This window comes from Miniopterus schreibersii (genome assembly GCF_964146895.1).
Source record: "Miniopterus schreibersii genome assembly, chromosome: X".
In the NCBI taxonomy this organism is placed as follows: domain Eukaryota; kingdom Metazoa; phylum Chordata; class Mammalia; order Chiroptera; family Miniopteridae; genus Miniopterus; species Miniopterus schreibersii.
The window spans coordinates 19,785,679-19,857,767 of record NC_138104.1 but is presented as its reverse complement, the minus strand read 5'-3'; the positions used below and the strand labels follow the sequence as shown (position 1 = coordinate 19,857,767).

The window sequence follows — 72,089 nt, the reverse complement described above, 5'->3', positions numbered from 1 at the left end:
AAAACACTCCTTAACCATAATATGCTGTTGTTGGTCATACTAAAGACAATGCATTATCTTAGCAGTGGAAAAAAAACTTTTCTCACTCTGCACAAAGCTACCTTATATTTCTAAATCCTTGACTTCTAAAACATTAAAAACATCTCTTAGGAGTTAAGTAGTTAATTGTTAATTAAAGTATTTTTGATAATATTTCCATAAAGTTAAACAGCTCACAACACACACACACACACACATTGAGAAATCATTGCTCAAGTCTTCAGTACTATGTAGCACTGAATTAATTATATTTAAAATTATCTCTCCATTCTAAATTTTAGTACTATCTATACAGTCTATATTTTACTTAAACTTTGACTATACCAGTTCCTTGCTATTACCTTGCTATTAAAAACACAAGAGAGGAGAGAGAGGGCGAGAGAGAGCGAGAGCGAGAGCGAGAGAGAGAGAGAGAGAGAGAGAGAGAGAACTATCATCCTCATTCGTCTCTCCTTTAAATATCTACATGCCTGGGCACAAGTGACACATCCCTACCCTTGATGTTTATAGAAAGAGGTAAAAGACAATGCAGAGCAGTTAGACCAAGTGACAAATATACAGTAAGTGTCATGTGAGGCAAGAGAAAGGAGGGGTGACTAAGGATTAGTGGTAGGAGAGGGATTTGTCTACACAATAATATCAAACTCAAATGACATTTTCTTGAAGCTTAAAGTTGCTATTAGTCCATTTTAAGGAATAGGATACTTTAGTTTCCATATGTTAATTTCTCCATCAAGGTGGTATTCTTTAGATAAACAGTCTCTGCTACAGCTCACTAATAATGAATGCCACTCAGAATGATAAAATAACAATAGGTAAACTGCAACATATGAATGCTGTGGCATTTGTTAGCAGGATTTATTTCCCCACTCGTGAGTTACAAATTGTTGGCATAAGCCATAAATCTAATTGTCACTCAAAATTCCTCCTCCCTGAAAAATAGAAAGAATTGTTTTAATTACAAAGATTCTTTCTTCTTTTTTCGAGGGATATTTGGAAATTTAGTACATATTCTTTCTTACCACAATGGGCAGAAAAATAAACTCTTTTCAATACCTAAAAATAGACTAACAACAATACATTAAATAAAAAGAAATAAGTATTATAGACTTGAATTTTGCAGTATATGCATAGGTTCTAGAAATGAGCAAGTCCAGGTTTGATTTTATATATTTACATATATAGAGAGAGATTTGTAAGTCTATTTATATATATGTGTGTTTGTATACATTACACTATAATGTTTGATAGATACTAAATTAGAAGTATATAAAAGCTTCTGAGGGGAATATATTGGTTCAGAAGCCTCATTCACTAATTCACTCATTTGTTCATTTGGATAATATTCACTTAGGGTCTAATGTGTATGAGGCACTATTCTAGACGCTTGCGAAGAAAACTGACGTTCAAACAGGTTCTAAAGTCTACCTGGGATTTTGACAGGTAGACTTTGAGTACTACTTCTGAGAAGAAGTAGGACTTGACATTTTAGTCAGTGGGAATGATATAAAAACAAATGCAAATGCATGATATGGTCAGGGAAATTAGCCCTGTGTGGTAAAAATTCCGTATATGCCAGTGTTAGAGGAACCTAGAAAAGGTAGTCAGATGTCAAATTATAATGTGCCTTGCATTTCAAAATTCAAAGGAATTTTGAATTTACTATTTGGATAAGAGAATACTATGTTTTTCCTATTAAAACTTTTCAAAAGAATTTGATTTTTATTTTAGAAAATGTAAGTTTTATAAGATTATTGGATTTAAGTAGAAAAAGATTAGAGAGCCACCTTTTATACATTCCCATCCTTTATACATTTTCTGAAGCTTTCTCATGTCACCATCATATATGGAGGACTTTTTAATGGCCTGGATGTAAGTCATGGCATCAGACTGACCCTCTCCACACTTCAGATTGATGGAGAATTTAAGCATTAGAATATTTTTTTTGGCTAATCATATATATTTTCCCTTAACTGCCCTTATTTTTCTTCTATATTATGCCAAAAAAACAAACATGTATCCCAGACATCAGTAGTTGGTAAAAAGCTGAAAGTGCTCTGTGTCTTACTGCAACATTTACATAAAAATAGATGTAACTAGCAGAACTGTAAAGTTTAGTCATGGTCTTTGTGATAAAGACAAAGATCAATCTGACTTAGAAATTAATCCAAAGTATTATCTATTATGGATCATACAATACATACTAGCTGATTCCATGGAATCAAGATTTTATGGCAGTTTATTTAGCCTTCTTATCACTGAAACAACTCACATCTCATTAAAGAATATGACTCAATAGGCCCCTCTGTGTGTGTGTGTGTGTGTGTGTGTGTGTGTGTGTGTGTGTGTTTGTGTGTGTTAGCTCATGTCACAGAGGGACTCAAAGGAGCCTACCAAGCAGTGGGAAACATAAGGCAGCCGTGAAAGAATTTAGGGAGCCCATATTAAGTAATTGAGAGTAGTCAGCAGTTTTTATTAGGCATTGGGGAACAGACCTACATATTAACACAGCTACCAAGGCTAAATTTACATTCCCCTCCCTCAAGTATCCAGAGTTAACTTTTTTCCTCTGGCTTTTCTGTGTTTATAATACAACTTTATAATACAACATCTCTATACTCTATTATGTGCATGTGATCTTAATTTTAAAAGACCGGTACAGTTTCCCTAAATTTGGGTACATTTTCTAAGCCACAGAGAATCTGTGATGAAAGCAGTATTGCAATGAGGTATAGGGACAACAAAGAATCTCCCCTATTCTAAAAAGCTCCATTTACGAAAATTCTTGTACCATATTCCTGAGAGGGATACCTAATAGATTATTTTAAATTGCAACATTGTCATTTTGGAATTAGCAACAGGGATTTTGCAATAACATTATGGAACCTATCTAGTGAATATTTAGTACTACAATGTAGTCATGTGTGATTTTAGCTGCATGAAGTTCCAAATATAAGATAATGAGCTTTTTTATTTTTCTCTTTGACTTGAGCAGCCAGGAGTCTCTGTAGAAACTAGCTTCAAAGTCTGATCTAATGATACTATTAGACACAGTGATGGGAAATCATAGAGCAAAGTCAGGAGCTTTTGCACGAAGTTTCTGGGCTATTTCTTGACACTTCCATTAGGTATATGAGCTAATTAAATACAAAAAAAAAAAAAAAAGGCAGTAATCTTAAAATGTGCCATAGAATTTCACAATTCAACTTTTTTCATAAATATGCTTCAATATTTCCAAAGAGCCAAATTAATTGCGAGAAACTCCTCTGTCTACCTAACTAACCCAAGCCATTATGTAGCCCATGATGACATTTCAACACGAGGGCCCTACGTGCTTCAAGTTTTGCTCATAATGCTGCTTTAGCTTTACATTTTCTGGTCTTATTTTACTGACACATTCTACTTAGGTTCCTTTTATCCACATATCTGGGGGCGGGGGGGATTATCATCCCTTTCTTCTATTCTCCCTTTAAGGAAAAGATAAATCAAGCCACTTAAGTGTTGTCTATTCACCTATTTTTTCAAACATTGAAAGGAGCACCTAAAATATACTGGGCTCTGTGTTGAGTAAACATGCCCTTTTGCCTGTAGAAGTGGTAATGGGGGAAAATGACACAGCAGCTGATAATTTTCATACATTGTAGTATGCTTACAAAGTTAAATCTATATCAGTTTCTTGTGAACACAAAAGAAAGTAACTAATGAGGGAAGGGGAAAAGTTTCAGGAATGGCTTCATGGAGGTGGTGACACCTAAGCTGGTGATATTATATCTCAAACTCAGGTCTATCTAGTTTCAAAGTCTATTTTGTTACAGTATAATAGAGTATAATATAGTACAATGCTGAGCTAGCAATTAAATGTTGCTGAATGATGCCCAGCTGGCGTGGCTCAGTGGTTGAGCATCAACCTAGGATCCAGGAGATCAAAGTTCAATTCCTGGTCAGGACACATGCCCGGGTTTCGGCTCGATCCCAGTGGGGGGCGTGCAGGAGGCAGCTGATCAATGACTCTCTCATCATTGATGTTTCTATCTCTCCCTCTTACTGCCTCTCTCTGAAATCAATAAAGAATTTTTTTTTTTAATGTTGCTGAATGATAAGGTTCTCAATCTAAGAATAACATGCTTCTATCTCCTATATGGTTCTTGATATAAAAAGAATGAAAATCATTAAGAAATAGTTCCACCTGGTCGGGTGTGGCTCAGCAGTTGAGCGTCGACCTAGGATCCAGGAGATCCGGGTTCGATTCCCGATCAGGGCACATGCCCGGGTTGCGGGCTCGATCCCCAGTTGGAGGCGTGCAGGAGGCAGCCAATCAATGACTCTCTCATCATTGATGTTTCTATCTCTCTCTCTTTTCCTCTCCTTTCCTCTCTCTGAAATCAATAAAGATACATTAAAAAAAAAAAGAAATAGTTCCTATCAAAATGATGTTATGTTAAAATTGTATGTAATTACTTTTTGTTTTTGCAAAATTTTGCAACAGCCAAGAGACATTAATCAAAAGAAAAAAATAAAATTTTAAGAATCCTTCAGCTTTAGTATATGAACTATAGAGTAAGTATCTGTAATCTACTTTTTAGGATGAGAAAAGCATAAAAATGTTTAACTTTTTAAATAATTGTTCAGAATGCTGATTAATTTTATGTGCTCTCAAATGACAAGTAATCTTATCTATTGAACCATATCAGCTTATGCAAGTGGTCCCTGGAAAGCTTTCAACTGGTATTTCCAGGGATTTATTGCAGTAACATAAATTTCAGGTAGAAAGTAATTTAAAAAGCTATCAGAGTCCTTGGTCTGATATCTGTTTCCCTTACATTCTTACCCTAGGCAGTACATCCACTTTCCTAGTTGAGCTACCATCTGCTGATGACACCAAATTCTAAAATCTGGGCCATAAACATTTCCTGTGCTTTAAACCCTTTCCTTTTCCCTACACTTTAAGCATTTTTTATGAATATTTTTATGCCAAGAGGATAGCTTATCTGTTTGTGATAAAGTCATGCAAAAAAACAAAGCTGGTCACCATCCAAGGAACAAAATATGAAGGTTGAAAGTGAGGAATGTAGCCAAATAGTTTATTTAATCTAGAGGAAACAGGCAGGACAGGAACTGGGATTCACCAGAGGTGCCAATGGGTTAAAGGAGGCTTTTCTTGTTATGTTTATCCTGGTGTGTCCCATAGGGTACCAAATTGCTCCATTTTCTCTTGCCTTTTTTTTTTTTTTGTTCCCTGCCTACCTGATCCTCAGACTTTGGCACATAATTCATCTCTTCCTGAATCTGTAGACATACAGCTTCATTCCCAGGTTAACCTTTGTTGCCTCCTTGACCAGGGTCCACGGACTTCTCTTGTGAGATAGTTCCATAGCTCATCCATCATTGCCACTCTGTACCTGCTTTGCTTTTGCCATTTCAAGTCTTCAATTCCTAATTGGAAGCAAAACTTTCATCACATGAAAAAATCTAGAAAAATTCCTACACCTCACCCCAAAGTGATTGTATGATGATAATCCAGCTAGAATGTATAGTTTTTGATATTTTTTTTCTGGTAAAAGGCAGCATATTAATACTACATCTTGAGGTCTGAGGTTCAGATTCAGTAAGTTATAGTGCGACCTGACTATCTTGCTTTGGTAGTAAGAAGCCTAGTTCTTTTTTAAAATATATTTATCTTTATTGTTGAAAGTATTATAGATGTCCCCCATTTGTTCCCCATTGATCTCCTACTCCCCCCTTCCATTCTCTCCCCAGGTCTTCACCACACTATTTTCTGTGTGTTATGCATATATGCATATACGTGTTTTGGTTGATCACTTCCCTCTGAAAATCATCAGTCTGTTCCATGCTTCCATGTCTCTGAATCTATTTTGTCTGTCAGTTTATTTTGTTCATTAGATTCCACATATAAGTGAGATCATGTGATACTTGTCTTTCTCTGACTGGCTTATTTTGCATAGCATAATACTTTCCTGGTTCTTCTATGCTGTCTCAAAGGGTAAAAGATCCTTCTTTTTTACAGCTGCATAGTATTCCATTGTATAAATGTTTAAAACCAATTTATATAAACATGTTACAGTACATTATATAGAATATTAATAAAATAGACAAAATGTGGCACAGTAAGACTGATAAACTGCTTATGTCATACACAGGATGGCTAAGCGTGTTCTTGGAAACAAAATTCTTGGAGTTCAGAGTAAGCCTCTGATCAGATGTGATTATAAGGACACTGCTAAAGTTGCTTTACTTTCCCATACCAGCCAAAATAGTCCCCTATCACCTGCCATTCCCTACAATTCCAATGATAAAAATTTAATTTTAGTTCAACATGCCTAATTAAAACACAGATGCTATTAATGGGAGAAAGAGGTTTGAAAGTAATGAAAGTGTCCAAAGACCAATTTGATTTTTTCATAATTTCCCCCAGGCCCCAATCTATGTACCTTTTAATAAGATTAACATGCTAACATTTATAAAATGCTTTAAAGACATTGGACAACAAAAGAGATCTAAGTAGTACAATGACAACAGTAATATAGTAAAATGTTCAAAGAACATATAGCTATGTTCTTTGTCATATGTCATATGTCATATGTACATATGGAACACTCCTATCGGGGAAACCCTTACATGTTTCCTCTTTATTTTGCATGACATTTTTCCTCTCTTTAATTGTGGCAACACCTGCCTTATGGAAAAAGCAGGGTCATGGTAATATGTTCCAATTGCAGCCATTCATTACAAAGATTTATTTTACTAAAAAATATGTTAGCATATTACATCTGCAGTTTGCCTATCAGTATATTTCTAAGTGCATATTCTAAATAGAAGATATAAGAGGAATTCTTTTTTTTTTAATATATCTTTATTGATTTGAGAGAGAGGAAAGGAGAGGGAGAGGGAGAGACAGAAACATCAATAATGAGAGAGTCATTGATCGAGCCCACAACCCAGGCATGTGCCCTGACTGGGAATTGGACCCTGATTCCCTGGATCCCAGGTCGATGCTCAACCGCTGAGCCACACCCGGCCAGGCTAGGAATTCTTGCAGGAAGCTTCTTCCTTGGGAGGTTTTTGCTTTCTGTCAAGCTGCTTCTTGTTCCCAGACTCTGCTTTCATTAGTCATCCATTAACAGCCTCCAGTTTATGCTTCAAACCTTCAAGGTTCCCCACGGCAAAACAAGTATTTTTTCCTAGTGTCATTTTTGCCTAATGCTCTATGCAGCCTTAGTTTTTGAGATATTTTTACTCCCACTGCCTTCTCTTCTGTCCCTTCCTATTCTGTGAATGGTTATTTACTTACCTAAAATGATTTTCCACAGAAAGAAAGCAAAACTCTGTGGCTTCTTTCTTAGTTTCCCTGATTTTGTCCCCCATCCCTTATGTGGGTTATACATTTAACAAACCTATGTGATGAAAACCAAGCCATATTCTTTGAAGACAGTCTCCAGTAGCTCAGTCAGCCAGCATATGTTTAAAGAGAAAGATGAAAATGCCATCATGCTAATTAATTCATGATGTTAATAACCTGTTAGTGAATTGAAGTAGCTGATACTAATTTCCCATCTTCCTGAGCAATACCAGTTTATAAATTGAATCATTATGGTAAATAGTGGATATTTTGTTACATAAGTATAAAAAATATCAAATAGCATAAATAATATTTGAATATTTTACCAGATAAAAGGTCTTTTAATATTTAAGTTTATGATTAATTAATTTTTAAAAATATACTGTAGACTTAAGAAGTCACAAAGGCCTTTACAGTTTCATCAAATTAAATTCTTTGCATTCATAAAAATAGCCATGCCACTCTGCAAATGAAAATTACCCCAAAAAACCATCATATACATCCGAATATATTTCATAATCTTCTTTATTAATGCATGCAAACTTTTAAAACTACACCCTTGAGGATTAAATAATGTCAGAAACAGACTCAAGAGGAAAGGATTTGGAAACTCGACTACAATTTGGTGGAAGATGCTCATTAATAAATTCATACATTTCTTACAGGGCAGGATAAAATAGCTGAGTGAAAAACGCTATCTCCATCCTAAAGACTGGTTCAGTAGGTTGAATCCAAATTCACAAGCTTAAGGTACCAAACTACAATTCAAACATGGAGTATCTGGACAGTCCAAGGAAGTCATTTGTGATTCACATCAGATGTTTTCAATAGTTTTGGGGGTCTTTTGCATTTCAATAACTTTATTGAAATGTATATCTGTTAGTAACAAAACATAATGGTAGGCGGTTGGGTTATCCCTGCCAACTCAAAATTAACACAGATGTAATCAAAATATTGAAATATATCAGTCCTTTGGAAAAACTGAAAAGTTATCTACAAAACATGATTTACAAAAGTGTAAGGTATGCTGTGGTCTTTTGGTTTATTTTCCAGTGCATATTTTTCCAGAACATGATGTCAACATTGGATACAGCCACCCCGGATGGACTCAGGCTACATGTTGCACTAACTGTTTATAACACTTTAACACTGTAGATCTCACATTCACTGACTTCATAGAAAATCCTGAACGCTACCTCAGCAACCTCATGATTATGAAGATACGGATTTACTTAAGACTTCCCGTTGGCACAGGAGGGGCAATTAGTGAAAGTAGATTCTCTTAATTTTAAACCAAATTCTAAATTAGAAGCAATGGCAGTTTTATAGAAACAGCCCTTAGTAAAAACTTCTGGAGTGTTAATTCAGCAAGTTTTCAGAGTGATGTAAATTTATTTTGAGTCACTAATACAATAAAACTAATTTTCTTGATGGGACAAGGTTGAAGCAGTGGATTTTGTAGAAAAACTTTTTTTCCTGGACACAAACATCAACTGTTTTTTTAGAAAATAAATATTAGCCCGGCCGGGTATGGCTCAGCGGCTGAGCATCGACCTGGGATCCAGGCAATCCGGGTTCGATTCCCGGTCAGGGCACATGCCCGGGTTGCGGGCTTGATCAATGACTCTCTCATCATTGATGTTTCTATCTCTCTCTCGCCCTCTCCTGTCCTCTCTCTGAAATCAATAAAGATATGTTTAAAAAAAAAAGAAAATAAATATTAAAGGTAAATTAATATGACAAAATTACTAGTTATGTAGTTTTGCTTTAAATAAAATGCCTGCAAATTTAAATATAGCCCTGGCCGGTGTGGCTCAATGGTTGTGGCACCATAAAACATACAGAGACTGACATCTACATTAGTAACTGAGCTGTGTGAGTCACAGCAGAGTACTAAAGCAGGTTATAACCTCAAGAAGTTTACAGTGTGCCAGGAGAAATGAAAAAAGAAAAGTAAAGGAAAAAATATATACTAAGATATATATACTAAGATATATATATATATATATATATATATATATATATATGTATATGTGTGTGTGTGTGTGTGTGTGTGTGTACACACACACACACACACACACACACTCAGAATATACCTGGGAAAGTGTGGGAAGATATAGGACAGAGTAATTAACTCTATATGTGCTGTTTTAGAAAAGACTTCCCAGATGAATGACTGTCTCAGCTGGGTCTTTAATTATGGGAAGGAGTTTGCCTGGTGGACTAGGAAAGGGACCTATAGAAGGGGCATTTTACAGATATCATTCTAGGATAAAGAGTCAAAATATGCAAAGGCATAGAAAATTGAAAGGGAAAATTGGCCAGGGATGAGATTGGAATAGAAAGCTATCAGAGTAGCCTAATTCTTCATGACATAGTTGTGACCTCTTTACTCAAGTGTTATAGTTGATGGTATGATGAAGTATCTGTGCAAGAATACTTCTAATCCATAATTAATGTTATATTTCTCCAAAAGCTAAGCAACATTAGCTCTTTAATGAAAGCCTATAGATTTATTTTCATAAGGCTTTTAATCATCCTAGGGACTTTCCTGTGAAATTGTGGAACCTAAAACTATACCTACTGTGTCCCTAGCCAATGTTAAGAATTTGTAGGACAACAGACCATTTTATATGATTAATTAGTAAAATGTTAAAATGTGACTTAAGTATTACTAATAATATCAAGTCATATTAGGTAATCAGCATCTATAATGTTATGCAGTTATTGTAAAAATGACAAAATAATAAAACATAAATTTTCCTGATCCAAACTGGAGCCATGAATTGAACAAATTATTGGACGGAAGAAACCCTGTGTTGACCTATCAAGTTCTACAAAGAAAATGATGTAATAAATAGTATTCTGTTTTGTAAGCATTTCTTTCCCACATTAAAATAAAGTTTTTCTTATCCTTGGCGGGTTTTCCAGAGACTATTAACTAGTAGAGTGCTTTTTCTGTCAGTTTTTCATTTCTATCTGCTTCTACTTGACAGCACTGCCCAATTTTGGTCTATTTGACCATAAAATTTCCTTTCATCTCCTTTCAAAATCAATTTGTTATGCTTAGAAAGGCTAAAGAGATATTTGGATGATTCCCTGAAAAAGGATAGTGCTGCTTTGGGCAATTAAACATAACTTTCTCCTTGATACCTCCCCTCCACCCCATGGTAAAAGTAAAAGGATGTCTTTTGGTTTACCTTAAAGTGACAGGGTATGTAAAAGGACTGGAAACTGCTCTTAATATTTCATATAAGACCTGTAGAATCAAACAAAAAGAAATTTAAAACCCTACCAGAAATTAATAAGGAGCACTGACTGCATGGTACAATTTTAAATGTTTATAAAAATTATAATGATGTGACTATGATTAGAAACAATACTAAAGTTCAACATAAGTTTTATCTCCTCGGTTAGGATGGGAAAGTGGTAAAAGGAGATCTTAGCTCATTTCCAGCTATGGTTTCTAAATTATTGATAGAACAAGGGAAGCTGGAGGATGAGAAAACCTGAATTAACCTGAAAAGTTGGCAGTAGAGAAAGTATATGATACTATATAGTTGGAGTACATGCCAAATAATGTAGCAGTAAGCATTGTTTTAATGCACAACCTTCCTGGAAATTCCCAGAGCCTCATGATTTTAATGAATACTCTTACAATATGTCAAAAATTAAGAACTGCTCTACCTCTATAAACAACTTCCTACTTCTCAACATAAAGTTCTTCCTTCCAGCTCTTTAACTCCCTCATTCAGAAACAGTGTGTTGCTGATCTCCTTGACATTTTCTCCAAATCTCCTGCTTCATCCAGACTTCACCTTCTTCCCTCACCAACCATCTCTGAGAAGCCTTATTTCACAGACCTGGAGAGAGTTAAGTATATCGTATTCAGTTTTTACAGAACAAAACGTCATAGCATTGAACTCATTGTACTGAAATTTATTTTGCATGTTTGTCTCTCCATTATACAGTGAATTCCTAGTTACTAATAGAGAAAAATTCCAAATGAAGTACAGTACAAATTGAGCAAACAGGGTAAAATCACAGCTTTCAATATGTATTCAAATCAAAATTATCAACTGCATCACTTTGAGCATCAACATTACCAAATCCTTGGGGGAGGAGTGTTAATCTGTAACTACTTTATAAGATTATTGTCAGGCATAAACGATATAATCCCCAGAAAGTTTCCTGGAAAAATGCACTCAACTAATGCTAACTTTTTTAATAAAATGAATTTAAGGATTTTTCAATATATTATGAAATATATAAATATGGTATTGCAGTAGGTTAAACACAATAAACTACAGTTCATCCTGGTAGAGGCTCAAAATCATTTAATAAACTGCAATGCATATTCCAAATAAATACTTTTTAGAGATGGGAATAGAAAAGCTATTTTTTAATATAGTCCAATCCAACAGCCAGTACAGTAGTCCTCCCTTATCTATGGTTTCGCTTTCCACAGTTTCAGTTGCCCATGTCAACTGCAATTCAAAAATATTAAATGAAAAATTTCATAAATAAGCAATTCATAACTTTTCAATTTCACGCTATTCTGAGTAGCATGATGAAATCTCACATTGCCCTGTTCCTTCCTGCCCAGGATGTGAAACATCCCTTTGCCCAGTGTAGCCATGTATACACTTCCCCCTATTAGTCAGTAGCTGTCTTGGTTATCAGATCAACTGTCGCTGTATCAAAGTGCTTGTGTTCAAGTAACCCTTATAGTAGCCTATAGAGATTCCTCAAAAAAATTAAAAATTAAACTGCTTTATGACCCAGCAATTTCACTTCTGGGAATATATTTGAAGAAACCTGAAACCCTGACTCAAAAAAATACATGCACCCCTATGTTCATTGCAGTGTTATTTACAGTAGCCAAGATCTGGAAGTAGCTCAGGTGCTCATCAGTAGATGAGTGGATAAAAAAGCTGTGGCACATTCACACAATGGAATACTACTCAGCCCTAAAAAAAAGAATGAAATCTTACCATTTTCGACAGTGTGGATGGACCTGGAGAGTATTATGCTAAGTGAAATGAGCCAGTCAGAGAAAGACAAGTACCATATGATTTCATTTGTATGTGGAATCAAATGAACAAAATAAACTAACAAACAAAATAGAAACAGACTCATAGTTACAGAGAACACACTGAGAACTGTTATAGGAGAGAGTGGTTGGGGGCAGGGTGAAAAAGGTAAAAGGATTAAGCAAAACATACATTAAAAAAACCTCATAGACAGACAATAGTAAGGGAAAGGGAGGTGGGGGAAAGAGGGTAAAGGGGAGATAAATGGTGACATAAGGAGACTTGACTTGGGGTGGTGAACACATACTACAATATACAGATGGTGTATTATAGAATTGTACACTTGAAACCCATACAATTTTGTTAACCAATGAAACCCCAATAAATTCAATAAAAAAAGAAATGGATAGTGTTTACCAAGAACTTAAAAAAAACAGAAAACAAAAAAAAAGAAACAGATTATACAATTACAGAGACAATGAAATTAACAGCAAGGACGTAAAATAGTTATAAATATACTCAAAAACTTCCCTCTTGCCCAGCCAGGCGTGGCTCAGTGGTTGAGCATCAACCTACGATCCAGGAGATCGCAGTTCGATTCCCGGTCAAGGCACATACCCAGGTTGCGGGCTCCATCCCCATTCGGGGGCTTGCGGGAGGCAGTCAATCGGTGACCCTCTCCTCACTAATGTTTCTCTCTCTCTCTTTCCCTCTCCTTTCCTCTATCTGAAATCAATAAAGATATATTTAAAACCAAACAAAACACACAACTTCCCTCTTGAAAGTTATATAGGAGAGAGAAATCTTGCATCAACCACTAACCGACTTCCTCCTCATACCACTTCTGGAGCAATTCTGATCCACACCTCTTGTATCCTATCTCTGGAGACTAAGTGATAGACAATTGCCGGGCAATGTAGCAGAGTCGTGGGTAAAAAGAGGTTCAGAGGAGATAAGATAAAAAGTGGAAACTCAGTCAGTGCTTTGTGGGAATACTGTCATGATTAGAACTTACCAAGCATAAAAACAGCTTTGAGAATAAAAAGGAGAGGACAAAAACACAGAAATTAAAAAGGGAGAAAAAAAACAGCAAATGAGCACAGTAATTATAAGAGAAAAAAGTGTGCTTGGGAAAAGAGGTAGATTTCAATCATACTACTCTAATAAAAAGTATATGATGTAATTGAAGTACGTAAAAAAGGCGGGGGGGGGGTTGAACAAGAAAATTGCTTTATCCTAGAAACGCAAAGGTGCTTCAACATGTGAAAATCAATTAATATAATTTTCCTTATTAATAGAATTAGGGTAAAAAATACCTAATTACCTCCGCAGATACACAAAAATGCAGTTGACAAAATCCACCCCCCTTTTGTGATAACAACAACAAGCAAAGACGAGAAGGGACTTCCTCATCCAGATCAAGACCTTTGTGTAAAGTGAAGGGCACACATATATGAGTTTGTTGTGCTTATTTGAATTATAAACCTTTGATTCTTATTGAAAATAGAGGCTCTCAGCACCTAATGAAATTAAGCTTAAAATGTTCAGATTTACCATGACATTTTTTGTGGCTTGGCTGAAATGTTTAAATTTCTTTCTCTTTTCAGGGGCTGGGTAGAGGTAGGCAAAATGGGGGAAATGGGGACATATGTAATAGTGTCAACAATTAAAAAAAAATTCTTTTGATAGTAATGTCCTTCAAGAAATTCAATGACTATCCCTACTAATATTGCTTATCTTCTGCAGTTAAAGCAAAATATTTTTGCATGCCAATATTATTTTTCCAACCCTAACCTCACCCTAATGTATATAGAATTAGCTGTATCCCTGATAACTCCAAACAACAGTATTGAAGATAATACTGAATCCTCTCCATCCATCCTCAACCACCTCTCAGCTTCACCTTCCTAGCCCTCAAGGCCAGTGGTGGGCTAATTAGAGTTCATGTGCCAAATCCTGCTGGCTACCTGTTTTGATAAATAATGATTTATTGACATAGAGCTACACCCATTCTTTTAAGGATTGTCCAAGGCTGCTTTCACCCCACAATAGAGTTGAATAGTTGCGAAGACTAAAATGTATACCATTTGGTCCTTTACAGAAAATGTTTGCCATTCTCTGGTCTAAGATGCAGTCCCAAAGTCCCAGGGTGGTTTTGTTTGGGGTGGTTGTGGGGGTTTTTGTTGTTGTTGTTTTTCTTGCTCGTTGGTTTGCTCTTTGTGGTTATATTTTGCTTTTCTTTTGGCTTTCTTCTTTCTCTGCTAATGGCTGCATGTGGGGGGGAAAATGTCCTAGTACTGCATGTGTGTTTTTCTTTCGCCCAATTTATTTATTTAATTAGTTTTCTAGCATTTAATACTGCTCACTGTACTATAAACTTGTGAGAACAAGTATAACATTTGCCTTCTGAATCATTATCTCCTATCTAGTGTATATTAAAAACTGAATATTTATTAAACACATAAATTAATGCCATATGGGTAAATACCTTAAACTCATTCTGGAACAAAATAGCAAATAAATCCATAAATTAATAAAATACTTCAGTTCTACTAAAACCCATTTTAATATTTTTCTAATCATACTAATAATTTGAGTAATGTATTACTCTGGGGAAAAAAACATATTATACAATATAGTAGTTACTCTAATACTTAGCTCCTAAAACACATTGTCACTATTTTTTAAAGTAAATTTGTGAAAGTTTTAAGAAAATATATTTAAATGGCGATAATTTAATTGTAGGCCACAATTTTACGAATTATATACACATACACACACATATATAAATAATATATAATATATAATATACTTTGATTTTTATCTGTAAAATTATATATCAATATTGTTTTCCAGTACCCTTTAAAAGCTTTAGAAGTACTTTCTGTTTTTCATTAATTAAAATTTCATAGTCATTTTTAATCTATTCTCATAATTCAACAGAACAAACTATTTAGAGAATAAATAAAATGCATAAGGCATTACTTAAGATGTGGAGATGTTTGGAAATTGGACACATGAAAAGTAGTTTCAACCTATGATGTAAAAGAAGGAAGATCTTTGGGGTATTCAGGTGAAATACCTGGAATTCACTTGAAGATGTATTTCCAAGTCTTGGGTGAATACTGCAAGTAATCAAGAAGTTCACTAACTAGAGAAAGCAGATGGGAGTACAGGTTATAAGTTCACAAACAGCAGTTGCTAAGGTGACCTGACTAAGGCTGTAGATGCTGTCTCTTTGTCTTTGACCTAGTGCTACTTTGAGTGATCTAATCATGATTGCTACTGAACGCTTTAAGACATCTGACTGGTACCTGACACTATGTTGTCAATGCTAGTATCAGTATCTATTACTTTAGACTTGAATAGATTGTTTGGTAAATATTAGTATATAAATTTAAGATAAAAGTATATTTTATAACTTTTAACTTGAAATGCATTGTAGAAAATAATACATCCCACCAAATTTTATGTCAAATTAATCAGTAGCAACCAAAGAAGTTAGAAACATTGATCTAAAAACTTCTAAGTTTCTTTATTTCAGAATGTGGTGGTCAGATTGCATAGCTACAAAGCATCAAGTCCAGGGTGATGGCCCTAGATCTGTGTTTTTGCCAAATAATTTGTGATACATATGAGATGGTTAGTTTCAACTGGGATAGCTTGGGCAAGAGATGTATGCAGCCCATCTAGGATCTTCCAGCAATAGAATTGCCTGTACTATAGTGTAAGATGTCTCTGTGTATTATGTAGAGAGGCTTTCATTATTTAGAGGTTTATGTTATTTAGTAAGGGTTGACTAAATTGGTATTGGAACTGGAGTGTATTTGTAACCCGTGATATAACTTGGCACCTGTGTCAGGAGGATTTTTTCTATTTGTTTAAGCTGATGGAAAATTATATTACTAGAAATATGTGGTTTAAGTTTGAGTAAGAGGTGGGTTTTTAGTTAACTAGTCTTCTAGATCATTTAGGTTATTACTAATCACAGCCAGTTCATCAGGAACAGGAGACCAGGTTGGGAGAGGCTCTCATAAAATTGTTCACACAGAGAAACATCACTTGACAGCAAGCCCTTGGACAGAAACTGGAACTTCATGATGCAGCAGTCAACCTTGACATGGGCAGGGAGGTTGAACATCCTGCATAGTGCTGCCAGGAAATCCCTATTTTATACTGAGGGGACTGGCTGGTTGCATATGTAGGATGTCCCATCTCCCTGTCCACATCGTCGGGACCAAAAACACCACTTCTCCTCACTGAAGAACCATAAAATCTGCGTGTCAAGAAAATATAGGTGATGGGCTGCATCACTAGAAAGGCACTCTCACAAATGTATTTAGTAGACAATAAGGCACTGACTGCTATGACCTTGGCTCATAAGAGGCATTTGGGTAGGTGAATGGATCTGCAAGCTCAAGGCCAGTAGGAAATTATTGAACCATAGTAGTCAGCAGAATTGCCCACAACTCCACTAGCCATGCTGGTAAAGCCTCAAGAATTACACCTCCTACACTCAGCATTAACCAAGGTAGGGGAAATTAGCGGTTGGGCATATTAATTTAGGGTGGCCAGAGACAGAGTAGTTAGAGGAAAAGAGAATCCAATTCCTACTTTGTAGGAAGAAGAGACGGTTATAGCCTGTAAAGCAGCCCAGAATGTCAGGTCTGAGGGTTAAGGTAAAATGGTAAATTTTTTTTAAATGTCTCAATTTCAGAAGCAAGAGATTTGGGAGCAGTAGCCCAAAGAAGATCCAATAATTCTACATCAAGTTCAAGTTGGTGGAAACACAGTCTAATCTCAGGGAAGAACCAGGTGACAAGGAAGAGAGTGGCACGTTCCTGAAATCATTTAGAAGATAAAACTGATGTCATATGCAGTATCCAATCATATCCAGGGAACTCTGTAAAAGGCAAGGTGTTAGGAAATAACAAGAGCAGGGCTGAGCTCTCAAAAACATGGGATCAGAAATAAAATAGTAAAGGAAAATCCAACCAATCCTGTGGATTGGACTCTTCTAATTCTGGATTCTATAGAAAAGACAAAATCAACTTAAGATAAAATGTCATTTAAATGGAATAAATATAGTTTTATAAAAATGTACTGTTATACTAAATTTCCCAATTTTCACCCAATTTTTTGCTGTGGACCTATATATGGAAATTACTGCTCTATAGGAGACGCTGCTGGCAGTTCTGTTAGTAGCACCAACTTGAGTGACAGCCTGGGATGCTATTGAGTCTCTCACAGACTTTCAATTAGGGGCCATGTTAACTAGGCCATCTCAAAAAACTTTGGAATCCTAAAAAGGGTTTATTCACTATACAATCAAATCTGGGTTAAGTTTCCAGTCAACTATCCTGGCTTTAGCCCTCTTCAGTGAGTGGCAAGTGGGCCAATCTTAGGCCAAGGAAAAGGCTGACTCAGGGTTGAGGATTCAGAGCATATGCATCTTTTTCTCCCCAGCAGCACAGATGCTCCACTGGAATTCTGTACTTGGTCCCTTGTTCATAAAATTTGTGGTTTCATGTCTAGGGATCCAAAAATCCCATGCAAATGTATGGGCAAACTGTTGTTTATAACATTCCCTTATAATTGTCTGTGGAATCTGTAGAGGTACACCAGTCCATCACTGATACTGGTTATTTGTGCTTTCTACTTTTATTTCTACCTCAATTTGTCTAGAAGTTTATCAATTTTATTGATTCTTTAAAAAACCATTTTATCTCATTGAATTTTCTTTATTTGTCTTTCCTTGATTTTATTGATTTCTGATTTTATATTTATTACTTTATTCTGATACTTTGGATTTAATTTGCCCTTCTTCGTCTAGAACTTTAATGTGGAAGCTTAGATCATGGAATTGAGATTTTCTTTTCTAAATTATACCTTTCATTTTTCTCTAAGTGCTGTTTTAGTGTCATCACACAAGTTTTGATGTTTTTTAAAATTTTCATTTGTTCAAATGAACTTTCTAATTTAATTGTCTTCCTCTTTGAAATACGGATTATGTAAGACTGTGTTGCTTAATTTCCAAATACTTGAACTTTTTCAAGATATCTTTTTGTTACTGGTTTTTAGGTTAGTTCTGTATGATACCAACATTTAATTTCCTAAGATTTTTTTTTTTTTTATGGCCCAGGATATGGTCTTTCTTGATCAGTTTTTCATGGTCTCTTGAAAAGAATGTCTATTCTACTATTGTTGGGTAGAGTGTTTTGTAAATGCCAATTTGGTCAAGTTCATTATTAGTGCTGCTGAGTTCTTTTATATCATTGGTAATTTTCTGCCTAATTATTCTATCAATTACTGAGGAAAAGATGTTGAAATCTCAAAGTATAATTGTGTCTGTACTTTTGATTTCTTCTTTCTTTTCTATTATTTTTTGCTTCATGAAATTTAAAGTTCTGTTCATAGGTGTATAAATGTTTAGGATTATTATGTTCCCTTGATGAATTGATACCTTAATCATTATAAAATAGTCTCTGTTAACCATAGTAATATTCTTTGATTTGAAATGTACTTCGTCTGATATTAATATAGCAACTTCAGCATTCTTTTGATTAGTGTTTGTATGTTTCCTATCTTTTTACTGTGTATCTATCTATACCATTATATTTATACTTGTAGTGTATCTTACAGAGAGCATATAATTGCAATTTATATAATTTACATTTAATGCAATTATTGATTTCTTTGGAATTATGTCTAATATTATACTGTTTTCTATTTATCCCTTCTCTTTTTCATTCATTTTTTTCTTATTTCTGAATTATTTGGGGGTTTTTGAATTTTATTTTATTATTGCATTTTTATTGATTTATTGACTTTTTTTACTATATTTCTTTGCAGTTTCTTTAATGATTGCTTTCTAGATTAAAACATACACACTTAATGTTCACAATATCCTTAGAGTTAATATTTTGTCACGTCAAGTGAATATAAAACTTTATGACCACATGAGATCTTTTACCCTTCCCCTTTTTGTTTTAATTGTAACATGGAATACATCTATATACATTGAAACCTTCGCACACAATGTTATAATTTTTGTTTTTGACAGTCACACGCATTTTAAAGACTTTAGAAAAATAACCTATTATGTTTTCCCAGATTATTTACAATTTCTGTTGTTCTTCATTTATTCCTGAAGTTTTCTTCTAGTATAATTGTTTTTTCTTTCTGAAGAACATCCTTTAGCATTTTTAGAATAAATCTCCTGGCAGTAAGTTTCTTTATTTGTGCTCACGTGAAAATATTTCTATTTTGCATTCATTTTTTAAAGATATTTTCATGAAATATAGGTTTCTGGATTGTGATTACACTGCCTTCTGGCCTCCATGGTTTCTGATGGAAAATCTCTGAAGTTGTTCAGATCACTGATCCCTTATACATAGTCACTTTTCTCAGCTGTTTCAAGACTTTTTCTTTCTCTTGTGTTTTCACCAGATTATGATGTGTCTAGGCATAATTTTCATTGAGTTTAACCATTTGGGTTTTTCAGAATTTAAATCCGTAAGTTCACTTTTCATCAAATATGGATGTATTTGGACCATTATTTCTTCAAATATTTTTTCTATACCAATTTTTGCCTCCTTTTTTCAGATTCAAATGGCACACATGTTAGATATACATATGTTGTCCTATAGGTCCCTACTATGTTCATTCATTTAATTTTTTTCTCAATCTTGTTCAGTTTGGATGGTTTCTATTGATCTACATTCAGTTTTAATAACTATCTGTCATTGCCCTTCCTCTACTGAGCCCATCCAGTGATTCTTTTTTCAGATACTATATATTTTTTAGCCCTAAACTCTTCATTTGGTTCTTTTTATAAGTTCTATTTCTTATTTGAGAAGTTCTCTTTCTGTTTATTTCAACAACATCCCTTCTTCCTTCACTAAGCATGGTTATGGTAGCTGCTTTGAAGTCTTTGTCTGTAAATTTCTGTCTTGTCTAATTTCTGAATTTAATGTAATTGAAATGTATTTACAGCATTACTGTTTATAATATTTGTTGTTGGATTTTGAATTTTAAAGTATAAAATTTAAGGGAATTCCTTTTATCCTTCTTCCTATATATTTAAATTTTTTATTGGGAAGGGCTTTTGTATTTTATCAAATTATTCATTAATATCTATTAAAATATTATAAAATTTCTCTAGAAATGTTAATATAAGAAATTATGTTGGGAGAGTTATGATATTGAATTAAACTTGCATTCCTAGAATAATTTTTGTTTTTCTATGATGTATTATTCCTTTGATACTTTGCTGGATTCTACTTGTTAATATTTTGTTTGCAACTTTAGTTTGTATCAGTGAGTGCTATTTATCTCTAGTCTTATTTTTTAGATTTTAATATTGAAACTACATTGTTTCATGCAATGAATTGGGGGAAATTTTAAACTTTTCATCTTTTTTAAAACTTCAATTATAACTTCTTATTTCCATTCTAACTTTGGGATTACGTCACAGCTATCCACAGATTCCCACATCTCTTAATTATGTTATCAGAATAATGAATAATCATTCTGTCATTACAGAAACTTTAGACCTGGAATGATTCTCTAGTGTGAAAACTTTAGCACTATGAAACACCACTTGGATCTGAAGATTTTCATTAAGAACACCAATATTAAAAACAACTTATTTGTAGTCTTCTGTCAATCTTGATGCATACTCAGAGTCAGAAATAATGCCACACCGAAGATTACCATCAAAATGGAAGCAGGAATTCAGCTGGTAGCTGGAAAAGTAGGAGCAACAAGAATTCTTGCCATTTATGAATCTTTTTTTTCTAGCACCTAAAATAATGTTTAGCCCATAGTAAACAAATGAATAACATAAAGTAAATTAAGGAATAAATACTTTATGTGAGAGGAAACACCAGTGTTCTGCCCTTCCACAAGAGCAATAAATGACCTGGCAAAATGGTCACAATTTTTACAGAACTATGAAATCCAAGCAAAAATTAAGACAAATAAGGGAAGTCTTGGTGAAAAAGAAGCAGCTTCTTTGTAGTAAGAGATGACAGCCTGCACTCCTGGTACAGGTTGTTAGTGCCAGAAGGAATAATACAGACCTTATTCTTAAAAAATTGTGTTTGTCTTTTTAGACTTCTCTGGTGGATCCCTGAAGTACAGGCACAAGGACTTGCCTTTGTTTTGCCTGACTTAGAATATTCCTACATCTACAGTGATGTTTTGGGTGTGGTTTGCCAGAAAAATTTAAAGGTATACAAATTATCTGCATCAGACTGAAACAAAAAACAATAGACCAGACAAGCAAGAGACAGGCTAAGTGACCTGGGAAGGAAGAGGTTGAGAAAGGAGATATTTGAGAAATAAGACATTTTTAAGGCATTCATGTATACCAGGGAATGGAGAAGGCCACATACATGCTTGATGCATGCTTATAAAAAGCCTGAGAAGCTACTATTCTTTCACATGTTTTTGAGCTGACCTTCAGCTTCTGAGCCTCTGTGCAAGCCTAAATTAAAGGCTAACACAAATTTATAAACATCCTCATTGTCATTAAAAGAGGGCCCTCACAGACTCAATCTGCTTTGCCTAGAGGTGTTTTAAGGAACTGTGTCAATATACTAGATAACCATTAAGCTGATAGAACAATGATTTCAGTGACCACAAAAGACAACAAAAACAGACTTCAGAAAAGTAGTTTAGAAAAGTCACTAAATAAGCAAACAAAATTAACCCACAAGTAGTAACAAGTAACCTCAGAAAGAAGGATAAATCTGATTTCCAGAGTTGCCACATGGACAAAGAACTAAAGAAAAGCAGGAGAACAATGTCTCAACAAATAAAGAATATCAATAAAGGATCAGAAATGATAAAAAATAATCAAATAGAAATTTGGGGACTTAAAAGTACAATAACTGAACAGAAAAATTCACTAGGTTCCTTCAACAACAGAATTGAGCAGACTGAAGGAAGAATAAGGGAAGTTAAAGATAGATCAACTGAGATTATCCCATCTCAAGAACAGAAAGAAAAAATCAAGAAAAATCAACAGCACCTAAGAGACACATGAGACACTATCAAGTTTACTGACATACACATGATGGGAATGTCCAATGGAGAAGAGAAAAAGAAAAGGGAAGAAAGAATATTTAAAGAAATAATGGCCATAAAATTTCCAACATTGAGGAAAGACATGAACTAAACATCTAAGAAGCTCAATGAACTCTAAGCACAAATTACTCTAAGAGATCCACACCAGGACACATTATGGTCAAAATTACAGGGGCTCTTTAACAAGATAAACAATGAATTTCTCTTTAGAAGCCACTTAGGCCAGAAAGCAGTAGGATGAGATATTTAAAGTTCTTAACAAAACAAAACAAATTGAGATTTAGTGGACAGTATACTCAATATGGACAATAATATTGTATTATAATCATCAAACTTACTAACAAACTAAAAGTTCATTATTTCAACTATAAAAAAAAAGTATAATTATGTAATGTGATAGAGGTGCTCATTACCACTACAATGGCAATCATATTAGAATATATAAATATATCAAATTAACATGTTGTACACCTTAAATTACACAATATTATATATCAAATATAGGGTGGCCCAAAAAAATGGATACACACTCTAACAGCTAATAGCTCAATTTTAAAAATGAAATGTATTTTAATAAACACTGCCTTTATAATTCAGAGTGTGTTTATACATTTTTTTAGACACCCTATATATTTTAATTTTATAAAAGCATTCCTTGGTAAACAAAAACTGAGGAATTTCATCACTAGTATACCTGTCCTACAAGAAATGCTAAAGGGAGTCCATCAGAAGGAAATGAAAGGGCATTAAACAGTAACTCAAAGGCATGTGAAGAAATAAGCAAAAAATGTAGCTACATAGATAAATATAAAATCCAGTATATGTATATTATTGGTTTGTTACTCTTCTTCTGCTTTACTATGTTATATAAAAGGCAAATACATAAAATAATACATATAAATCTATGTTAATGAGCACACAATGTTTAAAAATGTAATTTGTGACAATAATAAATAGAAAAATATACTGTTGAAACTAAGTTGGTATTAATTAAAACTTTGTTGTTATAATGTTCAGGTGGTCATTTTAATTCCCAAATTAACTTAAGAAAAAATATTAAAATAATGTACAGAATAAGAAACAAGAAGGAAATTAAAAGATACCCTATAAAAATAAATTAATCATAAATGAAGACAGTAACAGGAATTTATGAGGAAAGTAATATGTATTCTATAGAAAACAACAAATGGTGGAAATAAGTCCTTTCTTAACTGTAATGACTTTAGATATGAATGCATTACACTTTCCAGTTAAAAGGCTAAGATTGTCAGAATGGTTAAAAATACATGATGTCAGAACAGATTTTAAAAATTCTTCCTCTATATGCTGTCAATAAGAGGCTCATTTTAGGTCCCAAGTTACAAATATGTTGAAAGTAAAAAAATGAAAAGATATTCCATGCAAATAATAACCAGAAAGAGCTGGGTGGCTATAGTTCAAACAAATAGAACTTAAGACAAAAATTGTTGTGAGAGACAAAAAAAGACATTATATATTGATAAAAGGTTCAAATCATAAAGAAGATATAGCAATTATAAAAGTATAAGCACTTAACAACAGAGACCAAAAATACAGGAAGAAAAACTGAAGGGAGAAAATAAAGATCTATAACAATGCCCTTTTTTCAATAATGGATAGAACAGCTAGACAAAGAGAATCAGTAATGAAAGAGAGGACTTGAAAAATACTATAAAGCAATTAATCCTAACAGACACATATAAAACTCCCCATTCAACAATAGCAGAAAAGGCATTTTTCTCAAGTGCACATGGAACATTCTCTGGAATAGACCATATATCAGGCCCCCCAAACCACGTAAAAATTAAAATATTATTATCATTCAAAGTATCTTCTCCCCAATGGAATTAAACTAGAAATCAACAACAGAAGAAGACTGACAAATTCATAAATATGTGAAAATTAAGCAGCACACACACTATTAATCAATGGATCAACTATGAAATTGGAAAATATTTTGAGAAGAGTGAAATGAAAACTTAACCTACCAAAATGTATGAGATATAGCAAAAACAGTACTCAGAAGGAAATAACTGAAGTTTAGATTAGAAAAGAAAAACAAACTTAACCCAAATTAGCAAAAGACAGGAAATGGTAAAGATTAAAATGGAGAAAGACAAAATAGAGAATATAAAAAAATAAAACAAAGATAATTAAGAAGACCAAAAGTTGGTTCTCTGAGAAGTCAACAAACTTAATAAACCTTTAACTAGAGTGACTAAGAAAAAAAGAGAAGACACAAATCATTAAATTATAAATGAGAGTGGGGGGGATTATTACTAACCCTACGGGAATTTAAAGGATTATAAAAGAATACAATGAAAAGTTGTATTCCAATTAATCAGATAACATGAATGAAATTGACAAATTCCTAGAAACACACAAACTACCAGAAGTGACTCAAGAAGAAATAGAGAATCTGATGAGACCGATAACAATAAAGATATTAAATCATTAATCAAAAAACCTTCCAACAGCCTGGCCAGGCGTGGCTCAGCGGTTGAGCATCCACCTAGGATCCAGGCGATCGGGGTTCAATTCCAGGTCAGGGCACATGCCCAGGTTGCGGGCTCGATCCCCAGTTGAGGGCATGCAGGAGGCAGTCGATCAATGACTCTCTCATCATTGATGTTTCTATCTCTCTCTTTCTCTCCCTCTCCTTTCCTCTCTCTGAAATCAATAAAGATATATTTTTAAAACACACACACACAAAAAAACCTTCCAAGAAAGAAAATCCAAGGCCTGAGGGCTTCACTGGTAAATTGTACCAGACATTTAAAGAATTAACACCAATTTTTCTCCAATTTCTACAAAATAGAAGATATGGGAACACTTTGTAATTCATTTTATGAGACCAGTATTATCCAGAAACTAAAGCCAGATAATGACATCACAAGAAAAGACGAGTATGAACCAATATCACTTATAAATATAGATGCAAAAATCTTAAACAAAATACTAGCCAACTAAATCTAGCATCATATTATGCACTATGACCAAATGAGATTTATCTCAGGAATGCAAGAATGGTTCAACATACAAAAATCAATCAATATATTGCATCACAGTAATAGAATAAAGATTTTTAAAAAACAAGATCATCTCAATTGATGCAGAAAAAGCATTTAACAAAATATATCACTTTTTCATGATAAAAATATTCAACAAACTAGTAATAGAAGGAAATTTTGTCACCTTAATAAAGGGCATTTATGAAAAACCCACAGCTAACATACTACTCAATCATAAAAGAATTAAAGATTTTCCTTTAAGATCAAGAAAAAGAGAGGGCCCTGGTCAGGTAGCTCAGTTGGTTGGAACATCATCACAATACGGCTAAGTTGTGGGTTCAATCCCTGGTCAGGGCACACACAGAAAACAATCAATGAACACATAAATAGGTGGAACAACAAATTAATGTTTCTCTCTCCCTCTCTCCCACTTCCTCTCTGTCTCTAAAATCAATCAATAAAATTTTTTTAAATAATAAAAAATAAAAATAAATTAAAAAGAGGAGAGGATGCATGCTTTTTCTACTTCCATTCAACGTTGTACTGGAAATTCTATCTAGAGCAATTAAGCAAGATAGAAAATAAAAGGCAGAAGAAAACTGGAAAAAAATTATCTCTATTCTCAAAAACATGATCTTATATAGGGAAAGTCCTATAGTACTGATGCACAAAAATATAGATCTAATAAATGAATTCAGCAAAGTTGCAGAATACAAGATTAGCACATGAAAATCAGTTATAGTTCCTGACACTGATAATGAATGATTCATTAAGTTAATTAAGAAAACAATTGCATTTACAAGACCATCAAAAATTATCTCAAAGAAGAGCATAAACAATAAAAAGGAATGAAGTACTGGTACATGCTACAAAATGGATGCACCTCAAAAGAGCATTCTAAGTTAAAGCAGACACAAAAGGTCAACTATTTTAGGATTTAATTTATAGAAATATTCAAATTAGCTAAATCCAGAGACAAAAAAGGCAGATTAGAGATTGTCAGAAAATGGGGGAGGGAAGAATGGGGAATGACTGCTTAACAGGTAGTGGTTTCCTTTGGGAATAATGAAATGTTTTGAAACTAGAAAGAGATGATGGTTGCATAACATTGACAATGTACTAAATACCATTGAATTGTACAAAGTTATTAATTTTATGTAAATTTTACCTCAATAAAAAAAATAATGTATGTAACACTGAAGGCATTACCATCATAATCTTCATCCCCGCCATTACTATGGCAAATGTTTCCCAAATTTCACTTTCTTTAAAATGCTTAGATTATGAGAGAAAAAGATAAGTAGACTAAAATTTAAAACTAACGTCAGGATAATTTGCATAATATGTTCTTGTCTTCTCTCTGTTCTCTTTCAGATTATGTCTGGCCACTACCTAGATATTTGTGCCCCGTCTGGATATCTTTAGATGTTTTATTTTCGACAGCGTCCATCATGCACCTCTGCGCTATATCGCTGGATCGGTATGTAGCAATACGTAATCCTATTGAGCATAGCCGTTTCAATTCGCGGACGAAGGCCATCATGAAGATTGCTATTGTTTGGGCAATTTCTATAGGTAAATATCTTTCTTGGCCATTAGAATTGCAACAGCTATGCTCAATACCTTCGGATTATGTACTGTGAACAACGAACAGACGTCGACCGGTAACATTTGCGTATAATCGGGATTGTTCTGTTTAATAATTATTCTTAACCTATTTATCTGATATTTAGGTTAACAATAATAAAAGAAATGTAATGTATATGAATATTGAAATGAATAGTTTCCATTTATTCTGCCAAATTATTTTATGCATCAATATGCCAATGAATTCTGCAACACAGACTCAAAACTTTAGAGATGTTTAAAACGATTTGAAGATGACGAGGATATGTGGCAAAATCTAAATTTTTTAAAATGTAGCATTTAAATATTATAAAACATAAATCTATTCCAGAATATTAATCTTAATATTTTAATTTTATTTTTATATATTCTTCGGTGGAAATATTAATAGTGCAATAGGAATCTTCATGAGGTAAACATGCCTCAAGTTATGCTGCTAATCAACCAGAAATATATAATTTTCCCCTCCATTTTTAAATATCTTTTTGGGTTTTTGTTACACAGCAAAAGAAAAAAATTTCTTGATTTTTTTTAAAGATTTGGGGAAGGTTGAAGGAGAGAAATGATCCTTTTATTGCTTGCAATAAATGTCTTAATGCTAATATTCAAGACCAAAATTTAACCAATTGCCATATAAGAGCCTTTACAATCTTCTTATTTTCCTTTTTTTCTCAGTTGGAACTTATATTTAGTGTCTCATTAAATAATTCTTTTTAAAAGTTATGTTTCTGTAAAATAGTCTCATAAAGTTTACAACAAGATCAAGACCTCTCTACAATTTTCTCTAATATCATCTAAAGATTTTTACTCCAGGTTTATCCATAAAATTAATTTATTTAACATTTAAGATTATTCTGCTGTAGGTGAATACACACAGACATCCTTTTGGACAAAAAGCAATGACACGTACACCACACAAAAAAATGAATCTATATGGACAATTTGATCTACATATTCAAAAGTTTACAGAGTTTACCTCCTCTACCCTGAATAACTCATCTAAAAAGATGAGTTCTTATGGTGCTTACAAAGGAAATATACAGCTAAATTAAATTAGAATATTAGGTAACTAACTGCTTTTCTCTTGCTGCTTTTAAGATTCTTTCTTTATCCTTAACCTTTTGCATTTTAATTGTGATGTGTCTTGGTGTGGGCCTCTTTGGGTTTATTTTATTTGAGACTCTCTGTGCTTCTTGGACTTGTATGTCTATTTCCTTCATCAAGTTAGGGAAATTTTCTGTCATTATTTTTTTCAAATAGGTTTTCAATCTCTTGCTCTCTCTCTTTTCCTTGTGTTGTACTCCCATGATGTGAATGTTGGTACACTTGAATTTGTCCCAGAGATTCCTTATTTAGTTTCCTACAAGGGAGCTTCCATAAGACTGTCAGCTGATTTCTCAACAGAAATTTTGCAGGCCAAAAGGGATTGGCAAGAAATATTCAAACTGATGAAAAGCAAGGACTACAACCAAATTACCCTACCCGGCAAAGCTATCATTTAGAATCAAAGGACAGATAAAGAGCTTCCCAGACAAGATAAAGCTAAAGGAGTTCTTCACCACCAAATCAGTATTATATGAAATGTTAAAGAGTTTTCTTTAAAATGAAGAAGAAAAAATATCAAAAATATGAGCAATAAAAAGGCGGCAAATACATATTTATCAACAATTGAATCTAGGAAACAAAATAAACAAGCAGAACAGAAAGAGACTCATCGATAACAGAGAACATTTTGATGGTTGCCAGATGGGAGTTGTTTGGTGGGATAGGTGAAAAAGGTGAAAGGATTAAGAAGTACAAATTGGTAGTAACAGAATAGTCATGGAGATGTAAAGTACAGCATCGGGAATATAGTCAATAATATTCTAATTATAAATTGTATCAGATGGGTGCAAGACTTATCAGGATGATCACTTAGTAAGTTATGTAAAGTCTAATCATGGAGTTGTACACCTGAAACTAAAATAATAATGTATATCAACTGTAATTGAAAATTTTTAAAATGAATTTAATTTTTTTTAAAAAGTAAAAATAAATTTTAACAAACACATTGTATCACCTAGAAAAAAATTAGAATATTAGGGCCATCAGCTTCTAATAATAACTCTTATATTAAAGACAAAAAAATATGGGAAAAAATACTGTAAGCATTGAGAAGCTAATAAGAGTGTGGGATTCAGAAAAAGACAGAAATCCAGGAAAAATGATTATAACTTTTGGGTCATTTTGCCAGTGATGTATTTACAAACCTGAAGCTGTGACTGACAGGTCAAGAGCTTATTTCACAATCTCATGATCAGTGGAAAACCATAATAAGAATATAGAGCCTGGCAAGGGTCAACCAACTTGAACTTATTTTTTCGATCCCAATTATCTGTACACTAGAAATAAAGATGGACCAGGATTAAACCACCCTTGTCATAGTATTTAGGCCTAATTCAACTCACCTATGTAACCAAGAAAAATCTTAGTCTGAAAATTAGATTGAGATGATTTCATGTTCTTCCCAAATTTTTTGGTATAGGTAAAAAAAAATCATCATTCCAGGCTTCAAATTATTTCTTTCAATAATTTTTCAATTCTAGTAACAGAAATACAATAATAAACAGACACATGAAGACACAGGACAACATGAACCAAATATAACACAATATACGATAATAGAAATGAGCCCAGAGGCACTAAAGATGTTGAATTACCTGAAATAGACTTTAAACAACTATTTGTAATGTGCACATGAAAATTAAAAGCTGAACTTAAATATTTCAGCAAAAACCTGCAAACTATAAAGAGTGACATTTAGGATTTGAGAAACAACTAGAAAATCTGGAGGTTAAACATAACGTGAAAACCTAAGAACCGAAAGGCAGATTAGACATGTCTAAAGAGAGCATTATTGGAGGTTGGTTAGAAGAAACTGTGCTGGAGGAAGAAAGAAAAATTGGAAGGGTATGAAAGAGAGAGGATAAGAAGATAATAAACATATAATATAAAATGAGCAGAATTCCACAAGGTGAGAAACGAATGTCAGAAAAACAATATTTGAAGAAATAATGGCTTTTAGAATTGATGAGAGACACTGATTCTCTCATTTAAGGAGCGCAGCAGGTCTCAAGCAGAATGAATAAAAATCAATCAACATTTAGACTCATCACAGTGACATTGCAGAAAAAAAGAAAAAAATAGTATCAATCTTAAAGAAAAAAAATAAAGGGAGATCAACTTCAATAGAACAACAATAAGATGGATGGATTCTCCTCAACAACAGTGAAAGCTGGAAGAGGTTGAAAGTATAGTATTAATGTGCTGTTGTTGTTTTTTTAAAAGTGAATGCTGAGTTGGAATTATATACTCAGGAATGTGTGCCTCAATAATCAAAGTAAAATAAAGACATTATAAGACAAGCAAAAGCTAAGAGAACATGGCAAAAACATACTCACTTAGGAAACACTAAGGGGTTTTCATAAGACAAAGGAAATGGCCACAGATGGAAAGTGTGGAGATGCAGGAAGCAATTAAAAGCAATGAAAATGGCAAATGTATGGTTAAATATAAATAAATATTGACTGTATACAACAACAATAACAGGGTCTTCTGGAGCTCAGAATATTTATGGAACTAAAATGCACAGAACAACAGCATATAAGTAAAGAGGGTTGAAAGTAAACTTTTTCATTGTCCAGGAGAAAAATAAGAATGATATTTGATATTAAACTTTGATGATAGACTACGTAATCTTTTGTACATTCAAGGGCACGAATAGACAAGGACTATTTAACTTCCAGATTTACTGAGGAATATTATAGTATAATAAAGCAAATCCAAAAGGAGGCAATAACAGAACAGGAAGGAAAATATATAAACACATTCTAAGATCGCAGAACTAAAACCAAATAATTGATGCTTGAACACAGTGAGGGTTAGGGGCATGAGCCCCACCCACAACTGAAGATCCATGTAGGAATTTTGACTCCCTCAAAGCTTGTGTAACGCCTTAATGTTAACTTTCCCAGTAACACAAACAGTTGATTGACACATGTGGTACCTGTGATTTGTATTATGTACTGTATTCTTATGATAAAGCAAACTAGAGAAAAGCAATGTTATTAAGAAAATCACCAGAAAGAGAAAATACATTTACAGTACTGTAGTGTATTTACTGATACAATAAATTTGCTTCATCTCTTTATAAGGTGAATTGTCTGTCTGTCAGTACCTTATATGACACAAAACACTGTAAATGTTATATGTGTTACTAATAGTAGGCATAAAAAGACAATGGGAAAAATTTGTGTGTATTTATAGGTATAATGATTCATACATTGATTATAAAGCAGCAGCAGTGTGATTGCTTTATGACAACCTAGTATAATTGATACAGTTGCTTCACGGTAGCTTAGCTTACACGCTAATGAATAAATTGTTATAAAAATTTTTGGCACACAGTATTACAGTCATATTCATAATACAGTATTAGAAATATTGTTGCATTTTTAAAAATCACTTACTTGTGATGATAGGCTAATATGCTATCTCTTCAATTACAAGAGAGGTATACTGTAGGGTCATGTAATTCTTTGAGAGCAAAGGTATAAAAGAGCAAGAAAACTAACCCATCATTCGTTTTATATTGACTATCACTTCCCTACGAGTCTTGCACACAGTACACATGATGAGTACTTAGGCAATGATGACGATGACACAAAAATGTCTCATACAGATGGCTCTTGCAGTACAGTTATTAGATTTTCACATGAAGACCCATCCACATAAACAACAGATGAGTTTCTTGACTGTGCAGCCTGATGACTGTTTACTATCCATTAAGGGGGAGTGGATCATCAGAAAGGTCTCCATCCTTGTTTTGTTCACATTGAAAAGGAGGAGGAGAAACAGGAGGCTGAGGAGGAGAAGAAGGGGAGGGGTTGGTCCTGCTGTCTCAGCGGCGGCAGAGGTGAAGAAGAAGGCGGAGGTGGAAGGGGAGGCAGAAGAGGCAGGCACGCTCGGTGCAACTCTATAGAAATACATAATCACTTCTGTCGGGATACTTTGCTCTTTCATTTCTCTAAAAATGTTTCTATACTGCATCAATCTCTCCCCACCATTTGCTTTAGTTTCAGTGCCCATATCCTAGAAGGGTCCATGTCATAAAGGAAGTCAAAAGCAGTCTTGAGTAACCAAAACCCTTCTGCCATCATGTCTAATGACTTGTTTTCTGGCACTGTTGGTTCTATGTCTTCTTCCTCATTGTATGGTGCCGGTTCAAAAGCACTCATCTCCATCAAGTCATCTCCTGTTAATTCCTTTGGCACGGTGTCTTTTAGCTCTTAAATTTCCCCAAGATCCATATCTTGAAACCCTTCAAATCCCCCACCCCACCCCCACCTTTTTTGCCATATCCACAATCTCTTCCATGATTTCCTTGTTTGGCTCTATCATAAATCCTGTGAAATCAGGCACAGCATCTGGACACAGTTTTCTCTGGCAGGAATTTATTATCTCAGGCTTGATGGCTTTCATGCCTTTTTTTGTAACAATGATAGCATCATCCAGACTTTCATGATGTTTTATGGAGATTCTCTCCCATAGTGTTGACAATCCTTTCCATAGAGAAGCATGAATAATGAGCCTTAAAAATCCTCATAACCCCCTGATTTAGCAGCTGACTTAGAAATGTGTTTGGGGACAAGTAGACCACTTTGATGCCTTTGGTGCTCAAGTCATGGGATTCTGGATGGCCAGGGACATTGTCCAATATCAAAAGAATTTTCAAAGGCAGTCTCTTTCTCGTAAGGTACTTCCTGACTTCAGTCTTTTTTGTTGTTTAACCAAAAGACTGGCAGTTGGTGTTTATCTTTTTCCCTCACTGCTTGGAGGTTACAGCTTTATAGATAAGGGCAGCCCTGATCATAAACCCTACTATATTTGCACAAAACAGTAGAGTTAGTCTATCCCTTCCTGCCTTAAATCCTGGTCCTCGCTTCTCTTCCTTAGTAATAAATATTCTTTGCGACTTTTTTTTTTCCAGAATAGTTCACTTTTATCTGCATTAAAAACCTGTTCATATCCTTTCTCTTCGATGGTTTTCTTAAGGACATCTGGGAATTTGTCTGCTGCCTTGGTTGGCAGACACTGCTTCTCCTGTTATCTTGATATTTTGTAAGCCAAACGTCGTTCTAAAATTATCAAACCATCTTTGCTGGTATCAAATTCTCCAGCTTTAGATCTTTCGCCTTCCTTTTTCTTTAATTTATCATATAATAACCTTGCTTTTTCTCAAATCATATTAGAATCTATAGGTATACCTTTCTTATAGCAATTCTGCACCCACATAAAAGCTGCATTTTCAATATAAGATAATAAGATATTTTGCAAAAAGTGCAATGTTTTTGTACCTGCTGGTATAGGTGTTGGCTTTCTTTAATTGCTGTTGTATTTTGTAGTTTTCAGTTTAGAGACCTTGCACATCTTTGTTATATTTATCCCTAAGTGTTTAAATTCCTAGAATGTTATCATAAATATTATTGGTATTTAAATTTTTTCTTTCCAAAAGTTTGTTGCTAGTATATGGAAACACATTTGATTTTTGTGTACTTACTCTGTACCAAGATATCTGGCTAAATTCATTTAGCATTTCTAAGATTTGTTAACAATTCATTGACATTTTCTACATACCCAGTAATGTTAGAATGGCAAATTTATTTCTTCTTTTCCTATCTTAATATGTTCTTTAATTTATTTTTCTTGCTTTATTGCACTGATAGGACTTGCAAAATAAAGTTTAACAAAAATAGAGATAATAAATATCTTTTTCCTGAGTAGAATAAAGGAAAGTACTTAACATTTAAACATTAAGAATGATGTTTGCTAGTTGTAGATTTTGTGAAACACCTTTAATTAGATTAAGGAAATTTCCTTCTATTCTATATTTACTTTTTATCATAAACAGGTATAAATTTTGTCAAATCATTTTTACACATCTATTGGGATGATTATAGGATTTCTTTCTTCCTTTCTCCTCTTAGCATGGTAAATTATATAAATTTTATATTGTAATTAATCTTGCATGCTTAGGATAAGTCCCATTTGATAATGGGGTCTTTCTTTTTTCTATATCACTGAATTCTTTTTGATAGTATTTTAGTTAAAATTTTTGCATCTATTATTATTTCAAATATAAAAGGCAGACAAACTTGCTTCATTCTTTAATGCGGAAAACACACTTAATCATTCTTAATTAAGTATGATGGCAGTTTTAGTTTTTTGTTTGCTTGCTTTATCAGGTTGAGGGAGTTTTTATTCAATACTAGTTTGTCAAGAGTTGTTATCATGAATAGGTATTGAATTTTCAAAAAAGTTTATTTGTATCTTTGAGATGATCATGTGTTTTTTCTTCTTTAATCTCATGATATGGAAAATTATATTAAGTGACTTTTTAATGTTAATTAATCCTTTATCTCTGAAATAAGCACCACTTGGTCATGATGCCTTCACTTTTTGTTTATTGGTGGATTCAATTTGCTAAAATTCTGTTTAAAAATGATGCATCTGTGATCATGAAGGGCATTGGCCCATAGTTTTCATGTTATATATTTGTCCAATTTTGGGGTTAAGGTAGTATTGGTTCATGAAATGTGTTAGGAAGCATTTTTTTCCTTTTGTTTTTAGAAAGAATTTAGAATTAGTGTGATTGCATCTTTAAATATATAGTAGAGCCCTGGCTGGTGTGGTTCAGTTGGTTGAAGCTTTCTTCGGTGCACCAAAGGGTGGCAAGTTCAATCCCTGGTTAGAGCATATACAAGTGGCAGCTGATCAGTGTTTCTCTCTCCCTTTATTTCTCTAAATATGCATGTAGTAGAATTCACTACTAAAAATATTCAGCCTGGAGTTTTATTGTGAGATTTTGAACTGCGGTATAAATTTCTTTAATAGATATACTGTTATTTGAGTTTTTAATAACTTCTATTGTGAGCTTTGGTAACTTTGTGTCTTTTAAAGAATATGTCCATTTCATCTAAGTTGTTAAGTATATGGGCTTAAAGTTTTTCTCTGATTATTTTCCCTTAATATTTATAGGATCTGTCATGGATCCCCCTACTTCATTCCTGATATTGGTAGTTTGTATCTTCTGTTTTTCTTAATCAATCAGACTGGATTTTCATTAACTCTAGCTATCTCTTGATTTGACTGACTTTTCTTTATATATTTTAATGATTTATAATTTTATCTTTAATATTTGCATTCTTCTGATTTACTTTGAGTTCAAATTGCTATCCTTTGTCTAGTTCCTTATTTGCCGGAGCCCGCCGGCAGAGTCGAACGGTCCTGAGGAAGGAGTGAGGATGAAGAAAAGACAGACACAAAAAAGATGGGATCGGGAGGACTGCAGCTCGTAACTGCCGCAGCCCCGAGTTTATTTTCTCAGCTCAATATATACAGGCACTGTTGATTGTGCTGAATAGCACCCTGCCCCGCATTTCTTCCCCTTGCCCGATACAAAGTAATTCCTTCAAGGCCCTACGAATGCTTTTTCAGAGTAAACACCCTGCCTCCTGCAGGAGCTCAGGCCTTGGAAACTATCTTTATCTCGGCTTCTAATGGGAACTTTTGGGGAGGATTGAGTCCTTGGCTTGGTATGTGGCTTAACTATCCCTTAACCCTTCAGGCCGGGGCCAGCTTCCTAATTAGCCTTTCTAGAATTTATGACCGCAAGCTAAATTAGCATTGCTTTGGTGCCTCAAGGACTGGGTCAGGGAGCAGGAGAGCACCTCTGCAGCTCACCCAGGCAGCTCCTCTGTGCCTGGGGCCACAGCAGCTCACCCACATCTCCCAGGGAGCAGGGGAGCACTTCTGCAGCTCACCCAGGCAGCTCCTCCGTGCCTGGGGCCACAGCGGCTCCCCACACTTATTGTAAAAGCATAGGTCATTTATTTAAGACTTTCCTTCTTTATGAATATAAACATTTAATGCACTGAATTTGCCTGTAGGCACCACTTTAGCTGCATTGTATACATTTTGAGATGACATGTTTTTTCTCCAAATTACTTTGGCTATTTGGAATCTTTTTTTGGTTCCATATAAATTTTAGAATTATTGTTCTACTGATGAGAAAAATGCCATCAGTATTTTGATAGGGATTGAATTGAATCTGTAGATTGCTTTGGGTAGTATGGACATTTTAATGATATTAATCCTTCTATATTGAGTGCTGTATGTCCTTCCATTTGTTTGTGGCCTCCTCAATTTATTTCATGAAATTTTTTGAGTCTTGTTTTATGTCCCTGGTTATGTTTCAGTGCTTCCTTGTTAATAGTCTACAGGCTCTTGAACAGAATTTGTATCCTGATGTTGTGTGAAATGGTATATAAATCTTAATTATGTTGAACTGATTTATAGGGCTATTCACATCTACTATATCCTTATTACTTTTCTCTCCATTCACTCTACTAACATCTGAAAGTTTAATATTGAAAGCTTTACCTATAAATCTTAATTTATTGATTTCTCCTTTCAATTCTATTGGGCTTTGCTTCATGTATTTTGGAGCTATTTTTAGGTGCACAAATATTTTTAATTATTATATTTCCTACTATATTAACCCATTTATAGTTATACAGTCTCCCTCTTTGCCTTTTAATAATCATATTATTAAGTATATGTTATCTGAAATTAATATACCTACTATAATGTTTTATACATATTATTTCAGTTAATGTGTATTTCAATTATTTATCAACCTATATGTGTTTGTAACTGAAATATATCTCATGTGCCTGGCCAGTGTGGCTCAGTTGGTTGGAGTGTCGTCCTATGCACCAAAAGGTGGTGGGTTCGATTTGCAGTCAGGACACATACCCAGGTTTCAGGTTTGATCCCCTGTCAGGGCGCATGCAGGAGACAACCCATGAATGTTTCTTTCTCACATCGATGTTTCTTTCTCTCTCTCTCTCTCTCAAATCAATTTTTTTAAATCTTAAAAAACAAAAAATAAAATATATATCATGTAAGAAGCAAAGAATTTAGTCTCTTTTTAAAACATTTTATCCAATCTGATGATCTCTATCTTTTGTTTAGAGTGTCTAGTTGATTTACACTTAATGTGATTATTGATATTATTGAATTTAAGTCTTCAGTTTTGACATTTTTCCTATTTATCTTATATCTTTGTTGTTCCTCCATTATTTCTCTCCTGCTTTTTTCTTTATCATGATATAATTTATATACCATAAAATTCACCATTTAAAAGTGTACAATTCAGTAGTTTTTGATGTATTTACCAGGTTGTATACCATCACCGCTATTTAATTACAGAACATTTTCTTGAAACCAGAAAAAAAAAAAAAGTACCTCTTGGGAGTCATTCCTCATTTCCCCTCCCTCTCAGATCCTAGAAACCACTAGTCTTCTTTTGATTTCTCTGCATTTACTTACTCTTGTGGACTTTCAATTATATTCTACTGATCTATACATCTAGTCTTATGTCAGTACCACAAGGTCTTGATTACAATTGTTTTGTAGTATGTTTCAAAATCAGGAAGTGTGAGTTCTCCCTTGTTCTTCTATTTAAAGATTATTTTGACTCTTCTGGGTCCTTATATGAATTTTGGAATTGACTTGTCCATTTCTACAAAAAAGTCGGCTGTGATGCAGAAAGGAATCTTGCTACTCTTTAGATCATTTGGGGGAGTACTGAGTGCCATCTTAACTATTTTAAATATTCTAATCAATGAACATAAAAATTTTTTCATTCATTTAAATTCTTGACTATTTTCAACAATGTTTTGTAGTTTTCAAGGTAAAAGTGAGGTATTCAAGTCCCCTACTTTTATTGTGGTTTCATGTATTTTTTCCTTCACATCTTAGTATTTGCTTAATATATTTAGGTGCTTTGAAGTTGGGTGTATATATATGTACAATTGTTATATCTTCTTGATGAATTAACCCCTTTATAATTATATAATGGCCATCATTGTCTCTTGTTACCAGTTTTGGTATTAAGTCTATTTCTTCTAATATAAGTATAGCTATCTCTACTTTCTTTTGGTTTCCACTTACAAAGACCTTCTTTTTAAATCCCTTTACTTTGAGCTTATATGTCCTTAAACCTGAAGTCTCTTGTAGATAGCATGTAGTTAAGTCTTAAATTTTTTTCCATTCAGACACTCTGTGCCTTTTGATAGGTGAATTCAATCTATTTATACTTAGAGTAATTATTGATATGTGAAGACTTAGTAATGCCATCTTACTAATTGTTTTCTGGTTGTTTTTTATTTCCAGTGTTTGTTTGTTTTTCCACTGTGTTTCTGCCTGTCCTTGTAAATTGGTGATTTTTCCATTGTGATATGTTTTGTTTACCCTTTTTTTTTTTTTGCATCTGTTCTAGGTTTTTGCTTTGTGGTTACCATGAAGCTTACATAAGATACCTCATAGATAAAACAGTCCATTTTTAGCTGATAGTAACTTAATTTTGATTATCTACAAATGCTTCACCCTTTTACTCCCCCTTTCATATTTTGGAAGTCATTATTTACCTTTGTTTATAGTGTGTGTTCATTAACACATTATAACAGCTATACTTATTTTTAATATTCTTTTCCTTTGACCTTAATGTGATAGTTAAGTGGTTAACCCACCATCTTATTACAGATTTAGCATTTTCTAAGTCTGCTTGTGTATTTACTTTTACCACTGTTTGTATATTTTCATAATTTTCATGTCACTGATTTTTAGTATCTTTTCATTTCTGCCAGAAGAACTTTCAACATTACTTGTAAGGTAGGTCTAGTGGTGATAACCTCCCTCAGCTTTTGTTTGTCTAGGGAAGTCTTTTTTTTTTCATATGACAGATAACCGCCATACAGAGCAAGCTTGGCTGGTATTTTCTTTCTTTCTTTCTTTCTTTCTTTCTTTCTTTCTTTCTTTCTTTCTTTCTTTCTTTCTTTCTTTCTTTCTTTCTTCTTTCTTTCTTCTTTCTTTCTTTCTTCTTTCTTTCTTTCTTTCTTTCTTTCTTTCTTTCTTTCTTTCTTTCTTTCTTTCTTTCTCTTTCTTTCCTTCCTTCCTTCCTTCCTTCCTTCCTTCCTTCCTTCCTTCCTCCCTCCCTCCCTCCCTCCCTCCCTCCCTCCCTCCCTCCCTCCCTTCCTTCCTTCCTTCCTTCCTTCCTTCCTTCCTTCCTTCCCTCCTTCCTTTTGTATGTCTTATTGATTTCAGAGAGAGGAAGGGAGAGGGAGAGACAGAAACAGAAACATCACTGATGAGAGAGTCATTGATGGGCTGCCTCCTGCATGCCCTCCACTGGGGATCGAGCCCGCGACCCAGGCATGTGCCCTGCCCGGGAATTGAACTGTGATCTCCTAGATCATAGGTCAATGCTCAACCACTTAGCCACTCCAATGGGCCTTTTCAATACTTTGAATGTGTCTTTCTACTCTCCCCTGGCATGTAAGATTTCTACTGAGAAAAATTTTGATTTCCTCATGAGGGACGATGGTCTTTTGTAAGTTGCAATTTTTTCTTCTCTGGCTACTTTTAGAATTCTTTCTTTATTCTTGAATTTTGACAGTTTCATGATAATGTGCCTTGGAGAAGGTCTTTTTACATTGAAATAATAAGGTGATCTACTAGTTTCATAAACTTGAATGTTCAAATCTCTCCAGGATTGAGAAGGTTTCAGCTATTATTTTTTTAAATTAACTTTCTTCTCCCTTCTCCCTCTCCTCTCTTTCTTGAATTGCAATTATTCTAATATTTGTACTTTTGGTATAATCTCATAGATCATGTATTCTTTCTTTTCTCTTTTAAATTGTTTTTTATTTGTTCTCCTCTAATCGGTTTATTTCAAAATATCTATTCTCAAACTCACTTATTTTGTCTTTTATTTGCTTTACTCTACTACAAATACTCTCTATTGCATTTAAAAAATATATTTTCTTTATTGATTTCAGAGATAGGAAGAGAGAAAGAGAGATAGAAATATCAATGATGAGAGAGAATCATCCATCAGCTGCCTCCTGCACACTCCCTGCTTGGGATCAAGTGGAAACCCAGGCATGTGCTCTGACCAGGAATAGAACCGTGACCTCCTGGTTCATGGGTTGATGCTCAACCACTGAGCCATACCAGCCAGGCTCTCTATTGCATTTTTTATTTCATTCATTGAGTTCTTTGACTCCAGAATTCTTGGGTTTTTTTCATGATTTCTCTTCATTAAAATCTTATTTTTATCATGTAGTTTTTCAAGATGTAGTTGAATTGCCTTCCTGAGTTTCCTTGTAGCTAGTTGAATTTGTTCAAAATAGCTATTTTGAATTCTTTATCAATTAGACCACAAAATCCCTTGCCTTTGAATTGGTTATGTAAGAATTGTTATTTTGTTTTTATGATGGCACATTTCCTTAATTTTTCAAGTTTTTTTGTAGTTGCACATTGCTGCTTTTGCATTTGAAGTAGCAGACACCTCCATAAATCTTTGCTAGTTGCCTTCAGATACAATATTCTGTCTGATGGTATAGTTATTATCTGGGGTTTTCTCTACCTTTGTGAGGAGACACCTGCTCCACTCTTTTTGCTCTCCCTTGTGGCAGAGTTCTTAAGCGTTTATGTCTTCTGTGGTTCTTACAATTCAGCAGGCTGGCTACTAAAAACCTCTCATTTTCCAGAAGGTGGTGCTATAGCTCATTTGTGGTTTCTACCTTGTTCACAGACTTTGGCTTGTTTTCTGAGTATATTTCCTGTCTGCCAGAGCTCGCTCGTTCTCTCTCTCTCTCTCTCTCTCTCTCTCTCTCTCTCTCTCTCTCTCTCACACACACACACACACACACACACACACACACACACACGAATGCATGCACAAGGAACCAGACACAAAGCAGATGGAGTTGGGGGTTTTGCACTCAGATGCTTTGAGGCTGCCTGCGACCTGGTAGGGAGAACAAAGTGTGGTATTCCCAGAGGCTCTTGGGTGGAGTTGGTGCTGAGTGTAATCCCTTTAATACCTTTTGAAATTCTAATATGCTTCTATCCTAGTCTTCTCCCTCCCCACAGTTATGGAAGACTCTCCTCATTATCCTGGGTGCCAAACACTCCTGTACCACTCCTCTTTTCTCCCAGAAAAGAGGTTGCTGCAGCTAAATACATTAGACCCATACATTGGTTGATTTCCTTTCTGGAGGAGGGTATGGCACTCTGAAAGTTTCTCTTATCATCTCCACTGGGACCTAACTAGTTTTATTGTTTGGGGGTTTCTTGGGAGGGAAGGGTTTTTTTTGTTTCTCCAGTGGTGAGCTGTAATAGCTGGACTTCTGAGGTTTGTCTGCCTATTACCAGATACACAGTTTGGCAAAACTTCTGGGTCCCTTGATATATGGTGCTAGATCCCACAGCTCCCAGTTTTGTTCATGGATGAATGTCTAATTTGGTGTTAAAAGGGGGGGATTTTTTAAAAAAAGGAACATCTAATGCTGCCAGGGTGCAGATTTCACTCCCATATTTCTGAAAAATATTAATCTATAGTTTCTTTTCTTGTGATACTTTTACCTTGTTTTGTTGGCAAGGTGATACAGGCCTCCTAGAATGAGTTAAGAAGTATTACCTTCTCTTCCATCTGTTGGAATAGTTTGTGAATAACTGTTACTCTTTTTCTTTTTTTAAAACTTTTAATAGAAATCAGAGGTAAAGCTATTGGGTCATGGGATTTTCTTTATGAGTAGTTTTTGGTTACTAGTTCAAACTTTTAACTTGGTAAAGGCTATTCAAATTGTATAATTTTTGGTCATTTTTGGTACTTTGTGTCTTTCTAGAAATTTGACTTTCATTTAAGTGATCTTATTTATTGGCATTAATTATAATAGTATTCTTTTATAATATTGTTTTTACTTCTGGAAGGCCAGTAGTAATGTTATATTTTAGTTGATCCTAGTAATTTGAGTGTTCTCTCTCTTTTTTTCTTTTATCAATCTAGGTAAAGGTTTTTCAAGTTTGTTGAATTTTTCAAAGAACTAGCTTTATTTTTGTTGGTTTTACCATTTTCTATTTTACTAATTCCTGCTCTAATTTTTATAAATTCCTTCCTTCTGCTTGCTTTAGGTTTAGTTTGCTCTTCTTAGGTGTGTCTTAAGTTTATTTGAGATATATTTTCTTTCTTAGTGTAGTCATTTTAAGCAAGAAATAAATCTCAATGCACTGTTTAACTGAATCCCCTAACTTTTAGTATGTTGTGTCTTCATTTTTAGTCATCTAAAGTTTCTTTAATTTTCCTTTTGATTTCTTCTTTGTCTCATTGGTTATTTGGGAGTGTGTTGTTTAATTTCCACAAATTTTGTTCCATTATTGATTTTCAATTTTATTCCACTGTGGCCAGAGAATATAATAATTTTTTTCTAGCCTTTAAAATGCATTGAGGTCTGTTTTATCACTTGATATATAATCTATCTTTGAGAATATGGCAAATGCATGTGAGAAAAATGTATTTATTGTGTAGATATCTTTTAGGTCTAATTGGTTTAGAGTGTTGTTCAAGTCATCTGTTTCCTTGTTGATCTTTGGCTAATTGTTCTGTTGCATATTAAAAGTGAGATGTTGAAATTTTCAACTATTGATGTTGAATTGTCTATTTCTCCCTTCCTTTCTTTCAAGTTTTTGGTTCATGCATTTTAATGCTCTGTTATTAAGTGCATATATGTATATATATAATTGTTATATATTCCTGGTGGATTGATCATTTTACCATTATAAAATCTTACTCTCTATGTATAGTACACTTTTTTGTTTTGTTTTGTTTCAAGTCTATTCTATCTGATATTAGTAAAGACTCTCAAGCTTTCTTGTGGTTGCTAATTGTATGATCTATTATTTTCACTCTTAATTTAATTTTAATGTTTAATTTAAAAATTGATTTTAGTTTATTTTTATCTTTGAATACAAATTCTAGCTTCTGTCGACAGCATAGATTTAGATCATATTTTTCATCTAGCCTATCTCTGCCTTTGAGTAAACTTTTAAGTTTATTCACATTTAATACAATTAGTGATATAGTTGGATTCATACCTGCCACACTAGCATTTGTTACTATATAATTTATGTCCTTTTCCCTTTTAGTTCTCCTTTACTACTTTCTTTTACATTATGTGATTATTTTCTAATGTAATATTTTATTTCTGAATGATTTTTACTATTTTTAGTCACCTTAAAATAATTAAAATAATTATTTTGACTTATGTTGGTAGCTTTTGACTTATTTTGGAACCACTGCCTTATAAGCTGAGAAAATGATGATCAGGGACCCAGTATCCTCAGTAGCACTATGCCCAAGGTATAACTCCCACCCCATGAGAGTGGACTGAGCATAAAGGTATAGTCTCCACTTCTCAGCTTCACAGAGAATAGCTTCAGCAACCTGTAAGCAGTGGCAGGATGAAAAAGGTTTTTGTCCTGCTCTTCCTTGCAAGATAGACTTCTGACTGTGATTTGTGCGTGAGAGGGACCCTGTGCTTTTGGCTTCACCAGCCTGAATGGAATTAGGAGGGAGAAGGAAGACAATAGGTCCTATTTCAAACACCGCCAACTCTTACCATTCTTACCAAGTTCTAGTAGATTTTCTTGAACAAATGTTTCTACATTTGTTGTATGCTCCAAGGACCATTTCCAGAAACTTTTAATGGTTGCTCTTTCATAATGCTCACCAACTTTTCTGGGGAGTAAGACTGTGAAGCTCCTTATGCTGTCTTAATAATATTCTATTCTATCTATATACCACATATTTTCCTTTATATCACTGAACATATTTTAAATAGCTTATTTAAAGTCTTTGTCTAGTAAGTCTAATATCTAGGCTTCCTCAGGGATAGTTTCCATTGATTGCTTTTTTTTTTATTATTAATATGTATAATTTTTATTTTTGTTTAAAGTATTACAGATGTCCCTTTTTCTCCCCAATGACCCATTCACCCCCCCCTTTCCTTCCCCCTCCCCAGTCACTCTCCCTACCATTGCCCGTGTCCTTGGGTTGTAGCATATATGCATATAAATTCTTTGGTTACTCTCTCCCCCTCCACCCCCTCTCCCCCCTCCCTCTGACATTTCATCAGTCTCAACTATGCTTCCATGTCATTGAATCTATTCTGCTCGTCAGTTTATTAAGTTCTTTAGATTCCACGTATAAGCGAGATCATGTGATATTTTTCTTTCTCTGCCTGGCTTATTTCACTTAGCATAATATTCTCCAGGACCATCCATACTGTCCCAAAGGGTGTGAGATTCTTCTTCTTTACAGCTGTGTAGTATTCCATGGTGTAAATGTCCCACAGCTTTTTAATCCACTCATCTACTGATGGGCACTTGGGCTGTTTCCAGATCTTAGCTATTGTAAACTGTGCTGCTATGAACATCGGGGTGCATATATCCTTTCTGATGAATGTTTCAGGATTCTTAGGATACATTCCTAGGAGTGGAATCATTGGGTCAAACGGCAGCTCCATTTTTAATTTTTTGAGGAACCTCCATACTGTTTTCCATAATGGCTGCACCAGTCTGCATTCCCACCAGCAGTGTACTAGAGTTTCCCTTTCTCCACACCCTCACCAGCACATGTCATTTGTTGATTTGTTGATGGTAGCCATTCTGACAGGTGTGAAGTGATACCTCATTGTGGTTTTAATTTGCATCTCTCTGATGATTAGCGACGTCGAGCATTTTCTCATTTGTCTCTTGGCCATCTGTATGTCCTCTTTGGAGAACTGTCTATTTAAGTCCTTTGCCCATTTCTTAATTAGGTTGTTTGTCTTCCTCTTGCTGAGTGCTATGAGTTCTTTGGACACTTTGGAAATTAACCCCTTATCAGGTTCATCCTTGGCAAATATGTTTTCCCAGACCGTGGAGTTCCTTTGTATTTTGAGGCTGTTTTCTTTTGCTGTGCAGAAGCTTTTTAGTTTGATGTAGTCCCATATGTTTATTTTTTCCTTTGTTTCTCCTGCCCTAGGAGTTGTATCAGTGAAAAGTCCACTACGTGGGATGTCTGTGACTTTACTGCCTATGTTTTCTTCCAGGATTTTTATGGTTTCGTGACTTACATTTGCCAGTAAATGTATTCCAGAAATGCCTCTCCTGGAGAGCTCTTTAGCACTGATTGAACTCTGAGTCAGATCAAATAAACATAAGCATTTTGAGTTGGGTCTTCCAAGGAGCCACCAGAGAAGAGAAATAATGAAAATTCTTTGGGTTTGTCACTTTGCATGAGCTTTTACTTCATTTGCTACATCTAGTACCAGGAGCATCAGCTGGTATTTTTCTAAGCTACCACTGATGTGGAAATCAGGGTATGAGAATGGGATCACTTATTACTTACATTGAGATATTTTTCTTGAATGAATGTTTCCTACATGCTGCAAGTCTTTGGTTAATTTTCATAGTTTTAATTTCTCTGTTGCTTTTATGGAGGGACAAATTTTTGGAAGTTCTTACTCTGCCATTTTTACATATATATAGCTCCTATGCTTTCTTTTGTTTTAGCTAAATTAATTAGTTGTCATGTTTATTCCACTGTTGGCTTTTTATGTATATTTATTCATTATTTTTTAAACTCTTGAACTAGGAAATACAATATACCTTTTTTGCCTATCCTTGTCTACTAAATGCTAATCTTGATTCACTTCTCAAACAAGTAATATGGGAATAGCATAGTAGCATTTACCTGTCCCCATCATTTTTGTATGGTTGTTAAATAAATTACATGTATACACATCATAAAGCTACTTATAAGGTGTTATAATTTTTGCTTAAAACAGCAATATGTCTATGTAAATTTAATTGTTAAATGAAATTATTATATACCTTAGAAGATATTTAACCATGTACTTACTTTTCTTCATTATTTCTTCCGCTTGTTTGAATTTCCAATTTCCATCTTATGTCATTTTCTTTCAGCCAGAAGAACTTGTGTTAGCATTTCTCATAGTGCAGATCTGCTACTAATAATTCCTTTTTTTGTTATCTGCATATGTTTTCATTTCCTCTTTACTTTTGAGGGATAGTTTACCTGGATATAGAATTATTGGTTGATGGTTGATCATTGTTTTCTTTCAACATTTTGAATTTCACATTTGAGTATCTTCTGGTCTTCGTATTTTCTAAGTCAGCTGATATTGTTGTTTCTTTGTATAAATATGTCTTTTCTTATTGCTTCTTATAATTTTTTTACTACTAAATTTAGCAATCTTTGATATTTTACAAGTATGGCTTTATTTTATCTATCCTATTGAGAATTCAGTCAGCTTTATGAAAATGTGGGTTAAAGTTTTTCACCGATTTGAGAGAGCATTAGCTGCTATTTCTTCAAGTTTTTTTTCCACCCATTTCCTCTCTATCTGGGACCCTAGTTACACATATGTTAGGCTACTTGATATTATCTCATAAATCTCAGGCTTTGTTAAATTTTTCCCCTTATTCTCTGTTCTCTGATTCTTTTGGTTTTTGAAATATGCAATTTTGCATCCACTGACTTTTGTTGTGATGGGTTTGCTTATATAGAGTTTTATAAACCTTATATTATCCACTTGGTATTTTTATAGTTGCCATTTCTCTTTTCACATTATTATCACTCCAATCATTAAAGCCACATTTTTCTCTAATTTACTGAACGTTTAAAATACCTATTTTGATATCTGCTCTTTTTTAAAATTTATTTTTTTATTGAGCTATAACTGACATATAACATTATATTAGTTTCAGGTATGCAACATAATGACTAGATATTTGTATATGTTGTGAAATTATCACCACAACAAGTATAGTTAACATCTACCACCATACATAGTTACAAAGATGTTTTTCTTGTGATGAAAACTTCTAATATCTGAGATCTGGCCTTTTAAATAAAACATTTGTGATCAATATAGTCTATACTGACTTCTTTTTGTTTCTGTTTCAGTTTTCACTTTCCTGTTTCTTTAGATAGCTAATAACTTTTTGTTTAAAACTGGATATTGTTATACATTTTAATACTTTGTACGTTGTTTTCTCTTATGAAAGTTATTGTTTTTGTCTTCTAGTAGGCAGTTGTCTTTCTGGACTCAATCTGTAAAATTTGTTTCTTTGCAATGTGCACATCTAATGCTTCTGTTCAGTTTCCTTGGCTTCCCACTGCTTCTTGTTTAGTGATCTTACAATATTTTCTTCTGTGCCTATGTAATTTAAAGATCAGTCAAGAATTGAATTGGGGCAGAGTTTATATACAGATTTAAAGGTTGCTAATATATTACTAAGGAATTTGGCATCAATGTACATTAATGATATTGTTCTATGTCCTATCTGATGAGGTCTTTCCAAGGTTTTTATATCAGAGTTATGCTGGCCTCATGAAGTTAGTCAGAGGTGTTTCCTCCTTTTCTATTATCTGAAACCACTTGTGTAAATTTTCTAATGTTTCTCTCTTAAATGTTTGACAGAATTCACCAAGGAAACCATGTAAATCTCAATTTGGTTTTGGAGAAGTTTTGAAATATTAATTTAATTACTTTGTTATGTGAAAAATAATTTCAGTTTTCTATTTCTTCCCACTTTGATTTACTCTATTTCATAGCCACCTATGTAAAGCAAATATAAATAAATAAAGATAATATGAGCAGAAAAAGTTGAAACTTTTTTATTTAAAGATAACCATCTATGCGGGAACTCTTAAGGAATTTACAAAAACTTTACTAATATCAATAACCAAATTTATTAAGGTAGCACAATACCAGATTAATATAACATACAAAAATAAATTGTATTTTCATACACTATAAACAATTGGAAGGATGTGAAAACACTCTATACTATAAACTTCAAAACATTGCAAAGAAGAATTAAGGCAGACTAATTAAATTGAGAGATGTTGAATGTTCTTGAATTAGAAGACTAAAACTTAAAATACCACCCAAATTAATCTATATACTCATAGAAACTCCAAAAACAATAATATCTATTTCTTGCACAAACTGACAAGATGATTCCAAAATTTATATGGAAATGCAAAACACTGAAGGTAGTCAAAATAATTTTGAGAAAGGAAACTAAAGTAGGAGCACTTACACTAATCTAATTTTTAAAGCTAAAGTAAGCAACAGAATTGTTACTGGCAGAAAAATAAAGGAATGATGTCTGGGTGGCTGGGTGGCTTAGTTGTTTGGAGTGCCACCCTATAAACCAAAAGGTGGCTGCTTTGATTCCTGGTCAGGCTACATACCTAGGTTTTGAGTTTGATCCCCAGTCTGAGCACATATGGGAGACAGCCAATTGATGTTTCTCTCTCTCTTTCCCTTCCTCTCTCTCTAAAAATCAATTTTAAAAAATCCTTAGGCGAAGATAAAAAAAAAGAATAAAGGAATGAATCAGCGCAATTTTTTATAATTCAAACTTATGGCTCTAAATTATTTATTTCAGTACTTGTTTTGAATGATAGCTCTTTAAAAAATTTTTTAAAATATGTTTTTCATTGATTTTTATTTTTTAGAGAGAAACATCAATGTGAGAAACAGTGCATGCACTGTCCTTATTTCTCATTGCTTCTTGAAATCAACAAATACCCATTTAAATTATTTTGTTCATCCAGTTAATAATTCTGCTCTTTTACCACCTATTTATCCCTTTTTCACCTTTTTACATAGACCCTGATCATTTCTGCCACCCATTCATACCACCATCTCCTCTTATAGAAAAGTTGTTCTTTAGCCTTAGTGTATGTAATTCTTCCAGCTCTTCCAGACTTTGCCTCCTCAGGGACCTATATCCATGTGGGAGCTAAAAAAAACTTTTTTCCTCCTATCTTCTAAATTTTTCTAGCTGGGCTGATAATCAAATTAACAGAGGCAGATTAACAGGGGAAAAAATCAAATTTTAATACATGGGCATGTAGAATTTACATAAGCATGAAAATTCCAAACACTATGAGGTAAAATTGAGCATATATATATGTCATTCTGAACAAAGGAGAAGGGAGGAAGGTAGTAATGGGATTTCAAAGGAAATCAGAAATTGACAAGAGAGAAAGAGCAGAATGTACATGGCAAGATGTAAATTCGTGCTTCAATGGGACACAAGGTGTGATCTAATTACCAGGCCCCTGCTTGACACCTTCCTGTCTTCCATACTTAATTCAAATGAGGTCGTTGACTTTATTAAGATTTCTTTCAGATGGGGCCAACTTTTTCATTGGAATCTCTTAGCCAGGAAAGGGGGGGAGGTGGTCAAAGGTTCTGAGTCTTTCGCTTCTTAATCAGCAGCTTAAAATCAATATTCCAAAAGGCAAAACTTTTGATTCCCTTCAGTCAGCATATGTAACCTTTCTTTTCTGTATCTTTTTTTTTTTTAATATGTCTTTATTGATTTCAAAGAGAGGAAAGGAGAGGGAGGGAGAGAGAAAGAGATAGAAACATCAATGATGAGAGAGTCATTGATAGGCCGCTTCCTGCACACCCCCGACTAGGGATCGAGCCTGCAACCGGGGCATGTGCCCTGACCCGGAATCAAACCCCCATCGCCTACATCCCCGGTCGATGCTCAACCGCTGAGCCATGCCTGGCCGGGCTCTTTTCTGTATCTTTAAACTCTTCCACTCTACTGGTTTTCACCTTTAATGTGTAAGCACATTATTGCAAGTTAAATATAATCTTAGTTTCCTCAAACTTCATTAGCTTGTGAGGAGTGTAGAGGAGAAAAAATATTTTTCTTCCCACCCTTTTGAGTTCTTGGCTTAGACCTTGTGTAATAAAAAAGCCCAACAGATTAACAAGAGAAATAGAAACAGAATTTTAATAGGTATGCTTTAGGTATACATTGGAGATACCCAGAAAAACTGAGTAAATCCCCTAGATGGCGCAAGCCACCCACCTTAAATACTGTCTTCAGCTTTAGACAATGAAAGACATTGGGTCTGGGGCCTTCAATTTTGGAAGGTTACTAGGAAAAACTCGGTAAACAAGGGTCAGGCTTGTTATGCAGATTTTATTGTGTGCCTTCTCCATTGATAACATTACCTTGTGATTTAGAGTAATCCTTCTCTACCGGGTACTAAGAGGGAGACATTTAAAATGGAGATTTCCTTTAGAAATGCAAATTTCCCTTGCAAAATAGTAAATTCTGCTCTGTTTTCAAAGCTACTCCTTCCCTTGCCATTTCTCAAAATAATCAACTCAAAATAATCCTTATGCCAAAAAGGCATATTTTGGGGTGGCAAATTCTGCTACCTTTCAGTACTAATTGTGGTCATATTTCAGTGCTACCTCAAATTTCACTTCCTCATGCCCTCAGCTATATTGTAGTTGAATAGTAGGACCTCTCCCACCTGCTTCTCCACAAATTCTTTTCAAAGTATATCTTACAAAACCTGGGCATTCCTCTAGTTAGCTCATGGAATGTCCTCTCATGCTTTCCTGCTTGCAAGCTTTCTCTTTTAGTTCAGCTTCCCTCAAATTCATTAAAAGTCTTCTCTTACCACTACCTTTTGTGATTGCTATCTTTCATTTATACATGCCTGTGTTCTTACTATTGTCGGGCTAAAGGGGTCCCTTTGCCTGCCTGCATCAAAGCCCAATAAGACACAAATAGGAGCTGGTAGCAAAGAAAGGGTTTATTTTTAGAAAGTGGCCCAAGTCCGGAGACAGGTGAGCTAATGCTCAAAGATCTGGCTCCCTGATGGCTTTCAGGGGATGGGTTATATAGGGGGAAAACTTTTAATCTTGGTGACTACGGGAGTTAGGGTCATGGTTTCTACTGATTGGTCGGCAATAGGGGGGTCATTAGTCATTTCATCTGATCCTGATGTCAGCCATGGCATTGCTTCATCTGGTTTCACTGCTTTTCTGGGCCTGAGCTAAAGCACAACTGAGGCCTAGATGTTATTTCTAGTTTGACCAAAACTCTTACTCTGTGGTCAACAGACCCGAGGCTTTGTTCCTAAGATTATTTGATGCTGATCAGAACCTCATGGTCCGAAGGGCTTAATGAGCAAGGGAGAAGAAGGTAGATGAGTTAAGGTGCTGGGTGAGTCCAGATTGAATAAAAAAGATAGAAAAGAAAAAAGGCCATATTAAAAAAATGAAGTTTCTACGTGGTTACACTATTCCCAAAGCTAAAAAACAAAAACAAAACAACAAAACCTTGAAGCTCAAATCTGACTCTGAAGTCCTTAAAATTCTCACTACACTAATGCCATACTGATTTATTTGCCAAAGCATACAAAATGCTCCCACCCCCCCATCAGTAATACTTTATTACCTGAGAGCTGAGCAGCAGCGCTGTTTGTGTTTGTTTTATCTTCTGTGTTCTTCTCTGAAAATAGTTCCTTCATCTCCCATGTTCAAGGGATTCACTTATTACTCCATGAGGCAAGAGACCACTCCTGTCAGCTTGACATTGTGTGGGCCTCCTAGGTGTCCTTGGAAGAAATGTCTTTATGAAAATAAATCCCTCTAAGATAGCCCTGCAGTTTAGTAATAATTTCCTTAATACATGTTTTCATTTTGATGCTGGCCAATCAGTTCCAGGAAATTGATTCTGTAATCTCTCTCTCCTCTTTCATATTATCATTTATTATTCATCCAGTCCACTACTCCACTGTAACTGTTCTCTCTATTATCACCAGTAACCTCATCATTTTCAAAGACAGGAAATGTTTCAAACTCTAGAACCTTCTGTGGCATTTGATGCTGTTGAGGATGCCTTCTTCAGAACATTCCCTCCTTTTGTCTGTATAATTTTTTGCTCACACTGAGTTATTTTACCTGCTGATTCTATGCTGCTGATACCTATTTTGCAAATGTTGCTGCTGGTAATTTGGGCATCTTGCCAGAAGATGTCAAGAGAAGCTTATTCAGACCTGGTTCATACACGCACTGCCAATGTCAACTATATTACGACTGCTGTCCAGCCCACAATGATTGTAAGACACTATCAGTTGTAACACACATCCCACTTTTGAAGATGCTAAAATTTGAAAGAAATGAGCATCTAAGAATCATTGACATACGGTATTATTATCTGAGAGTTTTGAAGAGAATTGAGCTGTGTTGCTTGAATTCAAGGCTTTGAGAAATAACGTGAACATCGTTATACATTCTCTGAACTTGCCTTATTTGAAGTAAAATGGCCTCACTGAGTTAGTTTATGCTTTTAATGAGCCTCTTATGAGATAATGCATGTAAAGTATGTAATATTGCTAAAGTTCCAGAGTCAGTAAGCACTCAGTGAATGATGGTAGTTATAGTAGTAGTAGCAGTAGTCCTCATAGTAGTCATAGTAACACATGATATTGATAATAAAAAATTGACTATAACTATATTACTGAATTTAATGTTTATAAAATGCTAAGACTCTATATGTTTATTGAAGGTATTTTTTTCTCTGAGTTTAAGTAATCTTAATAAATAATAATTGCTTCTCAGGGTTTCTGATCAGATAATGCATGCAAAATATTTGACTGTTTATTGGTTAAAATAGTACCTGATATTTCTAGCAGAACATGAATTATAACTTATTTTTGTTGTTTCTAAAACTCTAAAGATTATAGAGATTTATTGAAGTTAATTTCAGAAAGAGTAAGTGATTCTAGTTAATAATTCTTTCTTTATATGTTTTTTATCTGGATTGAATAAGATAATATATGAAAGTATATAATAATTATAAAATAATTCACTTAATGTGTAACAAATAGGAAGCACTCAGGAAAATATATTATTATTGCAATTGTTGTTATTTATACCTGGTATTTTCTATGATAGTTCATTTTCACTATTTCCCCTCGGCCAAATCAAAGGTTTTAAAAGTATCAAAGATTGCTCCATTATACTTGCTAAACTTACTTAACTTTTCTGAAGTTAACTTCACCAAATAACATGTGCCTTTCAGAACTTTTATGAATATGAATGACACAATGCATGCAAGTATTTTGTTGCTATTATTAATGTTGTCTATATTTGCCTGACATTATAATATCACCTGAATTTCTACTGGTTGACAAATTTAAAATACTGAGAAAGACTTAATACATTTGCTGAACTTAACTCTCACAGGGGTGGGGAACCTTTTCTCTGCCAAGGGCCATTTGGCTATTTATAACATCATTCAAGGGCCATACAAAATTATCAACTTAGAAATTAGCCTGCTTTATTTGGTCAAACATTTAATTAACTCAACCCGAATGTGATGGCTGGAACTGCTTCTCTTTGGCGAGGCCCTAGCAGGGCCAGACCAAATGATTTTGGGGGCCATAAGGCCCGCGGACTAGACGTTCCCCACCCCTGCTTAGGGCTTAAATAACTTCATCCATTAACATAGAATAGCAGTTCTCAAACTCTGGTGTCAGGACCCTTTTGTACTCCTCAAAATAATTGAAGACCTCAAAAAGGTTTCGTTTATATGTCTTATATCTATTAATACTTATTGTATGAGGAAGTAAAACTAAGAAATATTTATAAATCATTTCATTTTAAATAACAATAATAACCCCTTTAATGTTAACATAAATAGCATATTTTATGAAAACCATATTTTCAAAAAAATCAGAAAGGAAACAGGCACTGTTACACAGTTTTGAAAATCTCTTTAATGTTTAGCTTTATGGAAAGACAGTTGGATTCTCATACATGTGTCTGCATTCAACCTGTTGTGATGTGTTGTCTGCATTGAAGTTTATAAAGAAAATTCAGTTTTAAAAACAAATAGTGGAAAAGGGGAACCTAGTAAACTCTCTAAAAGGGTCTCAGAGACCCCCAGGGTCCTTGAGCTACACTTTGAGAACTGCTGACATATATATTTAATTTTAAAAGTATTGAATAAGACAATTTATGCAATATATATTGTAATTTATGCTACTTTAGTGGTTGCTATTATTTATAGTTTCCAGATATTCTCAAAGAACTTGAGTTCCTTCTCGTTTTGTTGATTGCATTCACAGTTTCTGAAAACAAAAACAAAAACTAGTGATAGTGTAGGTTTGCTAAAGAGGTTAAGCAACTTTACTAAATAATATCTGTATTAACCCAACTGAATCAAGGCATTTTACGTCTGTTTTTACCCAAACTGAGATAATGCATTTTATATCTGTTAATGTCAGTAATATGCATGGTTTAGTGCCTGGCACATAAGGTAGACTCAATAAAAGCCAGCTTTAGAGTTACTCTTTACTCAATGTACATAAAATTATACAAATAAATGCCCGGGACAAAATTGGCCTCACATATCCAAAAACAGCTTCTGCTCATCTGGGATCACTCTGCTACTCTCTCTTGTTGTCCCTTGACAAGGCCTATTTTTAGGCCCAAGAGTCCCTTAGGAAAAAGAATAAATATTTAAACAGAAGCAAGCTAACACCACTCTAGAGCTGGGCTCTGAGTAATGCTGACTTCCGCTGATCTTAGAGTCAGCGTGTGAGGCCTTCCCCAGAGACTTCCGGTGTCTGTAGGAATATCTAGAATATTGTGCAGCATTTCCTGTGGGGACTGAATCTCCACTCCAGCACTCATTTCCTGAGTATAGGTATGTTTACTCATGTCAGGATTAACTCCAGACTCTAGTTCCCACATTGCTGGGGGGCAGTGGAGGGGGAGGTTGGAAAGGGAGCGATTCCCCTATACTCCTCCTCTGGTCTTGTTACAGGATCCTGAGAAAGTATAGCCATTTTGTCAGAAAATGGACAACTTCCCTACAATTATATCAAAGCGGTGAGTGTTTCCACTTAACGGTCCCAGTGTTTTGTTCTGGAAGTAATCACTTTCAAAGCTAGCAGTGGCCACTAAGTCTTGGAAACCTTTATGATCTGAGGTCTAATAGATTTCATTGCCAGTTTCAGAAAGGACCTCTATGTTTTTCTTTTTATAATTTTTAAAATATTATTAAACTTCTGTTATGGAGATTTTCAAAGATTATAAAAGTAGAGAGCATTATAAGACCTATGTATTCATCATCCAGCTCCAAAATTTATCAATTTATGGATTGTTTTATTTCATCCACACTTCCATCCACTTCTCCCTCCCATGTTACTTTGAAATAAACTCCAAACAACATAAAATTTTATCCACAAATATTTCAGTATGTAGATCTAAAAATATAAGAACTATTTTCTACATAACCACAATATCAACATCATCTTAAAAACTAATGAGCAATAATTATTTCATATCATCAAAAGGCCATCATTGCTCAAAATTTCCAGATGTGTCATGAATATTTTTTAAAGTTCGTTTGCATCAAGAGCCCAAGGAGGTTGATAGGCCTTTTAAGTCTTCTTTAATTTGTAGGTTCTCCCTCTGTTTTCTCTTGTAAATTATTTGTTTTGAAGAAACCTTTCCCTCCTTCCTTAATCCCATATTAGCTTCCTTAACTCCAGAAAGTATCTTGCAACCTAATCCTTCACTAAACATTTCAATAAGTTTAAGCCAATACCAGCTTCTTTCTGGCAAGTTTGCACTGCACTCTTTCTAGAGATTCCCTTATATTTATGACTTTGGAATCAATTGTTCTAACGATACAAGCTGGCAGCATTCTTACCTGTCTTTTTATAACTCTTAAGAAATGTAACCTGTATGGTTCTGTTGTACTCTATTCCCAAAAGCCTGTTGAAATTCCTCCAAGCATTTAAGCAAACTTGGTCTCCCCTTCTGCTAATTGCCACTCTCCCCATCCAGCTTCAAAGGTTTCTTCACCAGGACCTTGCACTCTATTACCTGAGAATATTTTCTGTTTGGGTATCTCCTGGTTTTTATAGCCTTTCTTTCTTTCCCTTTCTTTCTTTCTTTCTTTCTTTCTTTCTTTCTTTCTTTCTTTCTTTCTTTCTTTCTTTCTTTCTTTCTTTCTTTCTTCCTTCCTTCCTTCCTTCCTTCCTTCCTTCCTTCCTTCCTTCCTTCCTTCCTTCCTTCCTTCTTTCTTTCTTTCTTTCTCTCTCTCTTTTTCTTTCTCTCTCTCTCTTTCTTCTTTCTGTTTTTTTTTTTTTTAAATCCTCACTCAAGGATATTTTTTTTCATTGCTTTTCAGAGAGAGAGAGAAACATCAATGTGAGAGAAATACATCGATTGGTTGCCTCCCGCACGTGCCCCAACTGGGGCTGGGGATCGAGCCTCGAGCCGAGGTACATGCCCTTGGCCGGAATCTAACCAGGGACCCTTCAGTCCACAGGCCAACACTCTAACTACTGAGCCAAACCAGCCTGGGCTCTTATTTTCTTGAATGGCATGCCTAGGTTCAGAGTTGTAAGGATGTACCAATACCCCCAAGGAGTCTTGTCACATCTATTGCTGCTTTTGACACCATCCCTTGGTCTCCTTTTTTCCAGAAAAAGGCCAGCCATTTTAGAAATTCAGTGTCTGAAGCAGAAGGCTTAAATATCACTTTCCAAACATTCCCTTCTTTGTGTAAATAACAATCAACATCCTGAGCGAGCTCTCGCAAAACAATGTTGACCACTTTTTCCCTCTTCATCTTCCAGTCACCTAATACCTGAGGAAGGACATTAAGACAAACAGTAGGGACTTTCAGTTTCAGATTTATCACAGTTCCCTTCGTGTTCTCTAGAGCCAGCAAAGATCTCTGAGCATGCACTCCTCTCTTTTCTCACAGTTCGTAGTGTAGATGTCTGCCATCCCTGGATTCCTGATAATTGTCTCTGATAGAATCCTGGATTTCCCCCGGCTTCAACTTCCTGTTGGCACAAGAGAGAAGAAATGAACATTAAGATTTGAATTTCACTTGCAGGTTATCTCTACTTACTGATGCAGGACCTTTTCAAGGTCTACCGTAGTGATTTCTGAAAACTTCCATCTTTTTTACTTAGGCTTGGGCACACGATCACCTTCTACTCCTACCACCTCATTGATATTTTCCGCCTGTGAGTGTATTTATTAATGGAGGTGCTACTTCTCAGTATTGTTAAAAAAACAAAAATGCCCAAAATTTCACACAGAAATGGGAGGACTGCATCTTTTCCAACTCTGCATTTCACTCTGTCTCTTTACCTTGAAACGATGTGGCTTATGCCCAGAGTCTTGCTAAAAAGAGAGTCCTTTCAGTTTCTACTTATATAGTATTTTTCTGCATAGTGGCCACGTCTAGTCCCTATAGCACATTTGGGGGTCATACTGTCCTCTCCATCTCTAATAGCTCCAGAGTTCCCAGGCCCTATCACCAAAGGACTCACTCACACATAAAGTTTCCTCTTCTTGACCCCTTTCCTCAGGAAAGTGGGAGTGGAAATGTATGTTGCTAGCTAAAAACTCATCTCAAAGTCAGCCCAGCCAACCCTGATATGCTATTATTACTCTTACAGGTGATACACACATAATTTTTATTGCATTTGGAAGAGGATATGCTGAAAAAGAATGATTGGATTTTTGAATGTCATTGAGTACAGATGTAAATGTATTCATTCATTCAATATTTATTGAGCACCTTCTATGAGCCAGGACAGTTTTAGGAACTGGAAATAAAACAAAGAGACACAACCCAGTCTTACAAAAACCATATCTATAGTAGTTCATCTCAGTAACGGTAACCCATGCTCCCCCATAGGAATTTGGGGAGAAAGCATTCCTAATATAAAAAAAATGTTTTCGTTTTCCGATATCGTACTGCTACTCTTTCATGTGACTATCAATTTGTGCTGTGAATAGCTTTCAACAAATATCGACTCTAAATTTCTTCAGCAAAATGCAGTTGAGTATATGCCATTGCATATATCCACTCAATCCTTCAAGGTACTGTAACAATGTCCTACCTTTTTTTCTTTCTTTTTTTCTTTCTTTCTCTTTTTGTCCCTTCAGGTGTGTCAGTTCCAATCCCAGTGCTTGGACTGAGAGATGAAAGCAAGGTGTTCGTCAACAACACCACCTGCACGCTGAACGATCCAAACTTCGTTCTTATTGGGTCCTTCGTGGCTTTCTTCATACCGCTGACGATCATGGTGATCACCTACTGCCTCACGATCTACGTCCTTCGCAGACAAGCCTTGATGTTACTGCGCGGCCACACCGAGGAACTGCCCAGCATAAGTCTGGATTTCCTGAAGTGCTGCCGGAAGACCACGGACAGGGAGAACGCTGCCAAGCCCGCCCAAGACGTGAAGCCCCGCAAAAGAAAGAAGAAAGACAAACGTCCTAGGGGCACCATGCAGGCTATCAACAATGAACGGAAGGCATCTAAAGTCCTGGGCATTGTTTTCTTTGTGTTTCTGATCATGTGGTGCCCTTTTTTCATCACTAATATCCTGTCAGTTCTCTGTGAGAAGACCTGTAATCAGAAGCTCATGGAAAAGCTTCTGAACGTGTTTGTTTGGATCGGCTATGTTTGTTCAGGAATCAATCCTCTGGTATACACTCTTTTCAACAAGGTTTACCGACGGGCTTTCTCCAACTATCTGCGCTGCAATTACAAGGCAGAGAAAAAGCCTCCTGTCAGGCAAATCCGGAGAATTGCTGCCACTGCTTTGTCCGGGAGGGAGCTCAACGTTAACGTTTACCGGCACACCAATGAACCCGACACAGAGAAAGCAAATGACAATGAGCCGGGGATAGAGATGCAAGTTGAGAATTTGGAGCTCCCAGTGAATCCCGCCAATGTGGTTAGCGAAAGGATTAGCAGTGTGTAAGACGGTGCAGTAGTCTTTTCCTACAGCAATGCTAGAGATGTAGGAAAATATTCTTCTATGATGTTCTGTTGGTTCTAACTACTGTAAATATTACTGTCTGAAAAAAAGTGTTTTTATATAGCTTTGCAACCCTGTATTTTGCAATCATGCGTACAATAGTGAGATTTAGGGTTCTATATTTACTGTTTCTAATAGACGGGGAATAACTTATTTTGATTCTTTGATGAATGAAATGTTGATTGCTTTTTTTCCCTTCCTTCCTTCCTCCCTCCCTCCTCCCCTTTTCTTTTGTGAATAAGGAAATGTTTATCTCAGGTGGCATTTGCAGGAGACCAGAATGATGCATATGACAGTGGTTATATTTCAACCACACCAAAATGAAAAATTTGGTGGAATCTTTTTCTGGGTTAACAGTAAATATATACTTTAAATTCTTGCTGTGCTGTGCTCATCTACACACATAAACACAGTAAGATAGGTTCTGCCTTCCTCTACTATTTCACATCATCAGTGAGTCAAAGGCAGAACTTAGCTTTGTTGTCACGCATGGGGCAAAGTTGGACATTGTCAGAGAGCTGTGTTGATATTTTACTTCAATGTCTGCCCCCAAACATAGTGGTATTTTAACATAAGCAGCTGGTTAACTGGGACTACAGAAGTGGAAGGATGATACGAGATATATCCACTAATAGCTTTTCACTTCTTAAGGACAATGTTCAAATTCTGATTATAATGACAAGCAAATTGAAATTAATGTTTTCATTCTGGTCCTTAGTAAATACCTAATTCCCTAATTAAACTGGGAAATGAGATCCCAGATTTATTTCCCAATCCAGAATTCAACATCAATTGGATTTTGATCTCAGGATCCTGGAAATTCGTGTGCTGCACACAAAATGAAATTAGCATCTTGAGCCTTATTAAAATATTTTTTAAATTATGGTACCTCTGTCTATAGGACCCAATTTTGTAGTCAATTTTTGAGTAAAACTTACATTGGAAGCATAGATGATCAAAACCTTGGAAGTTTTACTTGATTAAGGACTACAGAATGAGGCCCTTAGAATGTGAAAAAAAAAAAAGTAATTTAAAGAAGCTTTTACTGAACTCTAGGAATAAGAGAAATACGGAGTTTCCATTTGGATTTTAAACAAAATTTATCTCATTTTCAGATCCTTCCAAACTCTAGTGCAGGAAAAGGCTGCAGCTAATTTGTGAAAGTGGCAAGCTCTTCATTGTACTACAATTATGTACCAGAAGTTTAAACCTTTGTTAAAATATAGTGTTGTGTTACAATCAGTGTTGGCCATTGTTTCATTCATGGGCCTACTGCTCTCTTAAGAATTCAGCACCACTTTACTAGCTTGCTAACCATGAAAGGTTTCGAACATTGCTAAAGTCAGACCATTAAATCTATGCTGTGTGCAGAGTACACAAGTGTTTTTAGTAACTGTATTTCCATGTGTGTCCATCTCACACAACTGTGGATCAATTTCTGAAGAATTCATGATGCTATTTCTTATACCTGACAGTTACTTACACACCTTAGAGTGTGCCTCTCAGTATCCTGAAACTGGTGAAAGCAGAATCTGAATTTCTAACCCCCCTGATCTGTATCCTCAACACAGCATAGAGAAATACAACAGTCTGCCACAGGGGCAGTGGGAAAGCTGCTGTACTTGAGGAAACTCGTACAGTCTCTACTTGATTTGCAACACTGCCAAATGTCAGTCAATTACTTGAGCATGCCCAAATCTAACATGAAAGTAAAGCCTACCTGCCTGTTAGCTCTGTCAAACTGCATGTTAAAACAACTATATGAAATTGAATGAGACGATCTAATTCTTACTGAAATTAAAATGTCTGAAGAAACATAGCATGCACTGAGCATGAGTTCTGCACATACAGATGGTGTCCCGCATGTATGCCATGTATGTTGCATGAATCTATCAATTTGTATTAATGTAGGGCAGAGTAGGTGATATCAAAGGACTGAAGAACATCCTTCAGCAGTCCTTCAAAAGACCACACATTCAGATCTGAAGTCCTGTGAGTATTAGAGAAAATTGGAAACATCTGATTTCTTTTCTTAACTATCAGGGCAAGCTCATAGCACATGTTTTACAAAGAAATAAAATATAAACCACAATTTTCAAAAGCACTAGCAATAAGTGGAACGATAACAGCTTATAGCACATTTGTTAATAATTCTTATGTCATCAAGTAGTAGTACTTAATAGTACCCAACACAGTAATTATTCTCAAATTGTGTGCTATTCGTAAGTTCTGTGCAGTTTGGTATGAAACAAATATAGTCATTTGGATATAAATCTTACAGTTCGAAGTTAAATCTACAAGCTTTTATAAATGTTTTAAAAATTCCATGTGATAACTGTAAACGTGGTGAATTTACTGTCAAACAGATAATTTTGATGAACTATTATATATGTATATCTGTTTAAGAAACGTGCAACAGACTGCCTTATATTATTTCCTGTAAAACTTCTCCTTCATCATATGGTACTTTTTGTGAGTGGTGGCAAAGTGTTGTCTTATTCCTGGTTGCTGTATGTTACCCATTCCAGGTTTTTGTGATACTTCCCATTAATTTATTAAATTTATTAAATGTTGGCTGATCTGTCATCTGTCTTTTTCCCCGCTGCATCATTGGAGGGGAAAATATATATCATTTCACCTTATTTTCTTTTAAAAGAAGTTCACAAACACAGCCAGAAAATATCACTCTTCTGATTAATTCCGCATGTACTCAAAGCCTACAACACCAGAGGAAAGACAATTAAGAGGTGTGAACAACAAAAACAATATTAAAACAACATTACTGATTACTCATGAGCAGAATAATTACACTCCCAAATTATCCTACCTTCCTTAATCCAAGCAAGGACATAGGGTGGCTCATGTGCTCTCCTTGCTATAAGTATCATTGCTGTTTCATTATCAACAGACTCTAAGCTCCCCAGGAACAAAAAGGACCATGTCTATCTTGTTGATGGTTTTATCCCCAATAGTTAGTAATTACTCTACATTCAACACATATATATACTGAGTATCAGTACCTGTGGGCCTTTTATTATCTTTTAATGTTGCCAAAATGGGCCTTACAATTCCCTGCTCTTCAGTCATGCAGTGTGGCACAATCACCTTAACTTACCTCTATCCCAAATGGCTTTGGACATCTCTGTAGTCGTCAGGGTCACCATACGAAGCTGCTCTGTTCCTCCACACCTGGAGTCGGGGACGATAAAATACATTGGCCTTTTCTTTCAACATTTATGCCTTTGTAATGCTGGGTGAGCCTAGGGGACATTGGCATGGCTTCAGTTCTCTGAGAAGAAAGCAGGAATACCTTATTTCTTTGCCACTATGAGTAAGTTGATTCCTAGGAGTGGGTCAAAAAATATAGGTTGAACTGATACTTAACACAACAGGGTCACAGCTGCCCATGGCCAGAAATATCTTGCACTGTTGAAGCTGGGGGCTACTCTTCCCCAACAGCAAGGTGATGGAGAGAGGTTGAAATTTCTGAAGGATCCCTGCCAGTGCGGCTCAGTGGTTGAGCATTGACCCATGAACCAAGAGGTCGCTGGTTCGATTCCCAGTCAGGGCACATGGCCAGGTTGGGGGCTAGATCAGCCAATTGGTGTTTCTATCCCTCTATCCCTCTATTCCTCTCTCTCTAAAATCAATAAAAACATATTTTTTTTAAAAAGAAAATTTTGAAGGTAAAGAATTGGAGTGGCTACTACTGTGGGAAAGGAAGGTGGGCAAGGGAAGGCTGAGGCGCTTCATTCCATAGCACTGGAAGATCTTTGTGGTCTGAAGAGAGAATGATGCTTCCTGCTATCAAGTAGCAGTAAGTTTCTGTCTACTGCGGAAGTTAAATTGAAGTTTGTAAAATAAATTCACCAAGACAAACACAACCAGAAAGTATCACCCTTTCTGACTAATTCTGCATGTACTCAAAGACTACACCACCAAGGGAAAGATTATTAAGAAGCATGAACAACAAAACCAGTATCACACTTAGCTGACTCCCATGGAATTTGAATCGAGGATATCCCCTCAAAGTTGTCCCAAGTTGAAGTGGGGGGGCCTGACCTCTACACCTGCACTGCCCCCAAGAGAGATGTATGACCTTGTGCCAGTTCACTCTCTTCCAAACAGGCAACACCCAAACAGGCTTATAGCTGAAAGCTGTCAGTCTACAGTCAGACCAGCACCCAAGGAACAAATCTTCAGCCCTGAAGGTGGGACCTTGGCAGGATAGCATAGCGTCCATAACAAATAGCATATTTATTTATTGGGTAGGAAAGATTCACTACCTAGTCCATCACCTATAACATGAAACAACCTGGTTGGCTGTCACTTCAGCCAAAATCAAAGGAAAGGGAAGCAAAAGGAAATACATGTTTTTATATGTGGTTTCTCTTCTTATTAAAGCTATTCTCAATCAACAGCTTATTGGGATTCTTAGATTTCTGAATTCATGTAGGTAGCTTAAGCTAAGCTGTAATAAAAATCCCAAAGTCTCAGTGGCTAAACAAAAACAAAGACTCATTTTGTTGCCAGAAAACCTCTGTTCACCATAGTTACTCTGGAAAAAATTGGTGATAGAGGCTTCATCTTTACATGTGCTCCCACGTAGCAGAGGGAGGGGAACTTGGTGAACATATTTCTCCCGCGAAATTTAACCTTACTGCTAATTTTCTTTTTTCTTTTTTTAAATATATATTGATTTCAGAGAGAGGAAGGGAGAGGGAGAGAGAGATAGAAACATCAATGATGAGAGAGTCATCATTGATCGGCTGCCTCCTGCACGTCCCCAACTGGGGGTCAAGCCCGCAACCCAGGCATGTGCCCTGACCGAGAATGAAACTTCTATCTCCTGGATCCTAGGTCAATGCTCAACCGCTGAGCCACGCCCAGCTGGGCCTTTACTGCTAATTTTCAATTTACTATTTCTAAATCTATCCATATCCTCGTACCTTACCTATAACATTATTTATATCCTTAACTTTATCCTTAAAACTATCTCTATATGTAGTTTTATCCCTGCCCTTAACTTTAGAATTAATTCTAACCCTAACCCTTGTCTCTAAATTCTAACATTATTGCTATGATGCTGCCTTTCTGTAAACTCTAACATTATTCATACCTCTAACCCTAGCCTTATAATTAACTCCAATTCTTCCCCCTCCTTTTAACCCTCCTTGGGGCTAACTCTAAACTTACTTCTAACCTTCCATCTAAGCTCAAGCTCTAGCACGAACTATTTTAGCTTTATTCTGAAAATGTTTTTGTTAACATCCTGAGAAGCTGGACTGGAAGACACAGAAAGAAAAATATGATTGCTCCTACATCTCAGAATTGGGGAGTGGACGGGAAGAGATTAATCAAAACACTTATATGCATATATGCGTAACCAATGGACACAGACATCTTGTGGTGAAGGCCTGGGGTAGGGCAGGGGCTAGGAGGAGGTGGGGAAAGAAGGGGGGAAATTGGGGGACATCTGCAATAATGTCAACAATAAAATAAAATAAAATTGAATATAATAAAATAAAATCTAAAAAATGCAAAAAAAAAAAGGAAAGATATGATTGATCCTTTTTTACTTCTCTGTCTAAAAGCTTCACACTCAAAATAGCTTCAAGTGACCTACTCCCTATGCACTATCTTGATATTATTAATTTTATTATAATTATCATTTTGAGCGCTAGCAATACGCCAAACATGCTTTGTTTTATGTAGATATGTTGGTATATTTAAAATCTCCACTTTGCAGTTGTGGAAAGTGAGAATCAAAGAGGCAATGGGTCTTTACCTAAGTGGCAATGCTAGAAAGAGCAGAGGTCGAACCATCTCGTTTCTAAGTCTGTGTGATTCCCACTATGCCATATGATTCCTTCTTAGAGTCCCATAGGCAAAACTGGCTTTCCCAGAGCAGAAATCATCACCCACCCCAAAGCATATCTTTCCAAGTATTTCCACTTCAAAATGGGGTAAGGAAGTAGATGAGTGGAAGAGAGGAATAAGTCTTTTAAAGTTCCTTCACTCCTGCCACTAAAATTAATAAGAATGGTCATGCACTGTCCACTGTGAATTCCTATCATGCAAGAGCCCTTCCCTGAACAGGTTGGAAAGAGGAACAAGGTTTGAACAAACAGCAACTAACATGAGATTGATAGTGACAAAGAACCCTTCTTTCAGAAGTGACTTGTTTATGCTTAAGATGAAAGGGATACTTGAAACACTTATGATGAAGATTATGTTGCTGCTGATGTAAAATAAACAATTCATAAGTTTTAAATTGATTGCCCTTCTGAGTAACATGATGAAACCTAGCACTATCCTGCTCTATCCCACCTTGAACATTAAGCAGCATATCTATGCTATATATAATACCTGACTATTTGTCATGTAGTAGCCATCTTGGTTATCACATAGATTATTGTGGTGTTGCAGTGCTTGTGTTCAAGTAACCTATATTTAACTTAATAATGACCACAAAGGGCAAGAGTAGTGATGCTGGCAGTGCAGGTATGCCCAAGAGAGGCCATAATGTATATGTATGTATAGGAAAAAAATATATATAAATAATAGTTGGGACTACCCATGGTTTCAGGCATCCACTGGGAGGGTCTTAGAACATACCAGCCATGGATAAGGTGGGACTACTATATTTTCTGCTGAAGACAATCAAGGCCCAAAAGACTCAGAAAGAGCCATTTACCTACCCCTTAACCATAAGAATTTAGATAGAGGGGCTGGTCCAGGAGAAGAGCTATCACTAGAGATAGCAACAGAGTATGGGCTAGGTGGGTTAGGTATGGCGAGCTGGGGGGAGCAAGCTGGCAGAGTTTGTTCAAATCCTTCTTTGTGTCTCATTGTCTCTACATGGGATGGCAAACATTTGTTTACCTAACATTTGCTCATTCCATCTTCTTGTAAATTGTTTTTCTTCCCTTTTATGCCCCAGACCCCTACACCCTTTTCTTTAGCTCAGGACAGCATATAAGCCTCAATTACCTGGTTGTTTTTGGGCTTCTCATGCCTATGTGAGGCTCCTGTATATACATGTGTAATTAAATTTGGTTTTTTTCTCCTTTTAATCTATCTTAAATCAATTTCATTATTAGACCAGTCAAAAGGACATAGAGGGGTAAAGAAAAAAGTTTTCCTTACCTACATTATGTTTACTGTTTCCATCAGTAAAGGTATTCCCTTTAATGATTAGTTGTTTTTTATGATTGGCTTTGTTCTGACCTGCTTATGATAAATCCTCTCAGGTTTTATTTTTATTTATCTTTAATTTTAAGATGTAAATGATGTGTTTAGCTGTGGTTTCCTTTGTATATATCTTGCTTGGGGTTCACTGAACTTCTTGAATGGATAAGTTAATATCTTTCATCAACTTTCAAAATCATTAGCTATACTCTTTTTTAATATTGCTTCTGCCTTATCTCTCTTCTCTACTGCTGGAACCCTAATTGTTCATATGTTCAACCTTTTGAACATGTTCTACATGTCTCTTAAACTGTCATCTGTTTTTGTCCATTTTATTTGCCTCTCTATTCTTCAGTTTATGTACTATTGACCTAGCTTCCATTTAGCTACTTCTGAAATTTATATCCAATCTGTTATTAAACTCATCCATTGAGTTTTTAATTTCAAATATTGTTTTTACCAGTTCCAAAATACCTATTTAATTATTTTTATAGATTTCAATTTTAAGACAAAACAAATCAGTCGTTTATGTATTTGTTCATTCTCAATTACATTAAAAGTTTTAGTCATAGTTATTTTAAAGTGTTTTATACTAAAACTTCAATATCTTGATCACCTGCAAGGGTGCTTTATATCTATTGGGTTTTTTTCTCTTGACTATCTGTCACATCATTTTTCCTCTTTATATGTCTCATAATTTTTATTGTACGTCTCACATTGTGAATTAAAGAACCATAAAAAGTTCACACAATATTATCTTCCACCACAAATGGTTCTAATAGAATATGGGATGGATGATGGTAGGGCTTGATTATGACAATTTAATTTGGAATTGAGCTTCTTTTTGCTGAATTTGAGTTTTTGTAAGGTTATTTACCTCTAAACCACCAGTGATTCCTTCCATTGTTTTCAATTGAAATTTTGGTAGAGCTCTGTCACTTCAGTCTGAGAGATTGTTAGAGATTCAGCTTTGCCTTTCAGAAAATTTGAGCTTCAAAATTTAGCAAAAGTCTTGTGCAAGAAATAGCCATGTTTTTGATACCCTTTAAATTTCTAGTTTTGCCATTCTAACCTCACATGAATGCCAACATCTCTGGTAACCCCTTTGCCCCTCCACAGTAGCCTTCTAAAAGAGGTCCAGTCTGCATTTGTAAATGCTAGGTAAGTCTGGTATTAATAAATTTCTCCAGGTAAAAAGGGATTATTCAGCCTTAGTATTAATTCACCATTCCTTCTAGGTCTTTTATTTCTTTTCTGTTTTGATTTTGTAGGCTCTTCCTAATGGCTATTCCTTCTATCTTAAATATGCCAAGACAATAGGATATTTTACTTTGCCTTTCAAAAGCTTTTATCTCGACTATTTAACTTCCCATAAAGGATCCTAAGAAAGTATTATCTGTGTATTTGAGTGTACCGCTCATGGAGATGGTTGGGTTGTACTTTGGCATGATCTGAAGCTGTCCACTGGATGTGCTGGCTCTAAGGCTTCCCCAGAGGTGCAGGCCAAAGTCCGCAGCCACCTCTGCCCTGCCCAGGCCTACTTGTCTTGAACTACAAAGTGATCTGCACATGGCTGCTACTTGTGCTGGGCTTGGAGATGCTTGGGAGAGGTCTAGCTGTGAAACAAAGCTGGCTGCCACTAGTGTTGGGACTGAGGCCACTTAGCATGAGTTATGGGGCATGCCAAGGCCAGATGCTGCTTGTTTGGGATTTGTGAACCTTTGAGAGATTTTAGGAAAGTCCACAGTATGAGCCAACAGAAGCTGTATGGAAAAGCCACTGGAACCAGCTTGGGTGGGCCATCAAGTTGGGTGGGGCAGGGTCTCAGGGAATCACAGGGTGGGGGAATAGTGTGAGTCAAGTTGATGGAGACTCAGATATGGTGCCTGCTTGCTTGGTCTGGGAGGGGAGGGCTCAGCAAAGCATCAATGGCCTCTGTGAGCACTTCTATCTGGGAGAAAGCTGCTCTTTCAGCCCTTGCTCTGAAGCCAGATGATTCAGTTCCTCCCCCATGTCCCTGGTGCATTTTGAGCTGCTGCCCCAGTGCTAGAACTCGGAGAGAGTTAGTCTGTGTGTGAGCTCTTTAAGAGGAATGTTTGGGACTCTAGCAGCCCTTTGTGTCACTCAGCCACGATCCCCACTGCTTTTCACAGCCTGAGGTTATGGGGAATTCTTTTCCTGGCATTGGAACCCTGGTCTTGAGGGCCTGGTGTGGGGCTTGGACCACTTGCTCTTAAGGGGAGAACCCCCACAGTCAAGATATCCTTCCCAGTTTTTAACCACTTCATGTGGGTGTGGGACTAGCTTATTTTGGGTCTCTGCCCCTCTTACCAGTCTTCATGTGGCTTCTTATTTCCTTAGTTATAGGACTTACATCCAGCCAGATTTCAGGCCGTTCTAAATGATGGTTGTTCTGTAGTTTAGTTGTAATTTTGATGTGGTCGTGTGAGTACTGCATTTACCTACTCTATCATCCTGTAAAATGTTCCATCATTTCATGTTCCATCAAGTTTAAGATATTATTTTGCAAAATACCTAATTTTTTTAAGTTCCAGTCAGTGGAAGCATTAACCCTCCATAATTATTATGTGGTACAATGAAGCAGTAGCCCCCTTGTTGCTTTTTGAAATGTGATTATGAAAATAAAACTTGCTTTGGGTAAAAATTCTTATTGTGCCCGGCCAGGTGTGGCTCAGCAGTTGAGCATCAACCTAGGATCCAGGAGATGGCGGTTCTATTCCCAGTCAGGGCACATCACTGGGTTTCGGGCTCCATCCCCAGTCGGGGGGAGGGGGGGGCGGGAGGCAGCCGATCAATGACAACTCTCTCATTATTGATGTTTATATATCTCTCTCTCTCCCTCTCCCTTCCTCTCTCTGAAATCAATAAAGATATATTTTTTTTAATTCTTATTGTACACATATGCAGTGAAGGAAAGGCTCCCTCTAACTAATTCTATACTCCATGATCCCATATCTTAGAGTTAATCATCATCATAGTTGACTCCTTTGTCCTTTGAAAAATCTTCCAGGCATGTACATTCACATGTGTATCAGTACTGTGTGCATCTTGTATTTATAAAAAGCATTACTCTGCATTTCAGAGTTTTTCACGCAACTTCATATTCCAAAGGATTTGTAACTCAACTATGTAACTTAGAATGCCTTCAAATCAGAAAATGTAAAGCTACTTTATATTCAGTTGCAGAAAAATGCTAAAATGTATATAAAGAATCCCTTTCTGTTGTAAATTGAGGATTTTTTCAGTATCTTGCTAATACAATTCTGCAGTAAGTGTTCTTTTATATAGGCTTTTGAATATATGAAACAGTAGAGATGGAGGAACACTAGATATGAAATTTCTGAATCATAAAGTTTATATATTTTATGTATTGACAAATATTAATTGTCCTCTAAAGAGATTTCACCAGTTGTTCCTGTTCCTCCAATTTCTTGTGATGGTGTTCAAGACACACTACCCGAAATTATGGCACCCAGCTATATTGAATGTTTTAAGTTAAAAGAGTTTGAGAAAACTGTAGAAGCAGGAAGATCACTCTGACGTTCCGCATAGCCCACCCCCACTCAGAGTAGCCTTGCTAAATTTCCCCCACCTTACTATACTTACTTCATAATCCTTAATAAATCTAAACAGCTGCCCACTCTTCGTCAAAGCTGGCATAAAAATTCTCAGGTCTGAGATTCTTGAACAAGATGGTGGCGGAGGTAACTACAGTCCCCCCTACCTCCCCCAACCACATCAAAATGACAACTAAAACACAGAACCACCATCACTCAGAGCCTCCTGAAATCTGGCTGAACAGAAGCCCCACAACCAGGGACCTGAAGAAGCACCGAGACCGGTAGGAGGGGCGGAGACGCGGGTGGATTGCAGCTGAATCGGAGACATGCTGCGAGCCAACACCCGGTGCCGCAGGTTAAAACCAGGAGGGAATCTCGGTGGTGGAGGTTTCCTGGAGGAGTGAGGGGTCCCAGCCCCACATCAGGCTCCCAGCCCAGGGCTTCAGGGCCAGGAAGAGATGTCCCCACAACTCCGGGCTGTGAAACCAGCGGGGACTGTCCCTGAGGGTCGCAGAGGCTGAGGGAGCCCCAGGCTTTCCTCTTAAAGGGCCTGGCACGAACTCACTCAGACGTGCTCCCTCTGAGCCCAGCGCCGGGCAGCAGCTTGAAAGGACCTGGGGCACTTGGGGAGGAACTATCCTGCCTGAAATTGGAGAGAGAGGTGGAGGGTCAGCTTCCTCCCAGGCAGAAGAGCTGCCAGAGGCCATTGATCCTTTGGCGAGTCTTGCTCTACCGAGCTGGCCAGCAGGCACCATATTTGAATCGCCAGCGCCTGACTCACACCTTTGTCCCTGCCCTGGTGATTCCTGGAGGCCCCGCCCCTCTCTCTACCTGTAGGCTCATCCAAGCTGTTCCCAGTGGCTTTTCTATGCAAGTGGCCTCTCTAGCCTCATGCTTAAGACTGTTGTAAAATCTCTCAAATAAGCAGCATCGTGCCCCATACGGGTTGATAAGTGGCCCCAGGCCTGGCACTAGCGGCAGCTGCATTGGCTCATAGCTTGGCCTCTCCTGGACACCTCCAAGCCCCGCACAAGTAGCAGCCAACTACAGTTTGCTGCATAGCTCATGCTGGGTGGCCCTGGGCAAGGCACTGGCACAGGCTGACTTTGCACCATCTCGGAGGAGCAAGAGACAGTGTACCTGGTGGTCAGACTTGACCACACTGGATTATAACCCTACCACATTCACAAGTGACACACTCAGGGGGCACACTTGGTGACCCCCAAAGCTCCAGTAGAATAAATCCTGCTCCATAGGGGTGTCTCCAGCACAGCAGCTCTTTGGCTGTGGTTGCAGCTGGTCCTCACAGCTGATTGGCTGGGGGGTCAATTCCTCCCAGTGATGCCAACAGCAAAGAAGTCTCAACTACAACAGGACAGTGCACACAGCCCACACAGGGGAGCACCTAGAAGGCCCAGCTCAGGTGACTGGGGAGGCTGAGCCACTGGACCCTACAGGACACCTACTACACAAAGCCACTCTACAAATTCCAGGAGACATAGCAGCTCTACCTAATACATAGAAACAAACACCTGGAAGCAGCCAAAATGCAGAGGCAAAGAAACACGTCACAAAGGAAAGAAAAGAAGAAATCTCCAGAAAAAGAACTAAATGAAATACAGCCAAGCAAGCTAAAAGATGTAGACTTCAGAATAATGGTTATAAGGATGCTCAACGATATTGGTAAGACTATTACAAAGATAAATGAGACCATTGATGACATAATAAAGTACCAATTTGAAATGAAGGCTACAGGAACTGAAATGAAGAATAATTTACAGGGAATCAACAGTAGTGTAGACGATGCTGAGAATCAAATCAGCAATTTGGAACATGAGGAAACAAAAAACACCCAACCAGAAAAGCAAAAAGGAAAAAGGATCCAGAAATATAAAGATAGCGTAAGGAGTCTCTGGGACAACTTCTAGAGACCCAACATTCATATAATTGCGGTGCCAGAAGGGGAAGACAGAGACTAAGAAATTGAAAACCTATTTGAAAAAATAATGACAGAAAACTTCACCTACGTGAGAAAAGAAATAGACTTACAAGTCCAGGACGCACAGAGAGTCCCAAAGAAGAGGAACCCAAAGAGGCCCACAGCAAGACACATCATCATTAAAATGCCAAAGGTTAAAGACAAAGAGAGAATCTTAAAAGCAGCAAGAGAAAAGCAGTTAGTTATCTACAAGGGAGCACCCATATGACTGTCAGCTGATTTCTCAACAGAAACCTTGCAGGCCAGAAGGAAGTGGCAAGAAATATTCAAAGTGATGAAAAACATGGAACTACAACCAAGATTGCTCTACCCAGCATAGCTATCATTTACAACTGAAGGTCAAATAAAGAACTTCTCAGACAAGGAAAAACTAAAGGAGTTCATCACCACCAGACCAGCACTACAGGAAATGTTGAAGGGTCTTCTTTAAGAAGAAGCTAATGAACAAAAGAATCTGACAAACTAAATAGATCGGGAGATATTGA

General features: G+C 35.7%; 1 protein-coding gene across 1 annotated transcript; it reads left to right on the top strand.

The window, feature by feature from the left end:
* Nucleotides 1-27,001: 27,001 nt before the first annotated feature.
* HTR2C (5-hydroxytryptamine receptor 2C) lies at nucleotides 27,002-61,403 on the top strand (the record flags this gene model as incomplete). Its single annotated transcript, XM_081126363.1, has 2 exons — nucleotides 27,002-27,125; nucleotides 57,953-61,403. 2 exons carry the CDS (start codon nucleotides 27,002-27,004, stop codon nucleotides 58,774-58,776), a joined length of 948 nt encoding a protein of 315 aa, XP_080982489.1. The 3' UTR covers nucleotides 58,777-61,403.
* Between the last annotated feature and the right edge of the window lie 10,686 nt (nucleotides 61,404-72,089).